Source organism: Heptranchias perlo, unplaced genomic scaffold (assembly GCF_035084215.1).
Source record: "Heptranchias perlo isolate sHepPer1 unplaced genomic scaffold, sHepPer1.hap1 HAP1_SCAFFOLD_47, whole genome shotgun sequence".
Classification (NCBI taxonomy): Eukaryota; Metazoa; Chordata; class Chondrichthyes; order Hexanchiformes; family Hexanchidae; genus Heptranchias; species Heptranchias perlo.
In genome coordinates this window covers 8037368-8109456 of record NW_027139484.1, presented here as the reverse complement: position 1 = coordinate 8109456, position 72089 = coordinate 8037368, and the positions used below count along the sequence as shown (strand labels likewise).

The window sequence follows — 72089 nt, the reverse complement described above, 5'->3', positions numbered from 1 at the left end:
CCTGGTCTGTGCTGATTCTCTGATAGTTTACTGGGTAAAGGCCCTGATCCCCGGTCTGTGCAGATTCTCTGATAGTTTACTGGGTGAAGGCCCTGATCCCTGGTCTGTGCTGATTCTCTGATAGTTTACTGGGTAAAGGCCCTGATCCCTGGTCTGTGCTGATTCACTGATAGTTTACTGGGTAAAGGCCCTGATCCCTGGTCTGTGCTGATTCTCTGATAGTTTACTGGGTAAAGGCCCTGATCCCCGGTCTGTGCTGATTCACTGATAGTTTACTGGGTAAAGACCCTGATCCCTGGTCTGTGCTGATTCACTGATAGTTTACTGGGTAAAGACCCTGATCCCTGGTCTGTGCTGATTCTCTGATAGTTTACTGGGTAAAGGCCCTGATCCCCGGTCTGTGCTGATTCTCTGATAGTTTACTGGGTAAAGACCCTGATCCCTGGTCTGTGCTGATTCACTGACAGTTTACTGGGTAAAGGCCCTGATCCCCGGTCTGTGCTGATTCACTAATTGTTTACTGGGTAAAGGCCCTGATCCCTGGTCTGTGCTGATTCACTGATAGTTTACTGGGTAAAGGCCCTGATCCCTGGTCTGTGCTGATTCACTGATAGTTTACTGGGTGAAGGCCCTGATCCCTGGTCTGTGCTGATTCACTGATAGTTTACTGGGTAAAGGCCCTGATCCCTGGTCTGTGCTGATTCACTGATAGTTCACTGGGTAAAGACCCTGATCCCTGGTCTGTGCTGATTCACTGATAGTTTACTGGGTGAAGGCCCTGATCCCTGGTCTGTGCTGATTCACTGATAGTTTACTGGGTAAAGGCCCTGATCCCTGGTCTTTGCTGATTCTCTGATAGTTTACTGGGTAAAGGCCCTGATCCCTGGTCTGTGCTGATTCACTGATAGTTTACTGGGTAAAGGCCCTGATCCCCGGTCTGTGCTGATTCACTGATAGTTTACTGGGTAAAGGCCCTGATCCCTGGTCTGTGCTGATTCTCTGATAGTTTACTGGGTAAAGGCCCTGATCCCTGGTCTGTGCTGATTCTCTGATAGTTTACTGGGTAAAGGCCCTGATCCCTGGTCTGTGCTGATTCACTGATAGTTTACTAGGTAAAGGCCCTGATCCCTGGTCTGTGCTGATTCACTGATAGTTTACTGGGTAAAGGCCCTGATCCGCGGTCTGTGCTGATTCACTAATAGTTTACTGGGTAAAGGCCCTGATCCCTGGTCTGTGCTGATTCACTGATAGTTTACTGGGTAAAGGCCCTGATCCCCGGTCTGTGCTGATTCTCTGATAGTTTACTGGGTAAAGGCCTTGATCCCTGGTCTGTGCTGATTCTCTGATAGTTTACTGGGTAAAGGCCCTGATCCCTGGTCTGTGCTGATTCACTGATAGTTTACTGGGTAAAGGCCCTGATCCCCGGTCTGTGCTGATTCTCTGATAGTTTACTCGGTAAAGGCCCTGATCCCAGGTCTGTGCTGATTCTCTGATAGTTTACTGGGTAAAGGCCCTGATCCCTGGTCTGTGCTGATTCTCTGATAGTTTACTGGGAAAAGTCCCTGATCCCTGGTCTGTGCTGATTCTCTGATAGTTTACTGGGTAAAGGCCCTGATCCCTGGTCTGTGCTGATTCACTGATAGTTTACTGGGTAAAGGCCCTGATCCCCGGTCTGTGCTGATTCACTGATAGTTTACTGGGTAAAGGCCCTGATCCCTGGTCTGTGCTGATTCACTAATAGTTTACTGGGTAAAGGCCCTGATCCCTGGTCTGTGCTGATTCACTGATAGTTTACTGGGTAAAGGCCCTGATCCCCGGTCTGTGCTGATTCACTGATAGTTTACTGGGTAAAGGCCCTGATCCCCGGTCTGTGCTGATTCTCTGATAGTTTACTGGGTAAAGACCCTGATCCCTGGTCTGTGCTGATTCTCTGATAGTTTACTGGGTAAAGGCCCTGATCCCTGGTCTGTGCTGATTCACTGATAGTTTACTGGGTAAAGGCCCTGATCCCCGGTCTGTGCTGATTCACTGATAGTTTACTGGGTAAAGGCCCTGATCCCCGGTCTCTGCTGATTCTCTGATAGTTTATTGGGTAAAGGCCCTGATCCCCGGTCTGTGCTGATTCACTGATAGTTTACTGGGTAAAGGCCCTGATCCCCGGTCTGTGCTGATTCACTGATAGTTTACTGGGTAAAGGCCCTGATCCCCGGTCTGTGCTGATTCACTGATAGTTTACTGGGTAAAGGCCCTGATCCCTGGTCTGTGCTGATTCTCTGATAGTTTACTGGGTAAAGGCCCTGATCCCTGGTCTGTGCTGATTCACTGATAGTTTACTGGGTAAAGGCCCTGATCCCCGGTCTGTGCTGATTCTCTGATAGTTTACTGGGTAAAGGCCCTGATCCCTGGTCTGTGCTGATTCTCTGATAGTTTACTGGGTAAAGGCCCTGATCCCTGGTCTGTGCTGATTCTCTGATAGTTTACTGGGTAAAGGCCCTGATCCCCGGTCTGTGCTGATTCTCTATTAGTTTACTGGGTAAAGGCCCTGATCCCTGGTCTGTGCTGATTCTCTGACAGTTTACTGGGTAAAGGCCCTGATCCCCGGTCTGTGCTGATTCACTGATAGTTTACTGGGTAAAGGCCCTGATCCCTGGTCTGTGCTGATTCTCTGATAGTTTACTGGGTAAAGGCCCTGATCCCTGGTCTGTGCTGATTCTCTGATAGTTTACTGGGTAAAGGCCCTGATCCCTGGTCTGTGCTGATTCACTGATAGTTTCCTGGGTAAAGGCCCTGATCCCCGGTCTGTGCTGATTCACTGATAGTTTACTGGGTAAAGGCCCTGATCCCCGGTCTGTGCTGATTCAGTGATAGTTTACTGGGTAAAGGCCCTGATCCCTGGTCTGTGCTGATTCACTGATAGTTTACTGGGTAAAGGCCCTGATCCCCGGTCTGTGCTGATTCAGTGATAGTTTACTGGGTAAAAGCCCTGATCCCTGGTCTGTGCTGATTCTCTGATAGTTTACTGGGTAAAGGCCCTGATCCCCGGTCTGTGCTGATTCTCTGATAGTTTACTGGGTAAAGGCCCTGATCCCTGATCTGTGCTGATTCACTGATAGTTGACTGGGTAAAGGCCCTGATCCCTGGTCTGTGCTGATTCACTGATAGTTTACTGGGTAAAGGCCCTGATCCCCGGTCTGTGCTGATTCACTGATAGTTTACTGGGTAAAGGCCCTGATCCCTGGTCTGTGCTGATTCTCTGATAGTTTACTGGGTAAAGGCCCTGATCCCTGGTCTGTGCTGATTCTCTGATAGTTTACTGGGTAAAGGCCCTGATCCCCGGTCTGTGCTGATTCTCTGATAGTTTACTGGGTAAAGGCCCTGATCCCCGGTCTGTGCTGATTCACTGATAGTTTACTGGGTAAAGGCCCTGATCGCAGGTCTGTGCTGATTCTCTGATAGTTTACTGGGTAAAGGTCCTGATCCCTGGTCTGTGCTGATTCACTGATAGCTTACTGGGTAAAGGCCCTGATCCCCGGTCTGTGCTGATTCACTGATAGCTTACTGGGTAAAGGCCCTGATCCCCGGTCTGTGCTGATTCACTGATAGTTTACTGAGTAAAGGCCCTGATCCCTGGTCTGTGCTGATTCTCTGATAGTTTACTGGGTAAAGGCCCTGATCCCCGGTCTGTGCTGATTCTCTGATAGTTTACTGGGTAAAGGCCCTGATCCCTGGTCTTTGCTGATTCACTGATAGTTTACTGGGTAAAGGCCCTGATCCCTGGTCTGTGCTGATTCACTGATAGTTTACTGGGTCAGGGCCCTGATCCCTGGTCTGTGCTGATTCTCTGATAGTTGACTGGGTAAAGGCCCTGATCCCTGGTCTGTGCTGATTCACTGATAGTTTACTGGGTAAAGGCCCTGATCCCTGGTCTGTGCTGATTCACTGATAGTTTACTGGGTAAAGGTCCTGATCCCCGGTCTGTGCTGATTCTCTGATAGTTTATTGGGTAAAGGCCCTGATCCCTGGTCTTTGCTGATTCTCTGATAGTTTACTGGGGAAAGGCCCTGATCCCCGGTCTGTGCTGATTCTCTGATAGTTTATTGGGTAAAGGCCCTGATCCCTGGTCTTTGCTGATTCTCTGATAGTTTACTGGGTAAAGGCCCTGATCCCTGGTCTTTGCTGATTCTCTGATAGTTTACTGGGGAAAGGCCCTGATCCCTGGTCTGTGCTGATTCTCTGATAGTTTACAGGGTAAAGGCCCTGATCCCTGGTCTGTGCTGATTCTCTGATAGTTTCCTGGGTTAACGCCCTGATCCCTGGTCTGTGCTGATTCACTGATAGTTTACTGGGTAAAGGCCCTGATCCCTGGTCTGTGCTGATTCACTGATAGTTTGCTGGGTAAAGACCCTGATCCCTGGTCTGTGCTGATTCACTGATAGTTTACTGGGTAAAGGCCCTGATCCCTGGTCTTTGTTGATTCTCTGATAGTTTAATGGGTAAAGGCCCTGATCCCTGGTCTGTGCTGATTCTCTGATAGTTTACTGGGTAAAGGCCCTGATCCCTGGTCTGTGCTGATTCACTGATAGTTTACTGGGTAAAGACCCTGATCCCTGGTCTGTGCTGATACTCTGATAGTTTACTGGGTAAAGGCCCTGATCGCTGGTCTGTGCTGATTCTCTGATAGTTTACTGGGTAAAGGCCCTGATCCCTGGTCTGTGCTTATTCTCTGATAGTTTACTGGGTAAAGACCCTGATCCCTGGTCTGTGCTGATTCACTGATAGTTTACTGGGTCAAGGCCCTGATCCCTGGTCTGTGCTGATTCACTGATAGTTTACTGGGTAAAGGCCCTGATCCCTGGTCTGTGCTGATTCACTGATAGTTTACTGGGTAAAGGCCCTGATCCCCGGTCTGTGCTGATTCACTGATAGTTTACTGGGTAAAGGCCCTGATCCCTGGTCTGTGCTGATTCACTGATAGTTTACTGGGTCAAGGCCCTGATCCCCGGTCTGTGCTGATTCACCGATAGTTTACTGGGTAAAGGCCCTGATCCCCGGTCTGTGCTGATTCTCTGATAGTTTACTGGGTAAAGGCCCTGATCCCTGGTCTGTGCTGATTCTCTGATAGTTTACTGGGTAAAGGCCCTGATCCCTGGTCTGTGCTGATTCTCTGATAGTTTACTGGGTAAAGGCCCTGATCCCCGGTCTGTGCTGATTCACTGATAGTTTACTGGGTAAAGGCCCTGATCCCTGGTCTGTGCTGATTCACTGATAGTTTACTGGGTAAAGGCCCTGATCCCCGGTCTGTGCTGATTCTCTGATAGTTTACTGGGTAAAGGCCCTGATCCCTGGTCTGTGCTGATTCTCTAACAGTTTACTGGGTAAAGGCCCTGATCCCTGGTCTGTGCTGATTCTCTGATAGTTTACTGGGTAAGGGCCCTGATCCCTGGTCTGTGCTGATTCAGTGATAGTTTACTGCGTAAAGACCCTGATCCCCGGTCTCTGCTGATTCACTGATAGTTTACTGGGTAAAGGCCCTGATCCCTGGTCTGTGCTGATTCGCTGATAGTTTACTGGGTAAAGGCCCTGATCCCCGGTCTGTGCTGATTCTCTGATAGTTTACTGGGTAAAGGCCCTGATCCCTGGTCTGTGCTGATTCTCTGATAGTTTACTGGGTGAAGGACCTGATCCCTGGTCTGTGCTGATTCACTGATAGTTTACTGGGTAAAGGCCCTGATCCCTGGTCTGTGCTGATTCACTGATAGTTTACTGGGTAAAGGCCCTGATCCCCGGTCTGTGCTGATTCACTGATAGTTTCCTGGGTAAAGGCCCTGATCCCTGGTCTGTGCTGATTCACTGATAGTTTACTGGGTAAAGGCCCTGATCCCTGGTCTGTGCTGATTCACTGATAGTTTACTGGGTAAAGGTCCTGATCCCCGGTCTGTGCTGATTCTCTGATAGTTTATTGGGTAAAGGCCCTGATCCCTGGTCTTTGCTGATTCTCTGATAGTTTACTGGGGAAAGGCCCTAATCCCCGGTCTGTGCTGATTCTCTGATAGTTTACTGGTTAAAGGCCCTGATCACTGGTCTTTGCTGATTCTCTGATACTTTACTGGGTAAAGGCCCTGATCCCTGGTCTTTGCTGATTCTCTGATAGTTTACTGGGGAAAGGCCCTGATCCCTGGTCTTTGCTGATTCTCTGATAGTTTACTGGGGAAAGGCCCTAATCCCCGGTCTGTGCTGATTCTCTGATAGTTTACTGGTTAAAGGCCCTGATCACTGGTCTTTGCTGATTCTCTGATACTTTACTGGGTAAAGGCCCTGATCCCTGGTCTTTGCTGATTCTCTGATAGTTTACTGGGTAAAGGCCCTGATCCCTGGTCTTTGCTGATTCTCTGATACTTTACTGGGTAAAGGCCCTGATCCCTGGTCTTTGCTGATTCTCTGATAGTTTACTGGGGAAAGGCCCTGATCCCTGGTCTGTGCTGATTCTCTGATAGTTTACAGGGTAAAGGCCCTGATCACTGGTCTGTGCTGATTCACTGATAGTTTACTGGGTAAAGGCCCTGATCCCCGGTCTGTGCTGATTCTCTGATAGTTTCCTGGGTTAACGCCCTGATCCCTGGTCTGTGCTGATTCACTGATAGTTTACAGGGTAAAGGCCCTGATCCCTGGTCTGTGCTGATTCTCTGATAGTTTACAGGGTAAAGGCCCTGATCCCCGGTCTGTGCTGATTCACTGATAGTTTACTGGGTAAAGGCCCTGATCCCTGGTCTGTGCTGATTCTCTGATAGTTTACTGGGGAAAGGCCCTGATCCCTGGTCTGTGCTGATTCATGATGTGGAGATGCCGGTGATGGACTGGGGTTGACAATTGTAAACAATTTTACAACACCAAGTTATAGTCCAGCAATTTTATTTTAAATTCACAAGCTTTCGGAGATTTTCTCCTTCCTCAGGCAAATGTTTCAAGATCTCCTTGAAGCCTACGCATTTATACATATTGAACAATAATACATGGTGTTTACAGACTGCCCCTGCAACTGCCCGTTGCCAAGGCAATCACCGTGTTCAGACAGAGAGGTGTTACCTGCAGAACCTCCGAATACACATTCAACAAAAAAACAAACAGGGAAAAAAAACAGAGAAAAAAAAACACAGAGAGAGGCAGAAACATCCGGAAGGCAGAGAGAGCCAGCAAATGACCCATTATATTAAAAACAGATAACATTTGTTCGCTGGTGGGGTAACGTGTAGCGTGACATGAACCCAAGATCCCGGTTGAGGCCGTCCTCATGGGTGCGGAACTTGGCTATCAATTTCTGCTCGACGATTTTGCGTTGTCGTGTGTCTCGAAGGCCGCCTTGGAGTACGCTTACCCGAAGGTCGGTGGATGAATGTCCATGACTGCTGAAGTGTTCCCCGAAGTGATACACCATGTATTGTTCTATATGTATAAATGCGTCGGCTTCAAGGAGCTCCTGAACATTTACCTGAGGAAGGAGGAAGTCTCCGAAAGCTTGTGAATTTAAAATAAAATTGCTGGACTATAACTTGGTGTTGTAAAATTGTTTACATTATTATTAGTATCAGTAATAGTGTTATTATTGAACACTGAGGATTCACCCTGATTCCTGTTATTTTTCTCTCTCTGATACCCAGTTTGAATAGTGTCTCACAGATTCTGGTGCCGAGGATCTCTCCTCCGCTCTCAGTACAAATCGGTCATTGACGGTTCTGAACCTGGGTGGTAATAAACTGGGAGATTCAGGAGTGAAACTTTTGTCTGCGGCTCTGAGGAACCCGGACTGTAAAATACAGGAACTGTGGTAAGTATCAGGCTGTGTGAGATTGTGTTTATAATAACTGGATGTATATTACACACATTATTATAACTTTCAGTAATGGAGTTAATACACAGTGTACATTATTAGTTTCAGTAATAATGTGAATAATAAAGATTGTACATTATTATTAGTACCAGTTATCGTGTTATTAGTAAACACTATATTATTAGTATCAGTAATAGTGTTATTAATAAACACTTTACATTATTATTAGTATCAGAAATAGTGTTATTAATAAACGCTGTACATTATTATTAGTATCAATAATAGTGTTATTAATAAACTATTATTAGTAGTATCAGTAATTGTGTTACTAATAAAGGTATACAGTATTACTATCAATAATAGTGGTATTAATAAACACTGGGGATTTACCCTGATTCCTGTTAATTCTCTCTCTCTGATCCCCAGTCTGGATGATGTCGGTCTCACAGATTCTTGTACCGAGGATCTCGTCTCCGCTCTCAGCACAAACCGGTCACTGACGGGTCTGTCCCTGGGATCAAACTTCTTCACAGACCGATCTGTCCCCACTCTCCGCTCCCTCATACTGACCCGCAGGAGTCTGGAGCGGATCGGGTGAGTGTTTGTGTTAATGTTTAATGTAATAAATAAAATATCACTGGGATTCAGGCCCTTTTATGGGTAATATTTGTCTGTAATTATTATTGAAATATTAACCCCAGTCTCCCTGTTATTTACACTGTTGTTCAATCTGTTTATTTCCTGTTTAATCTTTAATCTGTTTCAGGCTGGTGGAGAATCAGTTCAGTCCAAACGGAAAGAGACACCTGGAGTCACTGCGGGATACCAGACCCAGACTGAGTGTGGGAGTGTGAACATTTCAATTTATAACCATTACTGGTCTCATTATATGAACATTTCAATTTATAACCATTCCTGGTCTCATTGTATGAACATTTCAATTTATAACCATTCCTGGTCTCATTATATGAACATTTCAATTTATAACCATTCCTGGTCTCATTATATGAACATTTCAATTTATAACCATTACTGGTCTCATTATATGAACATTTCAATTTATAACCATTCCTGGTCTCATTATATGAACATTTTTGGCCGATTCTCTGTCCCTCCCCTTTAATCGGCCGCGCTCCAGGTTTAAATCCTGTCGGCCCTTTAACGGTTTCCAGCTCGAGCTGAGCGAGCGTCGTCTCCCATTGTGACGTCAGAGGCCCAGCGACAGGGTCACGAGACTCAGTCACCCGGTCCCCCAGCGCTGATTCTGCCGGATATCCGGGACTGGATGGTCACCAATGGGGCACTGGGTCAATGTACAGAGAGGAAGGGCCCAGGGTGGGGCTCAGTCTGGGCTGCAGTGGGACACTGGATCAATGTACAGACAGGAAGGACCCAGGGTGGGGCTCAGTCTGGGCTGCAGTGGGACACTGGGTCAATGTACAGAGAGGAAGGGCCCAGGGTGGGGCTCAGTCTGGGCTGCAATGGGAAACTGTTTCAATGTACAGACAGGAAGGACCCAGGGTGGGGCTCAGTCTGGGCTGCAGTGGGGCACTGGGTCAATGATCAGATAGGAAGATCCCAGTTTGGTGCTCAGTCTGGGCTGCAATGAGACACTGGGTCAATGTACAGACAGGAAGGGCCCAGGGTGGGGCTCAGTTTGGGCTGCAGTGGGACACTGGGTCATTGTTGGATCAATGTTCATCGGAACACCAGGGACTCCCCATATCTTCTTGTGTTATTGCTGCTGGATCTGTTCCGTCCTCTAAATCAGACAGAGTAGGCCTTGGTTTAACATCTCTTCGTTGAAAGCAACAGTCAATCGAAAATAAAATCAGTCAGAGTAGAAAACGAGCTGCTTATTCGCTTTCGCCAGTTTTGCTCTGACGCCCAATGTGAATTTATTCTCTAATCTGTTCCGTGGACTGGCGATCTAATGGGGTTGAATTGTCAGATATGTAAATGGTTAATCCTAAATTAATCTTATCAATCTGCAGTCGTTTCAGACACTGATCTAAACTATAATGTGATAATCAGTGTTCCAGCTAATGCTGAATGACGGTGATAATCTCATCTGCTTTTACCATCGGTTATTCGTTGTTTTCAGTATCTGCATATTAATTTTGTTTCTAAATTGCTTGGTGACCCTATCGAGAACTGTTTTTATGTTATTATTATTGATATACTCAATGTTTAAATAAAGGTAATTATGAATTCCAAGTCAAGAAACCATTGTTGTGCATGATTTGCAGTCTGACTTCTTCTTCTTTGATGATTTGGTAAGAAAGCGTTAACACAGTCACTCAGTAGCTTGTGGGGATCCTAATTAATGGTCGGTGAGGTGAACTCATTCAATCTGAACTGGGAGATGTGAGACAGTTCAGCGAGCAATATTAGGCATCATTCACTTCTAGACATATGTCACAATCGAATAGGAACATGTTAAACCGAATCCCCAAAACCAGGTCCCAGAGAGGAATTTAAACCCCAGGGAAATAAACAGACCAAACTCACGTGGGCCCTGCTTGGTTGCAGCCTGTGAAGGAGGCCACGGTCGGTCCCCTCTGGGGGAGACCTCGGTCGGTCCCTATAGGGGAGGCCTTCGTCGGTTCCCTCTAGAGGAGGCCTCGGCTGGTCCCCTCTCGGGGAGGCAATGGGCATCCGAGATGGATCCCTGAGTGGCAATCTTTATATTTAGACCACCACCACAACAACTACTACGACAACAACAAATACTTGTATTCATAATAAATATATATATATATATATTATATACATATATATGTGTATTTACACATGACCAGCACGGCGGCATCTTGGACAAAATCGCGGAATATCCGTCGGCCTTCTTGGACAAATATCGTTGGTGCGGCAGCCATCTTGGAAAAAATGACGGAAAGTACCACACAGAATGTCCCCAGTGATACCACAGTGACTGCAGAATCTCCCAGTATCCCCACAGTGGTCCCAGAGTGTACTCATTCACCCCATTTTGATCCCAAACTGCACCAAGGGATCCCAGAGTGCACCCAGTCACCCCAGAGGGATCGCAGAGTTGCAGCGTTTTTATTTAGAGCACCACCACAACAACTACTACTGCAACAACAACATGTATTTATAATATATAGAACATATATATATATATATATATATATGTGCATTAAGACACGGACAGCGTGGCTGGCATTTTGGAAAAAATGGCGGAAAGTACGGCGGCTTTCATTGAAAAAATTGCCGCAACTATTGCGGCCATCTTGGACAAAATGGCCGTTAGTATGTCAGCCATTTTGGACAAAATGGCGGCAAGCACAGCGGCCATCTTGGAGAAAATGGCGGCAATTACCACTCAGAATGTCGACAGTGATACGACAGTGATCCCAGAAAGTCCCAGTGAAGCCACAGTGATCCCAGAGTGCACCTCGACCCACAGAGTGATCCCAAAGTGCACCCAAGGATCCCAGAGTGAACACAGTCACCCCGAAATAATCCCCGAGTGCTCGCAGTATCCCAGAGTCAAACCAGTCACCTCAGAGTGATCCCAGAGTGCATCCGGTCACTGCAGAGTGATCCCAGAGTGCGTCCAGGGATCCCAGAATGCATCCAGTCACCGCAGAGTGATCCCAGAGTGCACTCAGGGATCTCGAGTGCACTTAGTCACCCCACAGCGATCCCAGAGTACACCCAGGGATTCCAGAATGCAGCCATTCACCCCACAGTGATCCGAGAGTGACAGTCTTTATAGCTGGACCATCACCACAACAACTGCTACCACAACAACAACTTGTATTTATAACATATATATGTGTATTTGCACACGGCCCGCATGACTGCAAGTACAGGAGCCTTCTTGGACAAAACGCGGATTTGTCCAGCGGCCTTCCTGGTCAAAATGGCGGCAATAACGGCGGCCATTTTGGAAAAAAAGCTGCAAGTACGGCGGTCATCTTGAACATAATGGTGATAACTATTGCGGCCATGTTCGACAAAATGAGCGCAAATACGGTTTCCATCTTGGACAAAATGGCGACCAGTGCGGCAGCCATCTTGGATAAAATGGCAACAACTCAGCAGCCATCTTGGACACAACGGCGGAAGTTACCATGCAGAGTGTCGACAGTGATCCTAGAATGTCCCAATGAACCCTCAGTGATCCCAGAGTGCACCTCGTCACCATAGAATGATTCCAGAGTGCACCGATGGATCTCAGCATGCACCCAGTCACCCCAGAGTGATCCCGGATTGCACGCAGCATCCCAGAGTGAATCCAGTCAGCTCAGGGTGGTCCCAGATTGCACCCAGGGTTCCCAGAATGCACACAGTCACCTCACAGTGATCCCAGCTTGGCAGTCTTTATACTTAGAACATGACCACAACAATAACTTGTCTTTATAAGATATGTATCATAGAAATATATGATATATATGTGTGTGTATTTACACGCGGCCAGCATTGCAGCACCTACAGCAGCCACCTTTGGCAAAATGGCAGCAAGTACTTTGGCCATCTTGGACAAAATGGCGGTAAGTACCGCGTAGAGCCTCCCCAGTGATCCCACAGCGACCCTACAGTGAATGAAGATTGCACACATTGATCCCACAATGAAACTAGTCACACCAGAGTGAACCCAAAGTGGCAACCTTTATATTCAGACCACCACCACAACAACTACTATTACACCAACAACAATCTGTATTCATAACATATATATGTGTGTATTTACACACCGCCCGCATGCCGGCAAGTACGGTAGCCATCTTGGAAAAATGGCGGCAATTACGACGGCCATCTTGGATAAAATGGCTGTTTGTCCGGCGGCCAACTTGTACAAAATGACAGCGAGTACGGCAGCCATCTTGGATGAAATGGCGGCAAGCACCTCAAGGCTGTTAAACAGGAACAGCAGCAGGCCATTGAGCCCTTCGAGCCTGTCACACAGTAACAGGAGATCAATCAGTCCCTCAAGCCTGTTAGATAGGAACAGGTTGAGATTTTTCAGCCCCTGGAGCCTGTTATACAGGAACTGGAGGTCATGCAGTCCCTCAAGCCTATAACACTGGTACAGGACGAGGCCATTTAGCCACTCGAGACTGTTAGACACGAACAGGAGGCTAACCAGCTCCAGAAGCCTGTTAGATAGTATCAGGAGGAGGCCATTCAGCCCCTCAAGCCTGTTATATTGCAACTGAAAGCCATTCAGCCCCTTGAGCCTATTACACTGGAAAAGGACGAGGCCATTCAGCCCCTCAAGCCTGTTAGGTCGGAATAGGCGGCGGCCATTCAGCCCTTCAAGGCTGCTACACAGGAACAGGAGGAGGCCATTGCCCCTCGAGCCTGTGATACAGAAACAGGAACAGTCCATTCAGCCCCTCGAGCCTATTACACTCGAAGAGGACGAGGCCATTCAGCCCTTCGAGCCTGTTACACAGGAACAGGAGGACATTCCGTCCATCGAGCCTCTTACATAGCAACGGGTGGAGGTCATTCAGCCCCTCGAGCATGTTACATAGGAACAAACGAGGTCATTCAGCCCCACGACGCTGTTACATAGGAACAGGAGTAGACAATTCAGCTCTTTGAACCTGTTCCGCTATTCAATTAGATCATGGCTGATCTGCATCTTAACTCCTTCTACCCGCCTTGGTTCCAGAATCCTTAATACCCTTGCTTAATAAAAATCTATAAATCTCCGTTTTAAAATGTCTGATTGACCCCCCGCCTCAACAGACTTTTGTGGGAGAGCGTTCCAGATTTCCACTACCCTTTGTGTCAAGAAGTGCTTCCTGAAATCACCCGTGAACGGCCAAGCTCTAATTTTAAGGTTATGCCCCCTTGTTCTGGATTTCCTACCAGAGGAAGTAGTTTCTCTCCATCTACCCTATCAACTCCTTTAATCATCTTAAACACCTCAATTAGATCACCCCTTAATCTTCTATATTAAGAAGAATACAAGCCTTGTCCATGCAACCTGGCCTCATAATTTAACCCTTTCCGCCCTGATATCATTCTGGTGAATCTGCGCCGCACCCCCTCCAATATCCTTCCTGAGGCGCAGTGCCCAAAACTCAATGAAGTCCTCCAGGTGTTGTTTAACCAGAGTTCCTTACAGCTGTAACTTAATTTCCATCCCTTCATATTCCAGCCCTCTTGAAATAAAGGCCAACATTCCATTATCCTTTTTAAACTGATCCACAGTGTCCCAGTGATAACACAATATCCCAGTGAACCAGCAGTGTCCCTCTGATCCCACAGTGTTCAGTGATCCCACAATATCCCAGTGAACATGCAGTGTCCCAGTGATCCTACAGTAATCCATGATCCCACAGTGTCCCAGTGATCTCAGAATAACCCATGATCCCACAGTGTCCCAGTGATCTCACAGCAACCCAATGATCCCACATTGTCCCGATCCCACAGTGTCCCAGTGATCCCATAATATCCCAGTGAACTTGCCGTGTCCCAGAGATCCCACAGCAACCCGTGATCCCACAGTGGTCCCATTGATCTCACGGTGACCCAAACACAACTCATGTGAGGTTAATTGCGTGCAGCCTGTGATGAAGGCCTCGGTCAGTCCCCTGTGGAGAGAAAGTTTCCTGTCCAAGGAATCAACGTCCTACCAAAAATTTTCTTTGCACATCTTCATGTTACAGCATTTCCACAAAAAATATTCCTCTGCAGGAAGAGAAAGATAGTGAAATGGAATTGATTAAAACAAAGCAAGCGATTACAAAGGCATAGCAGGAGCCCAGGGCTCCCTCACACTCACTCACTCATACACATTCACACTCACTCACTCACTCATTCCATTACACAGGCAGGCAATCTCCCAGCAAACACCACTGACAAACAAAATCCTCAGTTACAAAGCAGAGAATCGAAAGAAAAGAGAGAAAAGATGGGAGAGAGAGAGAGACAGAAAGACACACAGGGCAGACTGAAGAGCAAATGATGCTTTTCTCTCTCTCTAATACAAGTTCTCAGGGTTTTCCCTCCTGCTTTGCCACTCACTCCCTCACTCAGCACTCACCCTCACCCCTCCCCTAAAAGGTGCTGGTCTGTCTGCATGTCCTGGTTAGTGTTTGCTGCAGGTTCTAAATTGCCCCTGTGCTTCTTTTCTCTTCTGTTCCTGGAGCAGGCAACAAAAAGCCCGGGCATTTTTTCTACTTCACCCTTCTTGTTGCAGTTTGCGAAGGTGAACGAACTTTCCCTTTGCTCTTTTCTCTTGTTTTAATTAGCAGTGGACAAAAAGCCTGGAGTTTGTGTTCAACTTACAGTTTGTGGCTTTTTCCAATTAGCCAAAGAGTTCAAACAAATTCATGACTTTTGAAACAGACAAAGCAAAAAAGTTTTTTTAAAAAACTAATACACAGCATGATCCCTCACTCAGTTCCAGGGACAATCTCTCAGCAACATTCCTTTACACAGAAACAAAGCCCAGTTATTAAAGGAGAAGATTCTAAAGAGTAAAAGATTGAGACAATCTTTATCGAAAACAACAACAACTTGTATTTATATATTACACCAATTACGACAACATCAATTTGCATATATACATAGATATGTATTTCCATAATACAACTACAATTATAAAGCCTTCACAATGGCTGTAGGGAAAGAGCAGAGTGGGAAATGGGATTAATTCGACAACCCTTTCAAAGAGCTGGCACTGACACAGTGGGCCGAATGGTCTTCTCTGCTGCCGTAGTTACCATGAAACCATGAATCTCTGAACAACAACTTCAACGCCATGAACCTGCAACAAAGTGGACACCAGTAAGGCAGTCATCTTACTGTGGCGCAAGCAGGACATCTGACAGAGGGGCAATGCGGCCATTTAACTGAGGGGCAAGGCGGCCAACTTACTGGGAGGCAAGATGGTCATATTGAACAAATTGGCCGCCATGAAGCTAAGACAAAATGGCCACCCTGATCCTGAAACGTAACGGCTGCCAATCAAGCAGCCATCTTACTGAGGGGCAAGCTTGTTATGGTGAGAGGCACGGAGAGGGTTCATTTGCTGTTCCTATTAAATCACCGTTACACTATACTTAAAGATACAAACGAAGTCAGATTGGCACTAGCTGGTATTTAGGAAGATAGGAATTTAGGAACAGGAGTAGGCCATTCAGCCCCTCGTGCCTGCTCCACCATTTAATAAGGTCATGGCTGATCTGTGATCTAACTCCAGATACCCGCCTTTGGCCCATATCCCTTATTACCTTTAGATGACAAAAAGCTATCTATCTCAGATTTAAATTTAGCAATTGAGCTGGTATCAATTGCCGTTTGCGGAGGAGAGTTCCAAACTTCTATCATCCTTTGCGTGTAGAAACATTTTCTAATCTCACTCCTGAAAGGTCTGGCTCTAATTTTTAGACTGTGCCCCCTACTCCTACAATTCCCAACCAGCGGAATTAGTTTCTCTCTATCCACCCTATCTGTTCCCCTTAATATCTTACAAATTTCGATCAGATCACCCTTTAACCTTCGAAACTCCAGAGAATACAACCCCAATTTGTGTAATCTCTCCTCGTAACTTAACCCTTGAAGTCCGGGTATCACTCCAGTAAACGTACGCTGCACTCCCTCCAAGGCCAATATGTCCTTCCGAAGGTGCGGTGCCCAGAACTGCTCATAGTACTCCAGTTGCGGACTAACCAGGGTTTTGTATAGCTGCAGCATAACTTCTGCCCCCTTGTACTCTAGTCCTTCAGATAAATGGCCAGCATTCCGTTCGCCTTATTGATTATTATCTGCAGCTGTTCATGACACTTCAATGATCTATGTACTTGAACCCTGAAGTCCCTTTGGACATCTACTGTTTTTAACTTTTTACCATTTAGAAAGTACACAGTTCTATCCACTTTTGATCCAAAGTGGATGATCTCACATTTGCTTACATTGACTTCCATTTGCCACAGATTTGCCCATTCACCAAATCTATCAATATCCCTTTGTAATTTTAAGTTTTCATCTACACTGCTTACAATGCCGCCAATCTTTGTGACATCGGCAAACTTAGATATGCGACTTTCTATGCCTTCATCTACGTCGTTAATAAATATTTTGAATAATTGAGGGCCCAAGACAGATCCCTAAGGGACTCCACTAGTCACATCCTGCCAATGTGACTACCTACACATTATCCCTACTCTCTGTCGCCTGCAAGTCCGTACTTTTCCCTCGATTCGATGGACTTCTATCTTAGCTAACAGTCTCTTATGTGGGACTTTATCAAATGTCTCCTGAAAGTCCATATAAATAACATCCATTGACATTCCCCTCTCCACTACTTTAGTCACCTCTTCAAAAAATTCAATCAGGTTTGTCAGGCACGACCTACCTTTCACAAATCCATGCTGGCTCTCTCTGATTAACTGAAAATTCTCGAGGTGTTCAGTCGCCCTATCCTTAATTATAGATTCCTGCATTTTCCCCACAACAGATGTTAGCTAACTGGTGTATAATTCCCTGGTTTCCCTCTCTCTCCTTTTTTAAAAAGCTGAGTGACATGTACAATGTTCCAATCTAGAGGGACGGTTCCTGAATCTAGAGAACTTTGAAAGATTATAGGTAGGGCATCTGCAATGTGCTCACCTACTTCCTTTAAAACCCTGGGATGATAACTATTTGTTCCTGGGGATTTGACACACTTTCGTGCTATTATTTTCTTCATTACTGTTGTTTTACTTATGTTAATTTTATTGAGTCCCTGTTCCCCAGTCAATATTAGTTTTCTTGGGATTTCCGGCATGCTATCCTCTTTTTCCACTGTAAATACTCACGCAAAGTAATTATTCAACATGTCCGCCATTTCCCCATTGTCAATGACGATATCCCCACTTTCAGTTTTTAAGGGGCCAACACTGCTCCTGACCACCCTCTTTTTCCTAATATAACTGTAAAAGTTCTTCGTATTGGTTTTGATATCCCATACAAGTTTATTTTCATACTCTCTTTTTGTAGCTCTTACCATCTGTTTTGTGACCACTTATTGATCTTTGTTTCTTTCCTATTCGCCATTGTTTGCCTTTTTGGATGCCCTTTCCTTGTGACTTATACTGTCCCTTACCTCTTTAATTGTCCATGGCTGTTTTTTTTGGCAAGTAGAGTTCTTGCCCCTCAGGGCTATAAACCGATTCTGTATGGTTTATTTAAACATTTCCCACTGATCATCATTCGTTTTACCCATGAACAGATTTGCCCAGTTTAATGTGGACAGTCTCTGTCTCATCCCATTGAAGTCGGCCTTTCCCAAGTCTCGAATCTTAGCAGCTGATTCACTTTTTTCCCCTTTCAAACACTACCTTGAACTCGATCATATTATGAACGCTGTTGGATAGATGTTCACGCAGTTAAGCTGTTAACTAAATCTGGTTCATTACTCATTACTAAATCTAGTATGGCTTGCCCTCTTGTTGCATCTAGGACATACTGCTGTCGAAAACTGTCCCGGACACACTCAAGAAATTCACTCCCTTTCTGACAGTTGCAAGTCTGCTTTTCCCAATCTATGTGAAGGTTAAAGGCCCCCATTAGGACCACTATGTCTTTGTTACACGCTTGTCTAATCTCTGCATTTACACAATTTAGCACTTCAGAGCTGCTGCCAGGGGTCCTATACAAAACTCACACTATAGTCTTAGATCCTTGCCGATTTCTCAATTCAACCCATAAGGTCTTTGTTGCTGCTTAGTTCTCGTTATATCCTCCTTTATCATTAAAGTGATTTCATCTCTTATCACTAAGGCTACTCCTCCCCCTCTTCCATTTTCCCTATCTCTCCTGTAGATCTTATAATCCAGTATATTTAGTTCCCAATCCTAACCATCCTGCAGCCATGTCTCAGTAATAGCTATCATGTCATACCCTCCAATTTGAATTTGAACCTGTTGTTCATTTAATGTATTCCTTATACTCCGTGCATTTGTATTTAGAACTCTTAGTTGGGCCATACACCCTAGCCTGACCTTCAGCTTTGATGCTGGGTTAATCGTTTGACGCCTTCGAGTTTTCACTTTATCTGTAGTGCCTAAAGTACACTTCATTTCTGATGCTCTATGCTTTTCCCTTTCACTTGTTCTTGAACAACTGTTTGTACTATTTGAATTGAAAATTTCCCATAGGTCTTCCCCTCTCTTGCTGCTCTAACTTTACTCGTTTCTGACTCCCCGCTCAGGTTCCCATCCTCCTGCCACTCCAGTTTAAACCTTCTCCAACAGCACTGGCAAAACCACCCGCGAGGACATTGGTCACGGTCCTGCTCGGCTGTAACCCCTCCCGCTTGTACAACGCACACCTCCCCCAGAACCGGTCCCAATGTCCCAGGAATCTAAATCCCTCCCTCCTACACCATCCCTGCAACCACGCATTCATCCGGTCTATTCTCCTATTCCTATACTCACTAGCACGTGGCACTGGTAGTAATTCTTTGAGGTCCTGCTTTTTAATTTATCTCCGAACTCCTTAAATTCACCTTGCAGGACCTCATCCCTTTTTACCTATGTCGTTGGTACCAATATGGACCACGACTAATGGCTGTTCACCATTCCCCTCCAGAATGCCCTGCAGCCGCTCCGTGACATCCTTGAACCAAGCACCAGGGAGGCAACATACCATCCTGGAGTCACATTTGCCGCCACAGACACGCCTATCTGTTCCCCTTACAACTGAATGCTCTATCAATATAGCCCTGCCACTTCTTTCGTCCTCTCCTGTGCAGCAGAGCCACCCGTGGTGCCACGAACTTGGCTCTTGCTGCTTTCCCCTGTTAAGCCAACTCCCCCAAAAGTATCCAAAGCCGTATATCTGTCGAGAGGGAGATGGCCCCACGGGACTCCTGCTCGACATGCCTAGTCCTTTTACTCTGCCTGGCAGTCAGCCATTTCCTTTCTGCCTGCGTAATCATTGCTCTGTTGTTAATAGGAAAATAACTTGTGACGGCAATGGTACAAATTCAGGGCAATAAGGATCAGATTGACATTATAAAGGGCCTGATACTGAGATTAATAAAGCCCGGATCCGAATGCAATTCATTTACACGGAATTAGAATAGGGATAAAGAAACAGCTACTGATCGAAAGGCAAGATAATTCCAAACACTTAACGTTTTAACTCAGAGAGTTCACTGTGTCCTTCCCTCTGGTGTTTGACGCCAATAAACTAACAACGAGCTTTGCCCCTTGCTGTCTTTGCCCTTTTATTTTCCGATAATAAATAAGTTTTATGATGAGCAATAAAATCGAATTGAGGACACGGAACTGAATCCGGCGACAGAACACAGTTTCTCTGTGGGGTCACCTGAACCACAGATGGAAGAGCTGGGGGACAATTTAATCATTGTTACCACGCATAGAATTAATGACTTTGGTTAAAAGATCAGTAATTTATCAGAACAATTCAATCCGAATGAGACGGTGTGTGATTCAGACCGAGACCCACACAGAGAACAGGGCGGGGAGGGATTGTACTGATCAGGCTGAAGGTCGTGTTTATGACGGTGATGTGTAACTGATCTTTACACAGGTTGTGTTCATTAACCTGCAGACCCCAGAACACTAACTTCCCCGACACTGTGGAAACAGAATCAGGAGCCTCAGCACAAGGTAAGGACCCCGAATATACTGAGCACAATTACAGTGTTTTAATGCAGCAGAACTGATCCATTGCCGTGTAATTGTGTATTAGTTCAATGAGATTGAAAAGTTGTACCCATATTGGATCAAGTAAGAAACGATTGTTTTTTTTACACAAGTGAACTTAATGGAAGAAGCGCCATTTAACAGAACCAAATTACCAAATGTAAACTCCTCACTAAAATTCTGCGTTTTAACGAGTATTCAAAGATAATCTTCGTTTATGACACTGTTAAAGGTTGAGACTTTTCAAAGTATATCACAGCCTCTAACCGTCACCGAAATCCAATGTTTCCAGCAACGGGACGGTTTACCCTTTGACCCACATTGATCTCAGGATGCTGGGGCTCCTTGGTGCCAAACCCAGACAAACGCTGCCTTGTTGTCCAGGCGAGTTACAGTCACTTCTTCTCTAGCATTCAACTCTTGTATCTGTGAAGAAGTGGGGATCCGGGGATTTGAGGCACCGCCCGAACTGAGCGTCGCTGTACAGATTATTGATGAGTGAATGTTTCTTGATGGCCCGATTGATGAGTCCGTCCATCAGGTTACTGATCATTGAGAGGTGGCTGGGAGGGCGGGAATTGGCTGGATTCAGTCTGCTCTTTTGTTTTGTGGATAGAACAGAGCTGTTCATCCAAAACATATCCCTAAAGAGCAAAACATTCCACATGTAGTCAAGCAACCATGGTGAACGTGTGAGATAAGAGGCAGTATAAAGCTAAAGGAAGTGACTTGCACAAATACCAAGTAAAGTGGTAATCCAGAGGACTGGGAGAGATATAGAAAACAACAAAGGAAGGCAGAGGAAATATTATGAGCTGCAAAAAGGAAATATGAAAAAAGTGCAAATAATAGAAAGGCAAATGGGAAAAATGTGTATAAATACATATTAAGTGTAAGAAACATTAACGGTCGGGCACAGAATGGGTGGGGGAAGTAGACAGGTAAAAGGGAGGGATGTCAGACACGAATCAGGGGATCTATAAACAAACTGGGAGCGGCAACACGGAGAAGCAGGAAGGGGGATAAGGTACGGAGGAGTCGCACGAGGTAATATCAACGTTTAATATTAATATTAAATACAAATGCTAATGTTGAGTTTCGCAGCCTCAGAATAAATATAGGTGCAGGTGGTATGGAGAGTGCATCTGGGGAAGGCAAGTTAGAGCAGAATCAGACATAGAGCAGAGTGAATGGAAACAAGGGGAGTCACAGATATGGAACCGGTCTCTGTTGGGGGAGGGGGGAAACAAACATTAGCGGTCAGGTACAGAATCGGTGGAGAGAGTAGACAGGTAAAAGATAGGGATTTCACACACGAAGCAGGGGGAGCCGTAACTGGAGTGGGAGGTGAGAGAAGCAAGAAGTGGAATCAGACATGGAGGAGTCGCAATGGACTTTAATATTTCTATTAAATACAAATACTAATTTGGAAGTGAATTTCATGTTCAGAGTTTCTCAGCCTCACAATAAATTGAACCCGCTGCTAAACTTTTACAACAAAGATTAAATGAAAAGGTGAAATTCCATCATCCCCAATAAAGATTAACAGGCCGATGAACTGAAAAGTCACTTGTTTACCGTACAGATTTGCTGAATCAGTTCCAGTAAGTGAAACCTGGATCCTGATACTGAAGGGTGTGAATATCCTGATCAAGGCCGAGACTGTTACTCATTAACTGGAGACTATCTGCCGGAGATTATATTCATTGCTCTGTTGGTAATAAATGGCCATGATTGGAAGATAAAGTGTAACCAGTCATGTGACAGGAATGGTACAAATTCAGGGCAATTGGATCAGATTAGCATTATAATAGACCCAATACTGAGATTAATAGAGCCGGGATCGCAATGTGTTACATTTATACAGAGCTGGAATCGGGACAATGAAACAGTCAATTATCAAAAGGGGAGATAATTCCAAACACGAAACGTTTCAACTCAAAGAGTTCACTTAATCCTTCCCTCTGGTGTTTGACCCCAATAAACTAACAGCGAGCTTGGCCCATTGCCATCTGTGTCCTTTTATGGTTCGATAATAAACAGGTTTTATACTGAGTATTAAAATCGAATTGAGGACATGGAACTGAATCCGGCTACAGAACACAGTTTCACCGCGGGGTCTTCTGAACCACAGATGCAAGAGCTGGGGTGGGGGGTGGGTTGATTTGGTATTTTTTTCCACACAAAGAATTAATGACTTTGGTTAAAATATCAGTAATTTATCAGACTATTTCAATTTGAATGAGACGGTGCGTGATTCAGACCGAGCCCCACACCAGAGAACAGGGCGGGGACGATTGCACTGATCAGGCTGAAGGTCGTGTTTATGACGGTGACGTGTAACTGATCTTTACCCAGGGTGTGTTCATTAACCTGAAGACCCCACTAACTTACCCGGACACTCTGGAACCAGGATCAGGAGCCGGAGCACAAGGTAAGGTCCCCGAATATACTGAGCACAATGATTGTGTTTCAAAGTAGACCAATGGGGAATTCACCGTTTATGGTGAAGTAATTCAATTATATTGAAAGTCGGGGAATTACTCACGGATCAGAATGTAAAGGTTGCTTATTTCCTGAAATTAACATTCGTGGAAGGGTCATTTAAGAGACAAAAACCTCAATCTATTCTCTTCCGCTAAAATTCTATTGTTTAAAATATTATTGGAAGATATTTCTGAATTATTACATCGCTTATGAACAAACAGTTGGAGGTTGACACTTTGCAACATTTAACACAGTCCCCAACCACCAACATAACCCAATGCGGTGGCCCGGATGATTCCAGCCACTGGAGGTTTTCCCTTTGACTCCCGTTGACCTCAGTTTGCTGGAGCTCTTTGGTGCAGCACCCGATCAAACGCCGCTTGTTGACGGGATGAGTTCCTCTCACTTCTCCTCTGGTTCTCCTCTCTCGCATCCATTTATGGATTGACACCAGAAAGAAGTCTGAAACCGAGTGGTTCTGGCGGAATTAGTTCTGAGCGCTGGCGGGCAGATTATTGACGAGCGAATGTTACTTGATGGACCAACTCCCTCCATCACTTTGCTGATGATTGAGAGGTGACTGATAGGGCGCTGATTGTCCGGGTCCAATTAGTCCTTGATTCTGTGCACTGGACACAGCAGGTCCAGCTTGTGCATTGGCGGGTAAAGTCAGTATAATCGGTGCACTGCCATAGTTTGTCTGGGCGACAGCTCGTTCTTCAGCACGGCGGTGGGATGCAGTCAGGACCAATCATATTCACTGACTCCCGTTCATTCACACGTGGTGTGATCCGAATTGGCTGCAGAAAGGTACCTGTGATAGCGGTAAGCCCGGGAGGAAAGAACATCTGTGTCAGGAATGCAGTCAAATGATAACGCCGCCTGCAGGAGGTTATTGTTCATAAATCTCTCTGGGACGGTCTCCAGTTGAACGATTTCATGGACAGTTCATTCAAAGTGAAGCTATACCAAGAGTTTGGGGAATTGTAATTGTTAAAACTAATGTGATTGGTAAGGGACAAGAGAAGCAGCTGATTCATTGACGTAGTGACATGGAACTTGGGAGTTCTCACATCGCAGGACTGGGTTAGTGGGGTGTCATTAGTGTTAATATTAGAACAGTGGTAAATCTCCTCACCTCCTACAGTGCTCATTAGTGTTAATATTGGAACAGTGGTAAATCTCCTCACCTCCGACAGTGCTCATTAGTGTTAATATAAGATCAGTGGAAAATCTCCTCACCTCCTACAGTGCTCATTAGTGTTAATATTAGATCATTGGTAAATCTCCTCACCTCCGACAGTGCTCATTAGTGTTAATATTAGATCATTGATTAATCTCCTCACCTCCGACCTTGCTCATTAGTGTTAATATCAGAACAGTGGGAAATCTCCTCACCTCCGACAGTGTTCATTAGTTTTAATATTAGAACAGAGGTAAATCTCCTCAACTCCTACAGTGCTCATTAGCGTTAATATTAGAACAGTGGTAAATCTCCTCACCTCCTACAGTGCTGATTAGTGTTAATATTAGAACAGTGGTAAATCTCCTCACCTCCGACAGTGCTCATAAGTGTTAATATTTGAACAGTGGTAAATGTCCTGAACTCCTACAGTGCCCATTAGTGTTAACATTACAACAGTGATAAATCTCCTCACCTCCTACAGTGCTCATTATTGTTAATATTGGAACAGTGGTAAATTTCCTCATCTCCGACAGTGCTCATTATTGTTAATATTGGAACAGTGGCAAATCTCCTCACCTCCTACACTGCTCATTAGTGTTAATATTAGAACAGTGGTAAATCTCCTCGCCTCCTACAGTGCTCATTATTGTTAATATTGGAACAGTGGCAAATCTCCTCACCTACTACAGTGCTCATTCGTGTTCATATTAGAACAGTGGTAAATCTCCTCACCTCCTACAATCCTCGATAGTGTTAATATCAAAACAGTGGTTAATCTCGTCACCTCCGAAAGTGTTCATTTTGTTAATATTAGAACAGAGGTAAATCTCCTCACCTACTACAGTGTTCATTAGTGTTAATTTTCGAAAAGTGGTAAATCTCCTCACCTCCTACAGTGCTGATCAGTGTTAATATTAGAACAGTGGTAAATCTCCTCACCTCCTACAGTGCTCATTAGTGTTAATATTTGAACAGTGGTAAATCTCCTGAACTCCTACAGTGCCCATTAGTGTTAATATTACAACAGTGGTAAATCTCCTCACGTCCTACAGTGCTCATTAGTGTTAATATTGGAACAGTGGTAAATCTCCTCACCTCCTACAGTGCTCATTAGTGTTAATATTGGAACAGTGGTAAATCTCCTCACCTCCTACAGTGATGATTAGTGTTAATATTAGAACAGTGGTAAATCTCCTCACCTCCTGCAGTGCTCAATAGTGTTAACATTATAACAGTGGTAAATCTCCTCACCTCCGACTGTGCTCATTAGTGTTAATATTATAACAGTGGTAAATCTCCTTACCTCCTACTGTGCTCATTAGTGTTAATATTATAACAGAGGTAAATCTCCTCACCTTCTACAGTGCTCATTAGTGTTAATATTATAACAGTGGTAAATCTCCTCACCTCCTGCAGTGCTCATTAGTGTTAATATTATAACAGTGCTAAATCTCCTCACATTCTACAGTGTCATTAGTGTTAATATTATAACAGTGGTAAATCTCCTCACCTCCTACAGTGATGATTAGTGTTAATATTAGAACAGTGGTAAATCACCTCACCTCCTGCAGTGCTCATTTGTGTTAATATTAGTACAGTGGTAAATCTCCTGACCTCCTACAGTGATCATTAGTGTTAATTTTCGAAAAGTGGTAAATCTCCTCACCTCCTACAGTGCTCATTAGTGTTAATATTTGAACAGTGGTAAATCTCCTCACGTCCTACAGTGCTCATTAGTGTTAATATTGGAACAGTGGTAAATCTCCTCACCTCCGACAGTGCTCATTAGTGTTAATATTAGAACAGTGGTAAATCTCCTCACCTCCTACAGTGCTCATTAGTGTTAATATCAGAACAGTGGTAAATCTCCTCACCTCTTACAGTGCACATTAGTGTTATTGTTCGAAAAGTCGTAAATCTCCTAATTTCCTACAGTGCTCATTAGTGTTAATAATAGAACAGTGGTAAATCTCCTCACCTCCTACAGTGCTCACTCGTGATAGTATCAGAACAGTGGTAAATCTCCTCACCTCTTACAGTGCACATTAGTGTTATTTTTCGAAAAGTCGTAAATCTCCTAATTTGCTACAGTGCTCATTAGTGTTAATATTATAACAGTGGTAAATCTCCTCACCTCCTGCAGTGCTCATTAGTGTTAATATTATAACAGTGCCAAATCTCCTCACATTCTACAGTGTCATTAGTGTTAATATTATAACAGTGGTAAATCTCCTCACCTCCTACAGTGATGATTAGTGTTAATATTAGAACAGTGGTAAATCACCTCACCTCCTGCAGTGCTCATTTGTGTTAATATTAGAACAGTGGTAAATCTCCTGACCTCCTACAGTGATCATTAGTGTTAATATTTGAACAGTGGTAAATCTACTGAACCCCTACAGTGCCCATTAGTGTTAATATTACAACAGTGGTAAATCTCCTCACGTCCTACAGTGCTCATAAGTGTTAATATTCGAACAGTGGTAAATCTCCTCAACTCCTACAGTGCTCATTAATGTTAATATTGGAACAGTGGTAAATCTCCTCACCTCCTACAGTGCTCATTAGTGTTAATATCAGAACAGTGGTAAATCTCCTCACCTCTTACAGTGCTCATTAGTGTTATTTTTCGAAAAGTCGTAAATCTCCTAATTTCCTACAGTGCTCATTAGTGTTAATATTAGAACAGTGGTAAATCTCCTCACCTCCTACAGTGATGATTAGTGTTAATATTAGAACAGTGGTAAATCTCCTCACCTCCTGCAGTGCTCAATAGTGTTAACATTATAACAGTGGTAAATCTTCTCACCTCCTACTGTGCTCATTAGTGTTAATATTATAACAGTGGTAAATCTCCTTACCTCCGACTGTGCTCATTAGTGTTAATATTATAACAGTGGTAAATCTCTTCACCTTCTACAGTGCTCATTAGTGTTAATATTATAACAGTGGTAAATCTCCTCACCTCCTGCAGTGCTCATTCGTGTTAATATTATAACAGTGCTAAATCTCCTCACATTCTACAGTGTCATTAGTGTTAATATTATAACAGTGGTAAATCTCCTCACCTCCTACAGTGATGATTAGTGTTAATATTAGAACAGTGTTAAATCACCTCACCTCCTGCAGTGCTGATTTGTGTTAGTATTAGAACAGTGGTAAATCTCCTGACCTCCTACAGTGATCATTAGTGTTAATTTTCGAAAGTGGTAAATCTCCTCACCTCCTACAGTGCTGATTAGTGTTAATATTAGAAAAGTGGTAAATCTCCTCACCACCTACAGTGCTCATTAGTGTTAATATTTGAACAGTGATAAATCTACTGAACCCCTACAGTGCCCATTAGTGTTAAAATTCGAACAGTAGTAAATCTCCTCAACTCCTACAGTGCTCATTAATGTTAATATTGGAACAGTGGTAAATCTCCTCACCTCCTACTGTGCTCATTAGTGTTAATATTATAACAGTGGTAAATCTCCTCACCTTCTACAATGGTCGTTAGTGTTAATATTATAACAATGGTAAATCTCCTCACCTCCTACAGTGCTCATTTGTGTTAATATTACAACAGTGGTCAATCTCCTCACCTCCGACAGTGCTCATTAGTGTTAATTTTCGAAAAGTAGTAAATCTCCTCACCTGCTACAGTGCTCATTAGTATTAATATCAGAACAGTGGTAAATCTCCTCACCTCCGACTGTGCTCATTCGTATTAATATTAGAACAGTGGTAAATCTCCTCACCTTCCACAGTGTTCATTAGTGTTAATTTTCGAAAAGTGGTAAATCTCCTCACCTCCTGCAGTGCTGATTACTGTTAATATTAGAACAGTGGTATATCTCCTCACCTCCTACAGTGCTCATTAGTGTTAATATTTGAACAGTGGTAAATCTCCTGAACTCCTACAGTGCCCATTAGTGTTAATATTACAACAGTGGTAAATCTCCTCACGTCCTACAGTGCTCATTAGTGTTAATATTGGAACAGTGGTAAATCTCCTCACCTCCGACAGCGCTCATTAGTGTTACTATTGGAACAGTGGTAAATCTCCTCACCTCCTACCGTGCTCATTAGTGTTAATATTGGAACAGTGGTAAATCTCCTCACCTCCTGCAGTGCTGATTACTGTTAATATTAGAACAGTGGTATATCTCCTCACCTCCTACAGTGCTCATTAGTGTTAATATTTGAACAGTGGTAAATCTCCTGAACTCCTACAGTGCCCATTAGTGTTAATATTACAACAGTGGTAAATCTCCTCACGTCCTACAGTGCTCATTAGTGTTAATATTGGAACAGTGGTAAATCTCCTCACCTCCGACAGCGCTCATTAGTGTTACTATTGGAACAGTGGTAAATCTCCTCACCTCCTACCGTGCTCATTAGTGTTAATATTGGAACAGTGGTAAATCTCCTCATCTCCGACAGTGCTCATTAGTGTTAATATTAGAACAGTGGTAAATCTCCTCACCTCCTACAGTGCTCATTAGTGTTAATATAAGAACAGTGGTAAATCTCCTCACCTCTTACAGTGCTCATTAGTGTTATTTTTCGAAAAGTGGTAAATCTCCTAATTTCTTACAGTGCTCATTAGTGTTAATATTAGAACAGTGGTAAATCTCCTCACCTCCTACAGTGCTCATCAGTGTTAATATTGGAACAGTGGTAAATCTCCTCATCTCCAACAGTGCTCATTAGTGTTAATATTAGAACAGTGGTAAATCTCCTCACCTCCTACAGTGCTCATTAGTGTTAATATCAGAACAGTGGTAAATCTCCTCACCTCTTACAGTGCTCATTAGTGTTATTTTTCGAATCGTGGTAAATCTCCGAATTTCCTACAGTGCTCATTAGTGTTAATATTAGAACAGTGGTAAATCTCCTCACCTCCTACAGTGATGATTAGTGTTAATATTAGAACAGTGGTAAATCTCCTCACCTCCTGCAGTGCTCAATAGTGTTATTATTATAACAGTGGTAAATCTCCTTACCTCCTACTGTGCTCATTAGTGTTAATATTATAACAGTGGTAAATCTTCTCATCTTCTACAGTGCTCATTAGTGTTAATATTATAACAGTGATAAATCTCCTCACCTCCTGCATTGCTCAATAGTGTTAATATTATAACAGTTGTAAATCTCCTCACCTCCTACTGTGCTCATTAGTGTTAATATTATAACAGTGGTAAATCTCCTCACCTCCGACTGTGCTCATTAGTGTTAATATTATAACAGTGGTAAATCTCCTCACCTCCTACTGTGCTCATTATTGTTAATATTATAACAGTGGTAAATCTCCTCACCTTCTACAGTGCTCATTAGTGTTAATATTATAACACTGGTAAATCTCCTCACCTCCTACAGTGATGATTAGTATTAATATCAGAACAGTGGTAAATCTCCTCACCTCCTACAGTGCTCATTCGTGTTAATATTAGAACAGTGGTAAATCTCCTCACCTTCTACAGTGCTCATTAGTGTTAATATTATAACAGTGGTAAATCTCCTCTCCTCCTACAGTGCTCATTAGTGTTAATATTGGAGCAGTGGCAAATCTCCTCACCTCCTACAGTGCTCATTATTGTTAATATTAGAACAGTGGTAAATCTCCTCGCCTCCTACAGTGATCATTATTGTTAATATTGAACATTGGCAAATCTCCTCACCTACTACAGTGCACATTCGTGTTCATATTAGAACAGTGGTAAATCTCCTCACCTCCTATAATGCTCGTTAGTGTTAATATTAAAACAGTGGTAAATCTCCTCACCTCATACAGTGCTCATTAATGTTAATATTAGAACAGTGGTAAATCTCTTCTCCTCCTACAGTGCTATTATTGTTAATATTAGTACAGTGGTAAATCTCCTCACCTTCTACAATGCTCATTAGTGTTAATATTATAACAGTGGTAAATCACCTCACCTTCTACAGTGCTCATTAGTGTTAATATTATAACAATGGTAAATCTCCTCACCTCCTACAGTGATGATTAGTGTTAATATTAGAACAGTGGTAAATCTCCTCACCTCCTGCAGTGCTCATTTGTGTTAATATTACAACAGTGGTCAATCTCCTCACCTCCGACAGTGCTCATTAGTGTTAATTTTTGAAAAGTAGTAAATCTCCTCACCTGCTACAGTGCTCATTAGTATTAATATCAGAACAGTGGTAAATCTCCTCACCTCCGACAGTGCTCATTCGTGTTAATATTAGAACAGTGGTCAATCTCCTCACCTTCTACAGTGTTCATTAGTGATAATTTTCGAAAAGTGGTAAATCTCCTCACCTCCTACAGTGCTGATTAGTGTTAATATTAGAACAGTGGTAAATCTCCTCACCTCCTACAGTGCTCATTAGTGTTAATATTTGAACAGTGGTAAATCTCCTGAACTCCTACAGTGCCCATTAGTGTTAATATTACAACAGTGGTAAATCTCCTCACGTCCTACAGTGCTCATTAGTGTTAATATTGGAACAGTGGTAAATCTCCTCACCTCCTACAGTGCTCATTAGTGTTAATATTGGAACAGTGGTAAATCTCCTCACCTCCTACAGTGCTCATTAGTGTTAATATTGGAACAGTGGTAAATCTCCTCATCTCCGACAGTGCTCATTCGTGTTAATATTAGAACAGTGGTAAATCTCCTCACCTCCTACAGTGCTCATTAATGTTAATATTTGAACAGTGGTAAGTCTCCTCACCTCTTACAGTGCTCATTAGTGTTAATATTAGAACAGTGGTAAATCTCCTCACCTCCTACAGTGCTCATTAGTGTTAATATTGGAACAGTGGTAAATCTCCTCACCTCCTACAGTGTTCATTGGTGGAAACATTAGAATCGTGATAAATCTCCTCACCTCCTGCAGTGCTCATTAGTGTCAATATTAGAACAGTGGTAAATCTCCTCACCATCCACAGTGCTCATTCGTCAGGTGCTGACACCATGGGAGATATTGTAAAAATATTCTCATTGAAGCACCAACAAGGACACATCTCCATGAACACCCGGATAATGTCACTGTCCATTGAAACCAGAGGAATCCCACCCAGCTTTTTATTGTGTTCGTCGAAATATATCATTTGCATGAAGTATCTAAATTTAATAACGAAGCTGAACAAATCAAAATATTCAACGCAAGTCTGTGAATAAGATAATGCAATACCCCCAGACTGTGTAAAACCGAGTGAGGGTCATTTAATTAATCAATGATCACCCTGCTCAATATTTCCCTCCAGATTATTCACTACCTCAGTAATGAGGCTGGTTCTGGCCTGTACTATGTGAGTTAATCTTACCAATGGGCGCACCCAGTTCAGAGACTCGGCTGACGGGTGCCCGTCTGGAACTGGGTTGTGGAGATCAGCGGGACTCACTGGATTTCACTGGGCAGCTGTCTGTGTTGCACCTGATGTGGAGCATTGATCATAACACTTGAGAAATGCTCGATCCCAGAGCTAACAGCTGTTGTACTGATGGGGGAGAAGGGACTCGGTATCATGTTTAACAAGGGAACGCTCTCCTGCTCATTTTAATATTTCTGTCCAACCTTACTATGAATATTATATTTATTACAGAGCATCAGAATCTGGGAACTTCTGTCACCAACATGGCTGAAGGTCCAAACAGGGGAGAAGGTCAAACATCTTCAACAAGAATGAAAATGGACACAGGTAGGTTCAGAAAATTCATCAAAATATCAAATCTTCAAATCTATCCTGACAAAGGGTTCAGATCGCAAACAGGAACCTGCAGCTCACACAGGAAGAGGTAACAGCACAGATACTGTGTAGATAGTGGGAAGTGAGTGACCATCTGGACGGATAGTGCAGTCACAGGTGGAGGGATCTCCTGAGTACTGGAACTGTACAGTAGGTACCAATGTTGGGGACTGTAAGGAGGATAGAGACAGTGACTCGGAGGATGGTCTTCCTGAGTAACAGTGTGAGACCAGGGAGCAGGGGTACACCCCGAGTGGGGCGGGGGATGAGAGGCAGGTGGGACACAGGAATAGGAGAGCGATAGTGGTGGGAGATTCTACAGTCAGGGGAATAGAGAGACTCTTCTGCAGCCCTGAATGGGAAGTTACCTCCCTGGTGTCAAAGAGACAGTGAATCAGCGGAGTAACAGTGTGAGACCAGGGAGCAGGGGGACGCCCTGAGTGGGGCGGGGGTTGAGAGGCAGGTGGGACACAGGAAGAGGAGAGTGATAGTGGTGGGAGATTCTATAGTCGGGGAATAGAGAGACTCTTCTGCAGCACTGAGCAGGTCCCTGATGGTAAGTTGCCTCCCTGGTGCCAGAAGGAAGAATTTCCAGGAACTGGTGGGACCATCTCTGGGAAGGAAAGGAGAGCAGAAAATAGTCATGGTCGGAACCCATAACACGGATCGAAATACATTTATAGAGGGAATATTAAGACTGAGGCAGTAGTAGTTTAAAAAAACAACGCCTCCAGGTAGTGATCTCCAGAATGGTTTGCATTGTGCCGTGTTAGCGGCGAAATATGAGACAGGTGAATGTGTGGCTGGAGCAGGAGGGAAGGGTTCACTGTCTTGGAGCGCTGGAGTGAATTCAGGGAGAAGGGAAGGGACGGTCACGGTCTGAACTAACCAACAATGGTTTTACAGACTGGGTGAATGGAGCAGGAGGGAAGGGTACACGGTATTGGGGACTGGAGTGAGTTCAGGGAGAAGGGAAGGGACGGTCACGGTCTGAACCGAGGAACAATGGTTTTACAGACTGGGTGAATGGAGCAGGAGGGAAGGGTTCACGGTCTTGGGGATAGAGTGAGTTCAGGGAGAAGGGAAGGGACGGTCACGGTCTGAACCGACCAACAATGGTTTTACAGACTGGGTGAATGGAGCAGGAGGGAAGGGTTCACGGTCTTGGGGACTAGAGTGAGTTCAGGGAGAAGGGAAGGGACGGTCACGGTCTGAACTGACCAACAATGGTTTTACAGACTGAGTGAATGGAGCAGGAGGGAAGGGTTCACGGTCTTGGGGAGTAGAGTGAGTTCAGGGAGAAGGGAAGGGACGGTCACGGTCTGAACCGAACAACAATGGTTTTACAGACTGGGTGAATGTAGTAGGGGAGAAGAATGTGAAATATTCGGGTCTGAGACTGGAGAGTGGAATTAATAAAACTGTTGGAGCGGGAACAGAAGATTTATGAAATCGTGAAAAGTTCTTCGCAGGTAAAAATGAAAGTGGTTTTGAAGTACAGAGAGATGACGTCACTTGAAATTTGAAAAAAAGCAAAGAAACGAAAACGGATGAACATTCCAAAAAATCGGAGTTATGGTTCTGTTTTATGTCTGTGAATATAAAATACCATTCCAAACACATTTGGAAAGTCAGAAGCATAAGAGATATGATCTGGTATTTATAAGACAGAATCTGAGTTTTCACAGGATACAGAGCGAAATGTTCCTGGTTATAACATTTTGAGGGGAGAGAAAATTAGCTCTGGACGCCAATATTAATAAAAGGTTCCATTACAGAGCTAGAACAACAACAACTTGCATTTATAAAGCACCTTTAATGCAGTAAAACGACCCAGGGCGCTTCACCCGAGCGATTATCAAGCAAAAGTTGAAACCGAGTCAAATAAGGAGATATTAGGACGGGTGACCCAAAAGCTTGGACAAAGAGATAGGTTTTAAGGAGAATCTTAAAGTAGAACAGAGAGAAGGAGAGGTTTTGAACATAAGGATGGTGCAGGGAGCTGTGTTCAGATAGAATCCATATGTAGGAAGGGAAATAGCACAATTCTCGGTTGGATTTTCAGACCCGCCAGCAGTGGAGGTGAGATAGAGGGGGAACGAGGGGAAACTAGTTGGAGATGAAGTTTTGGGGAGATACAGAATATTTTCTTTCGTTTCTAAAAATGATGGTCGAAGTGAAAATGTTGGTGTACTGCAGAAGGATGTGGGCCCATAGTCAGAGACAACCGTAGAGAAGGATTTGGATCTGAGAAACATCGCCGAGGTGGATAAATCACTGGGCCCAGAAATAACGCACCCGAGGCTGTTAAAGGAAGTCAGAGAGGAGTTGGGAGGGGCCCTGACCACAATTTCTCAATCCTCGATTGTTATCAAAAATATCCAGGTGGACTGAAGGAGCCCAAGTAATGTCCCTGATAAAATAGGGAGAGAGGGTCAAAGGGTAACTGGAGACCAATTAGTCTCCATCAGTTGTGGGCAAACTCCTCGAATCTGCAATTCCAGGTCGAATTAGTGAACATTGAGAGATACAGGGGATGATCAGGGGAGGCTGGAATTGATTCGCTGCAGAAAAGTTGTATTCGGCAAATCTGATACAGCTTTGTTGAGAGGTGACTGTATAGATCGTTGGGATGCAGCACACGCGGTGCATATGGGTTTTCAGAAGGTGTTTGATAATGTGCCTCACAGGAGGCTTCAGCCGTTTGGTATAAGAGGAAATGTAGCCGCCCGGATAGAAAGTCGATAATGTGTTTATTTTTCTCCATTTTTGTTCACAGATCCGAAAACTGCAATCACTGAGTTCCTGACAAAGTGCGACGATTACCAGCTGTTCCAGTTGACGAAATTCTACCGGGACAGACTAGAACAGGCGATTGAAGAAGTGGTGGACGGAGTCAGCTCGTTGTTAACATACGAGAGGCATTTCAGTGGACAGGAACATCGGGTAAGTGGGAGGGACACAGAATGATGTTGGATTATTTAAACATCACAGAACTAACAGGATATCAGATCTTAGAATCATAGATTGTGACAGAAGAGAAACAGGTCAAATAGGAAAGAAATGGATCAAACTGAAAATACAGTGAATCTGAAACAATGATAGGAAGAGGTGAAAATACCCAGTGGATCGGTCAGTGTCTTTACAAAGGACAGGGGAACGGTTCAGGTATAACTCTTGTGTGGGACTGGAAAAAAAAGAGAAGCAGCTTTAGTGGGACTGGGAAAAGGAGGGACAAATATATTAATTATTATTCTTTACAGACAGTCGTTGATCTCGTGGAGAAGGGAAACAGGGCGGACAGTTCCAAACTTCTCCTAAATCTGGTGATGGAGAAAGGCTCTCGGGCCCGAAGGGTGATGTGGGAATCCTTTGTGAAAATGCACCATGTGGTACCAAAGTTGGACAAAATACTGACAGAGATGCAGGAACTTGGTACGGTAAAATCACACACTGAATTCAATTTCAGATTGAAACACTGCAGAATTTACTATAATATTACACAGATCTGATTTCATGAAATCTAATTGAATTAAACAGGTCCTGATCCATTTGATTATATGAACATCGGACGAGGTTTATCTGAAATACCCAGTCACCTGAAAAGTAAGTGATGAAATTATGATTTCAAACGTTTATTTCACTTCTGAGAATCAGAATGTTTGACTTTAGCCGTTTATTTAGAGATTGTCAGAATCTGGGAATCAGAAATTCAAAGGACGAATGAAAGAGGATAAATATTCATTTGATTTGTCATTAATCCTGTGAAAACACACTCACCTGGCAGGATGCTAATACACTGAAGCACTTCACACACATCTGTGAGTTGCCATGGCCTCACAGGCAAAGAATATTTTGTGTAGATTGAAGTTAACAGTCACTCAGAATTTTGATTTATTGGTACATTTACTCCAATTAATCAAACTGGATACACAGCTGGTAGGATCCTGATACACTGTGAATCCCCATACACAGCTGGTAGGATCCTGATATACTGTGAATCCCGATACACACCTGGCAGGATCCTGATGCACTGTGAATCCCCATATATATCTGGCAGGATCCTGATATACTGTGAATCCCCATACACACCTGGCAGGATCCTGATACACTGCGAATCCCATACAGATCTGGCAGGATCCTGATCCACAGTGAATCCCCATACACACCTGGCAGGATCCTGATCCACAGTGAATCCCCATACACACCTGGCAGGATCCTGATCCACAGTGAATCCCCATACACACCTGGCAGGATCCTGATACACTGTGAAACGCCATACACACCTGGTAGGATCCTGATGCACTGTGAAATCCCCATACATACCTGGTAGGATCCTGATACACTGTGAATCCCCATACACACCTGGCAGGATCCTGATACACTGTGAATCCCCATGCACACCTGGCAGGATCCTGATACACTGCGAATCCCCATACACAGCTGTCAGGATCCTGATCCACAGTGAATCCCCATAATACCTGGCAGGATCCTGATCCACTGTGAATCCCCATGCACACCTGGTAGGATCCTGATACACTGGCAATCTCCATACACACCTGGCAGGATCCTGATACACTGTGAATCCCCATACACAAGTGCCAGGATCCTGATTCACTCTGAATCCCCACAAACACCTGGCAGGACCCTCATATACTGTGAATCCCATACACACCTGGCAGGATCCTCATACACTGTGAATCCCCACACACACCTGGCAGGACCCTGATACACTCTGAATCCCCACACACACCTGGCAGGATCCTCATATACTTTGAATCCCATACACACCTGGCAGGATCCTCATACACTGTGAATCCCCACACACACCTGGCAGGACCCTGATACACTCTGAATCCCCACACACACCTGGCAGGACCCTGATATACTGTGAATCCCATACACACCTGGCAGGATCCTGATACACTGTGAATCCCCATACACACCTGGCAGGATCCTCATACACTGTGAATCCCCATACACACCTGGCAGGATCCTGATATTTTGTGAATCTCCATACACACCTGGCTGGATCCTCATACACTGTGACTCCGCACACACACCTGGCAGGACCCTGATACACTCTGAATCCCCACACACACCTGGCAGGACCCTGATATACTGTGAATCCCATACACACCTGGCAGGATCCTGATACACTGTGAATCCCCATACACACCTGGCAGGATCCTGATATTTTGTGAATCTCCATACACACCTGGCTGGATCCTGATATATTTTGAATCCTATGCACAACACCAATGTGCCCCAAAGATGCTCTGGGCTCACAATTAATGAACAGTGCTTTGAGCCAGACGTCACGGTTTACCTGCGCCCCCAGAAATCTGCTCACAATCATCTGTCGGGAACTAGGTGGAGAAATGCGAAATATTAAAAATGTTATCATTTTACAGCACAGAACGAGACGTCAACGTGTTCGATCTGATCTGAGAAGATGTGCTGATGTTCACACAATAGATCATTAATCCGTGTAGAAATATGAGGGAAACACAATGTTAAGGGTAATTCGAAAGTTGTGGGCTGGCTTCCTAATGGCAGTGAAAGAGAGAACTTATTCTACTCAAAGAATAGTCCTTTAACTCAGGGTCTTTTCAGACCCAATGCAATTTCTCAAACCTGCATTATCGGAAATTCAGACCAATATGAAACAACGGAGCATAATTATTGGGAGAACAGTTGAAATGAACTGTGACTGTTTTCGACCCTAACATTGCACTGAGTGATGTCGTTGTATTATTAATTCTAATCGGTGATATAACAGGACTGTTATGAAAGCACATTCGATGTAGGTGTAAAACGACTGAAAAATTGTTCGCAAATTCTGAAACACAATATAACAGAAGAATGATTGGACCAAGTGACCTTTTCCTGTCTCTAAATAAGCCTATCCCTGTTAGAGAGATGATCCCACCTACCCCTCCTCTCAGTGTATCCACAGAAACACGTTCAATTATCTATTGACCCCACTTACACTGCCCCTGTAGTGTCCTTCCCAGGCACTCGGGCCCTTTGGGTGAGAAAATTACCCTGACTTCCCTTCTCCATTATTCATTATTTTGTTGATTGTGAGTCTGTTTCCTGTTTCCGATGAGTATATTCAAGACTGAGATCGATAGATTTTTGGACACGAATGGAATCAATGTATATGTGGACAGGGTGGGCAAGTGGATTTGAGATATATCAGCCATGACCTTAATGAATGGTGGCACAGGTTCGAGGGGCCGTATGGTCTACTCCTTCTTCTATTTCTTATGTTCTTATTAATGTTGTGAATTCCATTGAAACATTTCAATCCCGAATTCGCTTGCACAAACAAAATACACCAAACCCTCTCACCATTCCCTCAACCTATAGTCCGAGTACCTGACATCATCATTCTGATTCCCCTCTGTACCTTCAGAATGGCAGTAATCGTTACCTGTGAACAGGTTAACATACAAATGTACGTAATACCCCAGATAACCTGCCCGAGTTCTGACACAATAGCAACTTAACTCCTGTCCATTCAATCTGCCCCTCTCCCAGTGCACACAACACCCCAGATAACCTGTCCGAGGTCTGATACAATAACAGTGGAACTTCTGTCCATTCACAGTCTGTCCCCCTCCCGGTGCCCACAATATCCCAGATAACCTGCCCAAGATCTGATACAATAACAGTGGAACTTCTGTCCATTCACAGTCTGTCCCTCTCCCAGTGCCCACAATAAACCGGATAACCTGCCCGAGGTCTGATACAATAACAGTGGAACTTCTGTCCATTCCCAGCCTGTCCCTCTCCCAGTGCCCACAATATCCCAGATAACCTGCCCGAGATCTGATACAATAACAGTGGAACTTCTGTCCATTCCCAGTCTGTCCCTCTACAAGTGCCCACAATATCCAAGATGACCTGCCCGAGGTCTGATACAATAACAGTGGGATTTTTGTCCATTCCCAGTCTGTCCCTCTCCCACTGATAGCAAATACCTTATTTCCCATTTCCGCAGAAGGTCAGCACCACTGACTGTTTCATAGATTAATCCCTCGAACCTCTGCTGTCGTATAATCACGTTTGGATTGGTAATGAGATGTCGATAGTACGGGGCAGGGCTGATAGTATTAACCATCAGACAGAAAATATCACCTTCATAGAAATCTCCATGTTCAGTAAATATTAGAATCAAGTGAGGATTTGAAACTTTTCTCAGCCCTTGTTCACTTTCAAGCGAGGTTTTCAGTAACTGAGTTTAATTTCCTGCTCGCACCTTTATTGAAGCTGTGAATTAAATCTCGCAACATTTTACTGAATAGTAAAGTGAGATTGAGAATTTGATTTTATGTCAATACAACTAACATTGAGAACCACTTTCTGTCTGTTCTAATTGAAGATGTTCAACAGAAACACAAGGAAACACTCCGGGTCCAAACTGAAACACTGATGGTGAACACGATCCTAATAAAGGAGAAGGTTAAGATTTTCCAGCTGGTCAATCTATACACTGAGCTAACGGTCATTTCTACTGTTCGAGATCGGAAACTTGTAGAACATGAACTGCTGGCAAGAGGCCGAGACCATGAAGAGTGGAGAAAGAAACATCTCAGGAGAGAACTAGAAAAAATCCGAACTGATCAATTGTTCCAGAGCAGTTTTTCCCGGAGAGAATCCAAATCTGGGAGTTCAGCAGCAGTGAGCGGAGTCGCGGGGATTGGAAAAACAACAATGGTACAAAAGATTGTTCATGACTGGGCCACTGGGAAAATATACCCACACTTTCAATTTGTTTTCAGTTTTAAATTCCGGGATTTGAACGCTATTAACTGTATAATAAACCTGAGGAATCTGATACTGGATCTGTATCCTTACTTTGGGAATATTCTGGGAGAGCTCTGGAAGAACCCAGAGGGATTACTGTTTATATTCGATGGTTTAGATGAATTCAAGGAGAGTATCGATTTTGCTGACAATCGGAGAAATACAGAACCTCAGTACATGTGCACAGACCCTGAAGACTGGTGTGAAGTGTCTGACATTGTGTACAGTTTAATACAGCACAAGCTGCTCCCAGGATGTTCAGTGCTCGTGACCAGCCGCCCCACTGCATTACATTTATTGGAAAAGGCTGAGATAAGTGTCTGGGCTGAAATCATGGGATTTGATGGTGAGGAACGGAAGGAATATTTCAACAAGTATTTTGAAGATCAGGCGGTGGCAGCAGCTGTTTTCAAACATGTGGAGGAGAACGAGATCCTATACACCATGTGTTACAACCCTTCCTACTGCTGGATCCTTGGTCTGTCACTGGGTCCCTTCTTCAGACAAAGAGACAGGAAACAGCAGCGAGTTCCCAAGACCATCACCCAACTATATTCCTACTATATTTACAACATTCTGAAAAACCATGGCCGAGAGATTGAATCCCCCCGTGATGTATTACTGAAGATCGGTGAGATGGCCTTCACTGGAGTCTCCGAGAAGAAGATTGTGTTTAGAAATGGAGATTTGATCAAGTACAATCTGCAACCTTCTCAGTTCCTGTCTGGGTTCATGATGGAACTTTTGGAGAGAGATGATTCTGCCCAGAGTGTGGTTTACACATTCCCGCACCTCACCATCCAAGAGTTTGTAGCCGCACTCGCACAATTCCTGACTCCAGATCCATGGGACATCCGGAAATTCCTCATTGAAGCCCACAGCAAGAAAGATGGAAGATTTGAGATATTTCTCCGCTTTGTTGTTGGTCTCTCCTCATCACAGTCAGCTCGGCCGCTGGAGGAGTTTCTGGGTCCATTTCTTCATCAAACAATCTGCCGAGTGATTGACTGGGTGAAGGAGAAAGTTGAAGGACAGTTTGCAAACACAGAGAGTGAAACTGGTAAAAGGGACCTCCTGAATACATTCCACTACCTGTTTGAGTCTCAGAATAAAACGCTGGTTCGGGTCACAGTGGGATCTGTGGAAACACTTACATTTAGTAGATTGGGACTGACTCCGATTGACTGTGTGGTCCTGTCTCATGTCATTGGACTCTGTGATACAATAAAACACCTCAATCTGGAGCACTGCTCCATTCAGTGTGAAGGACTCCAGCGGCTGCGACCCGCACTGCACAAATGCCGGGTGTTGAGGTAACTGTTTATTTGTCTCTAACTGTTCGGCCAATTGTCGAACAGTCACGGATCGTGGTGTTGCTCCGTAATGAAGGGAAACAAACAGTTCAGTTAAACCAGAAAGAAGCAGATTCAACACAAATATGACAAATGATAAGAGGATCGGTTAGTAATTCCCTAAGTACTGGATAATCTAAAATGGATCGTTGTGAACAAGTCGGGATTTTACAGTCTTTATCGGATCAGTAAATACAGATCACTTGAAGAGTCTGATAATTTAATTGCAATATATGATATTTATTGTTTTTCTCACTGCCTGAGATACGTCCATTGAAGAGACTCCTTCTCACTGTTACTTACACGCAGACCGACACTCACTGCAGCAGTCCGTGTGTCGGAACATCCCACCATCTTACCGAGGTGTGGGAACCAGTGACGGTCACCGGACTGTCAACGTGTGTCGGAGAGGGAAGCACAAACACCAAACATTCAGTAACAAAGAGCAAAACACAGCTTTCGGGCAGTCAACCGCCAGTGGACGAGCTGAGCTTTCCGCGAGGGGTATTGGTTCGTTGTCTTAACTCATCAATGACACAGCCCTTCACACACTCCAATCCATCCACCATCTCTTCACCCAGCTGGCAGCACTCGTGCCTCTGAGTCAGAAGGTCGTGGATTCGGGCCCCTCGCTCATTAATCCAGGCCGACAATTCAGTGGGATTTGGGAACTAAAATCTGCCGGTAAAAATGTTCCAATCTATCAGGTAGTGGTATATTAGCCCAGGAGGACTGACACACACCGGCCAGCGGTGGGGCCCCACACACAGCGGGAGGCTCCTTGGTTAACCAGTGGTAGTGAACCCGGGAATTTCCCAACATCTGTCCCCCTGTGTGTGAGGTCCCGCTCAGGGAGGGAACGTCAGAAAATTCCCCAAAAACTGTCGGGCCCGTTAGACCTGAAATAAATGTAGAGTCAGTTTAATGGGAATAACGTTAGAGACTTCCCTCCCCGAAAAACCAGGAGTACAGGGACATGGAAAACTTGTAAACACGACAGAATAAACTCTACTTATTACTTAAAATCCTGGGGGACGGATTTTACAGCAGCGGTTAGCGCCGTTTCACAATATAACTCACCCCGAGGTATTATACAGATTAATATAATATTGCATAAAGTACAGGTAATCACCGCTTTATTATTTAATTCGGGGAAAATCGCCCCATTCCCAGAAAATCTGGGCTTTAAGAAGCAGCAGAAATGAGACAAGTTTCCCCAAACATGACGGGACCGGTCACTGATCTCCAGGAGAGTTATTCTGATCATCAGGGAATGAGACCAGACTGAGGGACATTTAAAGGCTTCACACAGACAGCACTTTGTTCAATAAATACATTTACTGAGAGTCCCTGAATATATGGGGCGTTGGACAGACTGAGATTCATTGTCAGTGACAGGGAAATCTGGTTATTAATTTCCTGAAGATTTTTCAGTATTTCCAGTAATGTCAGAGAAAAATTGTGTCAGATCGGGGATTGGATTCAGTTTGTTTCTCACTCTCTGTCTGTTTGTGTTTAGACTGAGTAATAATCATCTGGGAGATTCAGGAGTGAAACTACTGTCTGCGGCTCTGAGGAAACCGGACTGTAAAATACAGGAACTGCGGTAAGTATCAGACTGTGTGAGATTGTGTTTATCATAACTGGATGTCTGACACTGTCCGTTAATGTCAGTATAAGTAATAATAATACAAATAAATACTGGGAATTTACTCTGATTCCTGTTATCTCTGCTCTCTGTCTCTGACCCTCTGATCTCCAGGTTATGGTCGAACGATCTCACAGCTTCTTGTACCGAGGATCTCTCCTCCGCTCTCAGAACAAACCGGTCACTGACGGTTCTGAACCTGAGCAATAATAAACTGGGAGATTCAGGAGTGAAATTACTCTCTGCGGCTCTGAGGAACCCGAACTGTAAAATAAAGGAACTGGAGTAAGTATCAGACTGTGTGAGATTGTGTTATAATAACTGGATGCCGAACACGGTACATTATTATTAGTATCAATAATGGTGCAATTAATAAACACTGTACATTAATGTCAGTATAAGTAATAACACAAATAAATATTGGAAATTTACTCAGATTCCTGTTATCCCTGCTCGTCTCTGTCTCTCTCTCCTCTCTCTGATCTCCAGGTTATGGGATAACGATATCTCAGCTTCTTGTGCAGAGGATCTCTCCTCCGCGCTCAGTACAAACCGGTCACTGACCTTTCTGGACCTGAGTTATAATAAACTGGGAGATTCAGGAGTGAAACTACTTTCTGCGGCTCTGAGGAAACCGAACTGTAAAATACAGGAACTGCGGTAAGCATCAGACTGTGTGAGATTGTGTTAAAAATAACTGGATGTCTGACACTGTACATTATTATTAGTATCAATAATAGTGTTAGTAATGAAGACTGTACATTATTAGTATCAGTAATACTGTTACTAATAATAATCCCCAATTTTAATTAATATCAGTAATAGTGTTATTATAAATACTGTACATTATTATCATTAATAGTGTTATTAATAAACACTGGGGATTTACCCTGATTCCTGTTATTTCTCTCTCTCTGATCCCCAGTCTGGATGGTGTCGGTCTCACAGATTCTTGTACCGAGGATCTCGTCTCCGCTCTCAGTACAAACCGGTCACTGACGGGTCTGAACCTGGGATCAAACTCCTTCACAGACCGATCTGTCCCCGCTCTCTGCTCCCTCATACTGACCCGCAGGAGTCTGGAGCGGATCTGGTGAGTGTTTTTGTTAATGTTTAATGTAATAAATAAAATATCAATGCGATTCAGTCCCTTTTATGGGTAATATTTGTCTGTAATTATAATTGAAATATTAAATCCAGTCTCCCTGTTATTTACACTGTTGTTCAATCTGTTTATTTCCTGTTTAATCTTTAATCTGTTTCAGGCTGTGGGAGAATCAGTTCAGTGCAAACGGAAAGAGACATCTGGAGTCACTGCGGGAATCCAGACCCGGACTTAGTGTGAAAATGTGAACATTTCAATTGATAACCATTCCTGGTCTCATTACATGAACATTTCAATTTATAACCATTCCTGGTCTCATTATATGAACATTTTTGGCCGATTCTCTGTCCCTCCCCTTTAACCGGCCGCGCTCCAGGTTTAAATTCAAAACGGCCCTTTAACGGTTTCCAGCTCGAGCTGAGCGAGCGTCGTCTCCCATTGTGACGTCAGAGGCCCAGCGACAGGGTCACGAGACTCAGTCACCCGGTCCCACAGCGCTGATTCTGCCGGATATCCGGGGCTGGATGGTCACCAATGGGGCACTGGGTCAATGTACAGACAGGAAGGGCCCAGGGTGGGGCTCAGTCTGGGCTGCAGTGGGACACTGGGTCAATGTACAGACAGGAAGGGCCCAGTGTGGGGCTCAGTCTGGGCTGCAGTGGGACACTGGGTCAATGTACAGACAGGAAGGGCCCAGGGTGGGGCTCAGTCTGGGCTGCAGTGGGACACTGGGTCAATGCACAGACAGGAAGGGCCCAGGGTGGGGCTCAGTCTGGGCTGCAGTGGGACACTGGGTCAATGTACAGACAGGAAGGGCCCAGGGCGGGGCTCAGTCTGGGCTGCAGTGGGACACTGGGTCAATGTACAGACAGGAAGGGCCCAGGCTGGTGCTCAGTCTGGGTTGCAGTGGGACACTGGGTCAATGTACAGGCAGGAAGGGCCCAGGGTGGAGCACAGTCTGGGCTGCAGTGGGGCACTGGGTCAATGTACAGATAGGAAGAGCCCAGGGTGGGGCTCACTCAGGGCTGAAATGGGACACTGGTTCAATGCACAGACAGGCAGGGCCCAGGGTGGGGGTCAGTCTGTGCTGCAGTGGGACACAGGGACATTGTAAAGACAGAAGGGCCCAAGGTGGGCTCAGGCTAGGCTGCAGTGGGACACTGGGTCAATGGGCAGAGAGGAAGGGCCCAGGGTGGGGCTCGGTCTGGGCTGCAGTGGGACACTGGATCAATGTACAGACAGGAAGGGCCCAGGGTGGGACTCAGTCTGGGCTGCAGTGGGACACTGGGTCTATGAAAAGAGAGGAACGGCCCAGGTTGGAGCTCAATCTAGGCTGCAGTGGGACACTGGGTCAATGTACAGACAGGGAGGGCCGAGGGTGGAGCTCATGCTGGGCTGCAGTGGGACACTGGGTCAATGTCGAGACAGGAAGGGCCCAGGGTGGAGATCAGTCTGGGATACAGTGGGACACTGGGTCAATGTAGAGGCAGGAAGGGCCCAGGGTGGGGCTCACTTTGGGCTCCAGTGCGTCACTGGGTCAATATACAGACAGCAAAGGCCCAGGGTGGGGCTCAGTCTGGGCTGCAGTGGGACACTGGGTCAATGTACAGAAAGGAAAGGCCCAGGGTGGAGCTCAGTCTCGGCTGCAGTGGGAAACTGGGTCAATGTTCAGACATGAAGGGCCCAGGGTGGGGCTGCAGTGCGACACTGGGTCAATGTACAGACAGGAAGGGCCTATGGTGGGGCTCAATCTTGGCTGCAGTGGGACACTGGGTCAATGTACAGACAGGAAGGGCCCAGGGTGGAGCTATTTCTGGGCTGCAGTGTGAAACTGGGTCAATGTACAGACAGGAAGGGCCCAGGGTGGGGCACAGTCTGGGCTGCAGTGGGGCACTGGGTCAATGTACAGACAGGAAGAGCCCAGGGTGGGGGTCACTCTGGGCTGCAATGGGACACTGGGTCAATGCACAGACAGGCAGGGCCCAGGGTGGGGCTCAGTCTGTGCTGCAGTGGGACACAGGGACATTGTAAAGACAGGAAGGGCCCAGGGTGGGCTCAGGCTAGGCTGCTGTGGGACACTGTGTCAATGGGCAGAGAGGAAGGGCCCAGGGTGGGGCTCGGTCTGGGCTGCAGTGGGACACTGGATCAATGTACAGACAGGAAGGGCCCAGGGTGGGACTCAGTCTGGGCTGCAGTGGGACACTGGGTCTATGAAAAGAGAGGAACGGCCCAGGTTGGAGCTCAGTCCAGGCTGCAGTGGGACACTGGGTCAATGTACAGACAGGGAGGGCCGAGGGTGGAGCTCATGCTGGGCTGCAGTGGGACACTGGGTCAATGTCGAGACAGGAAGGGCCCAGGGTGGAGATCAGTCTGGGATACAGTGGGACACTGGGTCAATGTACAGGCAGGAAGGGCCCAGGGTGGGGCTCACTTTGGGCTCCAGTGCGTCACTGGGTCAATATACAGACAGCAAAGGCCCAGGGTGGAGCTCAGTCTCGGCTGCAGTGGGAAACTGGGTCAATGTTCAGACATGAAGGGCCCAGGGTGGGGCTGCAGTGCGACACTGGATCAATGTACAGACAGGAAGGGCCTATGGTGGGGCTCAATCTTGGCTGCAGTGGGACACTGGGTCAATGTACTGACAGGAAGGGCCCAGGGTGGAGCTATTTCTGGGCTGCAGTGTGAAACTGGGTCAATGTACAGACAGGAAGGGCCCAGGGTGGGGCACAGTCTGGGCTGCAGTGGGGCACTGGGTCAATGTACAAACAGGAAGAGCCCAGGGTGGGGTCACTCTGGGCTGCAATGGGACACTGGGTCAATGCACAGACAGGCAGGGCCCAGGGTGGGGCTCAGTCTGTGCTGCAGTGGGACACAGGGACATTGTAAAGACAGGAAGGGCCCAGGGTGGGCTCAGGCTAGGCTGCTGTGGGACACTGTGTCAATGGGCAGATAGGAAGGGCCCAGGGTGGGGCTCGGTCTGGGCTGCAGTGGGACACTGGATCAATGTACAGACAGGAAGGGCCCAGTTTGGGACTCAGTCTGGGCAGCAGTGGGACACTGGGTCTATGAAAAGAGAGGAACGGCCCAGGTTGGAGCTCAGTCTAGGCTGCAGTGGGACACTGGGTCAATGTACAGACAGGGAGGGCCGAGGGTGGAGCTCATGCTGGGCTGCAGTGGGACACTGGGTCAATGTCGAGACAGGAAGGGCCCAGGGTGGAGATCAGTCTGGGATACAGTGGGACACTGGGTCAATGTACAGGCAGGAAGGGCCCAGGGTGGGGCTCACTTTGGGCTCCAGTGCGTCACTGAGTCAATATACAGACAGCAAAGGCCCAGGGTGGGGCTCAGTCTGAGCTGCAGTGGGACACTGGGTCAATGTACAGAAAGGAAAGGCCCAGGGTGGAGCTCAGTCTCGGCTGCAGTGGGAAACTGGGTCAATGTTCAGACAGGAAGGGCCCAGAGTGGGGCTACAGTGCGACACTGGGTCAATGTACAGACAGGAAGGGCCTATGGTGGGGCTCAATCTGGGCTGCAGTGGGACACTGGGTCAATGTACAGACAGGAAGGGCCCAGGGTGGAGCTATTTCTGGGCTGCAGTGTGAAACTGGGTCAATGTACAGACAGGAAGGGCCCAGGATGGAGCTCAGTCTGGGCTGCAGTGGAACACTGGGTCAATGTACAGAAAAGGACGGGCCCAGAGTGGGGCTCAGTCTGCGCTGCAGTGGGACACTGGGTCAATGAACAGACAGGAAGTGCCCAGGTTGGGTCTCAGTCTGGGCTGCAGTGGGGCACTGGATCAATGTATAGATAGGAAGGGACCAGTGAGGGGCTCAATCTGGGCTGAATTGGGACACTGCGCCAATGCACAGATTAGAAGGGCCCAGAGTGGGGCTCAGTCTTGGCTGCAGTGGGACACTGGGTCAATGTACAGACAGGAAGGGCCCAGCGTGGTGCTCAGTCTGGGCTGCAGTGGGCACTGGGTCAATATACAGACAGGACGGGCACAGGGTGGGGCTCAGTCTGGGCTGCAGTGGGCACTGGGTCAATATACAGACAGGAAGGGCACAGGGTGGGGCACAGTCTGGGCTGCAGTGGGAAACTGGGTCAATGCAGAGACAGGAAGGGCACAGGGTGGGGCTCAGTCTGGGTGTCTGTACATTGACCCAGTGACCCACTGCAGCCCAGAGCGAGCCCCACCCTGGGCCCTTCCTGTCTGTACATTGACCCAATGTCCCACTGCAGTCCAGACTGAGCCCCACCCTGGGCCCTTCCTGTCTGCACATTGACCCAGTGTCCCACTGCAGCCTAGACTGAGCCCCACCCTGGTCCCTTCCTGTCTGTACATTGACCCAGTGTTCCATTGCAGCCCAGACATGAACTCCACCCTGGGCCCTTCCTGTCTGTGCATTGTCCCAGTGTCCCACTGCAGCCCAGACTGTGCCCCACCATGTGCCCTTCCTGTCTGTACATTGACCCAGTGTCCCACTGCAGCCCATACTGAGCACCACCCAGGGTCCTTCCTGTCTGTATATACAGACAGTAAGGGCCCAGTTTGTGGCTCAATCTGGGCTGCATTGGGACACTGGGTCAATGTACAGACAGGAAGGGCCCAGGGTGGGGCTCAGTCTGGGCTGCAGTGGGACACAGGGACATTGTAAAGACAGGAAAGGCCCAGGGTGGGGCACCGTCTGGGCTGCAGTGGGACACAGGGACATTGTAAAGACAGGAAGGGCCCAGTGTGGGCTCAGTCGAGGCTGCAGTGGGACACTGGGTCAATGGGCAGAGAGGAAGGGCCCAGGGTGGGGCTCGGTCTGGGCTGCAGTGGGACACTGGGTAAATGTTCAGATAGGAAGGGCCCATGGTGGGGTTCAGCCTGGGCTGCAGTGAGTCACTGGGTCAATGTTCAGACAGCAAGGTCGCAGGGTGGGGCTCATTCTGGGCTGCAGTGGGACAATGGGACATTGTACAGAGAGGAAGGGCCCAGCGTGGTGCTCAGTCTGGGCTGCAGTTGGACACTGGGTCAATGAACAGACAATAAGGGCCCAGGTTGGGGCACAGTCTGGGTTGCAGTGCGACACTGCGTTAATGTACAGACGGGACGGGCCCAGGGTGGGTTTCAGTCTGGGATGCAGTGGGCACAGGTTCAATATTCAGACAGGAAGAGCCCAGAGTGGGGCTCAGTCTGGTCTGCAGTGGGACACTGGGTCAATGTACAGACAGGAAGGTGCAAGGGTGGGGCTCAGTCTGAGCTGCAGTGGGACATTGGGTCAATGTACAGACTGGAAGGGCCCAGGGTGGGGCTCAGTCTGTGCTGCAGTGGGACACATTGACATTGTGAAGACAGGACGGTCCCAGGTGGGCTCAGTCTAGGCTGCAGTGGGACACTGGGTCAATGGGCAGAGAGGAAGGGCCCAGGGTGGGGCTCAGTCTGGGCTGCAGTGGTCACTGGGACAATGTACAGACAGCAAGGGCGCAGGGTGGGGCTCAGTCTGGGCTGCAATGGGACACTGGGTCAATGTACAGAGTGGAAGGGCCCAACGAGGTGCTCAGTCTGGGCTGCGGTGGGACACTGGTTCTATGAAAGGAGAGGAAGGGCCCAGGTTGGAGCTCAGTCTAGGCTGCAGTGGGACACTGGGTCAATGTACAGACAGTGAGGGCCGAGGGTGGAGCTCATTCTGGGTTGCTGTGGGACACTGGGTCAATGTAGAGACAGGAAGGGCCCAGGGTGGATCTCAGTGTGGGCTGCAGTGCGACACTGGGTCAATGTACAGAAAGGAAGGGCCCATGGTGGAGCTGAGTCTCGGCTGCAGTGGGAAACTGGGTCAATGTTCAGACAGGAAGGGCCCAGAGTGGGGCTGCAGTGGGACACTGGGTCAATGTACAGAGAGGAAGGGCCCAGGGTGGGGCTCAGTCTGGGCCGCAGTAGGACACTGGGTCAATGTACAGACAGGAAGGGCCCAGGGTGGGACTCAGTCTGGGCTGCAGTGGGACACTGCCTCAATGTACAGACAGGAAGCTCCCAGGGTGGGGCTCAGTCTGGGCTGCAGTGGGACACTGGTTCAATGTACAGACAGGAAGGTGCAAGGGTGGGGCTCAGTCTGGGATGCAGTGGGACATTGGGTCAATGTACAGACAGGAAGGGCCCAGGGTGGGAATCAGTCTGGGCTGCAGTGGGACACTGGGTCAATGTACAGACAAGAAGGACCCATGGTGGGGTTCAGTCTGGGCTGCAGTGGGTCAATGTGTCAATGTGCAGACAGCAAGGTCGCAGGTTGGGGCTCAGTCTGTGCAGCAGTGGGACACTGGGTCAATGTACATAGAGGAAGGGCCCAGCGTGGTGCTCAGTCTGGGCTGCAGTGGGACACTGGTTCAATGAACAGACAGGAAGGGCCCAGGGTGGGGCACAGTCCGGTTTGCAGTGCGACACTGGGTCAATGTACATACAGGACGGGCCCAGGTTTGGGCTCAGTCTGGGCTGCAGTGGGACACTGGGTCAATGTGCAGACAGGAAGGGCCCAGAATGGGGCTCAGACTGGGCTGCAGTGGGAAACTGGGTCAATGTACAGACAGGAAGGGCCCAGAGTGGGGCTCAGTCTGGGCTGCAGTGGGAGACTGGGTCAATGTACAGACAGGAAGGGCCCAGGGTGGGGCTCAGTCTGGGTTGCAGTGGGATACTGGGTCAATGTACAGGCAGGAAGGGCACTGGGTGGGGCACAGTCTGGGCTGCAGTGGGACACTGGGTCAATGCACAGACAGGAATGGCCCAGGGTGTGGCTCAGTCTGGGCTGCAGTGAGACACTGGGTCAATGAACATACCGGAAGGTCCCAGGGTGGGGCTCAGTCTGGGCTGCAGTGGGACACTGGTTCAATGTATAGACAGGAAGTGCACAGGGTGGAACTCAATCTGGGCTGCAGTGGGACACTGGGTCAATGTACAGACAGGAAGGGCACATGGTGAGGCTCAGTCTGTGCTGCAGTGTGACACTGGGTCAATGTACCGACAGGAAGGGCCCAGGGTGGGGCTCAGTCTGTGCTGCAGTGAGACACTGGGTCAATGTACAGACAGGAAGGGCCCAGGGTGGGGCTCAGTCTGTGCTGCAGTGAGACACTGGTCCAATGTACAGACAGGAAGGGCGCAGCGTGGGGCTCAGACTGAGCTGCAGTGGGACACTCCCTCCATGTACAGACTGGAAGCTCCCAGGGTGGGGCTCAATCTGGGCTGCAGTGGGACACTCTGTCAATATACAGACAGGAACGGCCCTGGGTTTGGCTCAGTCTGGGCTGCAGTGGGGCATTGGGTCAATGTACAGACAGGAAGGGCCCAGGGTGGGGCTCAGTCTGGGCTGCAGTGGGGCATTGGGTCAATGTACAGACAGGAAGGGCCCAGGGTGGGGCTCAGTCTGGGCTGCAATGGAACACTGGGTCAATGAACAGACAGGAAGGGGCCAGGGTGGGGTACAGTCTTGGCTGCCGTGGGACACTGGGTCAATGGGCAGAGAGGAAGGGCCCAGGGTGGGGCTCAGACTGGGCTGCAGTGGCACACCGGGTCAAGATTGGATCAATGTTCATCGGAACACCAGGTGACTCCCCATCTCTTCTTCTGTTCGTGTTGCTGGATCTGTTCCGTCCACTGAAACAGACAGAGTGGGCCCTGGGTTAGCATCTCATCGGTGATCGCAACAGTCAATGGAAAATAAAATCAGGCAGAGTGGAAAACGAGCTGCCGATTAACTATCACCCATTTTGCTCTCACGCCTGACGTGAATTTATTCTCTAATCTATTCCCTTGACTGGCGATCGAATGTGGTTAAATTATCAGATGTCTAAATAGTGAATCTGAAATTAATGTCACCAATCTGCAGTCATGTCAGACACTGATCTAAACTATAATGTGATAATCAGTGATCCAGCTTAGGCTGAATTGCGATGATACTCTCAGCTGCTTTTCCAATCGGTTATTCATTGTGTTAAGTATCTGCATATTAATTATATTACTAAAATTGCGAGGTGACCCTGTCTGTAACTGTTAATATGTAATTGAGTATACCAGTAATTATGTTTAAATAATGATAATTATGAATTCCAAGTCAATAAATCACTGTTGTGCATGACTTGCTGTCTGACTTCTTCTTCTTTGATGATTTGGTATGAAAGTGTTAATCCATTCACTCAGTGGCTTGTGGGGATCCTAATTAATGGTCGCTGAGGTGAACATATTCAATATGAACTGGGAGATGTGAGACAGTTCAGCGAGCAATATTTGGATTAATTCACTTCTCAAGACTGGCCACAATCGAACAGGAACATGTTAAACCGAGGCCCCAAAGCCAGGGCCCAGAGAGGAAATTAAACCCCAGGGCAATAAACAGAGCAAACTCACGTGGGCCCTGTTTGGTTGCAGCCTGTGGAGAAGGCCCCGGTCGGTCCCCTCACGGCGAGGCAATAGGCACCCCAGATGGATCACAGAGTGGCAGTCTTTATACTTAGATCACCACCACAACGACAACTGCAACAACAACAACAACTTGTATTTATTATTTATATATATATATGAATTTACACACTGCCCACATGGCTGTAAGTACGCCAGCCATCTTGGACAAAAGGCGGGTTTGTTATGCGGTCTTCCTGGTTAAAATGGCGGCTTTAACGGCGGCCATGTTGGAAAAGAAGCCGCAAGTCGTGCAGCCTTCTTGGACAAAAGGTCGTCAACTACTGCCGCCATCTTGGACAAAATGGCGGCAAATACGGCGGCGGTCTTGGACAAAACGGTATCAAGAACGGCGGCCATCTTGGACAAAATTTCGGCATGCAAGGCCACCAACATGGAAAAATGGCGGCCAATGCGGCAGCCATCTTGGATAAAATGGCAGCAACCACTCAGCCATCCTGGACAAAACGGTGGACATTACCATGCAGAGTGTCGATAGTGATACAACATTGATCCCAGTATGTCCCAGTGAACCCTCAGTGACCTCAGAGTGCACCTTGTCACCATAGATTGATCCCAGAGTGCAATCACGGATCCCAGACTGCACCCAGTCACCCCAGAGTGATCCCGGATTGCATGTAGTATCCCAGAGTGAATCCTGTCAGCTCAGAGTGGTCCAAGACTGCACCCAGGCATCCCAGACTGAACCCAGGCACCCCAGAGTGATCCCAGCGTGGCAGTTTTTATATTTAGACCAGGACCACAACAACAACAACTTGTATTTATAAGATATGTATCATATAGATATACGATATATATATATATATATATATGTGTATATTTACACATGGCCAGCATGGCAACACGTACCGCAGCCACCTTTGGCAAAATGGCAGCAAGTACTTTGGCCAACTTGGACAAAATGGCAGCTAGTAGGTGCTGACATTTGGACAACATGGATGCAAGTACCGCGCAGAGCCTCTCCAGTGACCCACAGTGACCCGACAGTGATTGCAGAGTGCACCCATTGATCCCAGAGTGCAACCAGTCACCCCAGAGAGATCGCAGAGTGGCAGTCTTTATATTTGTATCTCGACCACAACAACTCGTACTGCAACAACAGCCTGTATTTATAACATAAATATGTATATGTGTGTATTTACACACTGTCCGCATGACGGCAAGTACGGAGGCCATCTTGGGCAAAATAGTCACTGGTATATCTTCGACAAAATCTTCGAGAAAATGGCGGCAAGTGCCTTTGCCATCTGAGACAAAATGGCGGCAAGTACGGTACAGGAACAGCAGGAGGCCATTGAGCCCTTCGAGCCTATCAGACAGTAACAGGAAGCCAATCAGCCCCTCAATCCTGTTAGTAAGGAACAGGATGAGGCTTTTCAGCACTTGGAGCCTGTTATGATGCAGGAACTGGAGGTCATGCAGCCCCTCAAGCCTATGACACTGGAACAGGATGAGGCCATTTGGACTCTCGAGCCTGTTCCACACGAACAGGAGGACAATCTGCACCTCAAGCCTGTCAGACAGCAACAAGAGGAGGCAATTCAAATCCTTGAGCCTTTTACTCAGGAAGAGGTGGGCAATCAGCCCCACAAACATGTTAGATAGGATCAGGAGAAGGTCATTCAGTTCCTTAAAGCCTGCTATAGTGCAACTAAAGGACATTCAGCCCCTCCAGCCTATTACATTGGAAAAGGACGAGACCATTCAGCCCCTCGAGCCTGTTAGTTGGCACTAGAGTAAAGCCCCGCGGAAAATAAAGATCTGTTTAATTCTGAAGGTGTGTTCGAGTCTGTGTTTGCTGAACCAGACTGAGGGAAATGAATCCAGATCATCAATACTATCTAACAGGCTTGTGGGGCTGATTGGCCACCTCTTCCTGAGTAAAAGGCTCGAGGATTTGAATTGGCCATTCAGCCATTGGAGTCTGTGATATAGGAACAGGAGGAGGCCATTTGGACTCTCGAGCCTGTTCCACACGAACAGGAGGACAATATGCACCTCAAGCCTGTCAGGTAGCAACAAGAGGAGGCAATTCAAATCCTCGAGCCTTTTACTCAGGAAGAGGTGGCCAATCAGCCCCACAAGCCTGTTAGATAGTATTGATGATCTGCATTCTTTTCCCTCAGTCTGGTTCAGCAAACACTGACTCGAACACACCTTCAGAATTAAACAGATCTTTATTTTCCGCGGGGCTTTACTCTAGTGCATGGACAGTGACTCCTACCAGAGTCCTTCGAGTCCAGCAGAGCAAGGCAAAAACTTCAGTCAAAAGGTTACATTCTTATACAATTTTTGCAAGAGCACTAACATAACTGACAATCATCAGGGCCAATCATAAGCAGTATTCTGGTAGTCACGCCCCGGTTACATAGTTCAAAACACTTAAAGGTCAAGGTAATCATTAACCTGTTCCAGTTGCACAATGTCCAGTAAACAACTCAACAAGACAATCATCTCCAAACCACATAATGTTCCAGTTGCACAATGTCCAGTAAACAACTCAACCAGACCCTTGAACTTATCAAGTCACCTGCACTGTTAGGACATAACAGGATACTTTGTAATGAATGAAGCACATTGTTCTATTGTTCTACTCTCAGCATGTTGCAATACAGTGGTCCTGAGCTATTTAGCAAGGGGTAATGTCAGCATTCTTTTAGGGTCCCTAAGCTTAAGGTTCTCATTCCCTCCTTTTATCATTCCATGATAACCAATCAGTACATCGGTCCCTGGACCCCTCTTGGTAGGGCATAATACTCGGTCACATCTACTTTATTCAGTCCAATGACACGGCAGACCGCCATCTAATCGACCTCCCAACTCTAGTGTATGGTGGGGCTGCCTCAGGAGCCAGGTATATCCGTCTATCCTGGTGACGTCCCACTTTCCGAATCCTTCTGGGTCATCATCGTTGCACCGAAGTACGTCTTCCTTGGCATAGATGGTGTATGCGTTCAGGCTGGTCCTGTCGACATGTTCTTTTTCTGGTTACTGCCAGGGTCGGCAAGAGTCCAAGGCAGAAGATCCATAGCAAGGCCCTCATGGCTGGTCACGACACATCTGTATAGGGAAGATTTCTTGGAAGAAAAGAGAAGTTAGCATTTTAAGTTTTACTGATAGTTTTACAGTGGTAGAGGTGAACCCAAGCGCTCTTCCCCTCTACTTTAGCAGCAGTAGGGGTGGTGAGTAGGACTTGGTAGGGCCCTTCCCAACGAGGTTCCAGTCCTTTCCTTGTCCAATTCCTGATCAATACGTACGTTCCGGACTTGATTTTATATGGACTGGCTATAGTAGGAAGTTCGACGTAGGCGGCTCGAACCCGGGAGTGGAGGCTTCTCAATACCTTGGTTAGTGAAAAAATATAGTTAGTCATTTCTGTCGTCATGTGGTGAAAGTGAACGGTTTTCAGAACGTTTTGGTTCCATGGGGTCTTGAGAGGCCTACCATATATAATTTCAGCAGGACTTAGCCTTGCTGCACTGGCCGGCGTAGTATGTATCTGGAAGCATGCTGGGTTGATGGTAGTACAATGTTTAAACTGCAGTTTTGGATTGTTCAGTAGATAAATGTCATACTTATTTTGTCGGGCCATGGTAAGGAGTTGGGTCTGCAATTGTCCCAACAGTGTCGTTACCGAGTGCGAACTATATACCGTGATATCTTGCTGTAGAGTCAAATTGGCAGCCGATTGTAAGCTATTATAAATAGCGGTCAGAATCTGGGTACAGAAGGGATGTCCTAAGGCTACTGGATCTAATTTTGAGGAGTAGTACGCCACCGGTCTATGTTTGTCCCCATGCTTCTGAGTCAAGACGGCTGTTGAGCAGTCCGTAAGGATGGTACAGTAAAGCTGAAACGGTCTGTCATAGAAGGGACTTCCCAAGGCGGGGGCTTGTAACAAGGCTTTCTTCAACCTTTCAAATGCTTCCACGGCATCAGGGTCTAGTTGGAACTCGCTCTCCATACTAGTATATGGCGTTAGCCGCTTGGTTTCCACTGCAATATTGGGTATCCACTGTCTACAATAGTTGACCATTCCCATCCACTGCCGGACCTCCTTTGCAGTTCGAGGTACAGGGAATTGGCAGATGGGTTCAACCCTGCTCTTTTCTAGGCTCCGCTCGGTTGCTGAGAGCATGACGCCAAGAAACTTAACCTTCTGTTGGGCCACCCGTACCTTTGATTGAGATACTATGTACCCTAGCGAGGATAAGTGATTTAGCATTTGGGCGGTGTCTTTTCGGTTACTCTGTACATCAGGGCTAGCTATCAGTAAATCGTCCACATACTGGACTAGTGCGGACCCATGTTTTAAGGTTAAGCTCTGCAACTGTCCCTGTAGGCACCTAGAAAATAATGTTGGAGAGTTAACAAAGCCTTGTGGCAAGTGGGTCCATGTATACTGTTGTCCCTCGTAAGTAAAGGCAAAGAGGTACTGACTTGATGGTTCCAGTGGCAAGGCAAAGAAGGCGTGTTGGAGATCCACTACTGCAAAGATTTTTGCTTGCGCGGGGACTTGGGCCAGAATGTGAGCTGGATTAGGTACTAGCGCATGGAGCGGTTGTACAATAGCATTGATAGATCGTAAGTCCTGTACTAGTCTGTACTGGATTGGCTTTCCTGGTTTTGGAACTGCAAGTCTGGGCGTGTTGCACGGGGACTGACATTTAACCAGAATTCCTTGTCTTAGTAGTCCCATGATCAGTTTATCAATGCTTGGTATCGCCTGTTGTTTCAGGGGATACTGTCGTATGGAGGGTAGTACAACATTTTCCTGCAGAGCGATGTGGATGGGAGTCATTTTAGCGCAGCCTACCTGTGTGGGATCCTTTGCCCACACTTGCGGATTATCGTATTCTGGTTTTTCCTTCCCCACGTGGTGGTGCAACTGTGCCCGAGTGACCTTTGGTGTTGGGTAGAACAGAATAGTTCGGCCGCCTGACAGGGGCTGCTCCTGCCGGCTATCAGCTTGTTCGACTGCCTGTCTCACCATGGGTCCTAGATCTTTTGCATGGTAGGGGAAATTCACTTCCCTAGTGACATGTGGGGCTCCCTTTATTTCAAAGGTCCCCTGGTCCCATCCCATTGTTTTTGCAGCGCCCCGAGTGATATGGCCTGCGGTGGTTGGTTCCATCCATAACTCCGAGGGAGCCTCAACATACTCTGCTCTTCCTTCTGGTCCTATAACCATAGCTCGGCGGATAACATCCCATTCCGTTCCTACATAGTTTAGGTAAAAGTTCTCCAATTCCTTATTTCTCCCACTCCAATCATAGGCCAAGGTTACATGAAGGGGACCTTCGTCTCTCAAGTCTAGAGACCACCATTGTGGGGTAATGGAGACGTAACATTGTATTTTAGGGGCCCATGGTTGCACAGTTATTCCTTCGTTCCCACACTCGATTTTCAGTCGGAATGCACATAACAGGTCTCTAGCCATGAGATTACAGTCGAATCCATGGGTAATTACAAATTGGTGTTTTACGGATTCATTCTGAAATTTTACCTCAACTGGTTACGATATCGGGTACTGGCACACTTGTCCTTGAATACCAGACAGACTCTGCTTTTCCCCGGACTCAGGGAGATTGAGCTCCGACCGGACGGATGACATAGTTGCTCCGGTGTCTACTAGGAATGTGTACTGGTATCCTCCAATCGTTAGTAATAGAACGGGCTCCTGTTCTGGCTGGATCCTGCTTACTACAAGGTTGGCTAGTCAGTACTGGGGAAATGGATTATTCTGGGAAAAGTCCGTATATCTTTCTCGTCCTCGATTCCCTTGCCAACCTCCCTGCTGTTGTGCTTTCTTATAGCCCCCTCTTCCTTGTCTATGGGAGTGACATTCCTTGCTCCAATGGCCTTGCTGACCACAGTTGAAACAGGCGTCCGACCCTGCTTGTCTCCCTCCTCCTCGTCTAGTGTCGAAGCTATATCTCGGGGGAGCGTAGGGAGGGCCATAATTAGGGGCAGTTGGTCCATTAGGATGTCTAACATACCCGTACCCTTGTCCATCAACCCATCCTGGGACACAATACTGGGGTTCCATTTGGTATCCTACTCTATCTGGGGTGGGTTTCCGCTCTTCCTTTTTCATCACATACTCAGTTTTGATTTTGACCTGCGGTTGATTTTCCTGATTCTTACTTTCTTTCCAGTAGTATGTTACTGCCCTCGCCATCTGGCTGGGACTGTTCTCGGACCAGTCCATATTGTTAGTCTTAATTGCTTCAGAGACCTGAGTCGGTAGGCATCTTATCAGGATAGCACAGTATTGTGGCGAGTTTGCTCCATCCTGATAGTTTGCAACTCCTGACTGAATCCGATATACCTCGGAGAATCTTTCTAGAAATTCCTCTGCTCCGTCACCTCTCTTGGGTTTGGTATCTAAGACCTTCGATATGTCAATCGGCTTTTGTGGGGTGGTGGTAAAGGCGGTCAGTATAGCCCGTTCGCGAGCATCATTCTGTGCATAATGGTTTGCCAATGCAGCGTGATCTGCAAACTGCAAGTTAGCCAATAGTCTTGCGTGCTCAGCAGGGGTTAAAACTTGCCGTACTAATGCCCACAAGTCTCTTGATTCCGCATCATAAACGGAAATGGTGGTCCGAAGGAAGTCTACAAATGAGGTAGGTGATTTCTTTCTATCCAGCATCCCGGTTAGAATGGCCATTATTTCGTTGGGTTTCCATGGGCAATACACATCTATTGTTCGGGGGTTGCCGGCTGCCACGGCGTTAGCTGGGTTAAAAGCGGGGTTCGGCATCTGCCTCATTGGTAACTGCCGAGGGATTGCCTTAGTCCTGACTAATGACTCAGTATCAGAGTCCGGGTCCAATGAGGATAATTCTTCTTCTGAAGTCTCACTACGTCGGTCTCTATAATTGCCCGTTTCCTGATTTTGGGTCAGTTGCCTCTGATTTCTCCGTCTTCTCAGGCCAGGTGGGATGGGTGGGGGTCTAGAGGGTGGGGGTGATGGGTCTCTGGTCTTACTCCGGGTACGCCAGGCAATTGGGTCAGTGTACCGGGGGCTTCTGTGAGCCGCCGCGGTCTCGTGAGGGACCGGAGGGGGAATAAACACAGTTGGATCAGGACCTATCTGTGGGTAAATGTTAACGTACGGTGGAGGGGCAATAGGGGCTGTGGGTGCCGTCGGACACCTACGGGTCTATTCATCTAAATCATCATCGTCTCCCTCAACCAAGGCAAGGCCAGCCATTGAGCTACGTAGCTCACTTTTCTCTTTTTCACCGGTTTTGCCCAGGGTCTTTGCAGACTCCTGTTTGGCACGCTTCTCTTGTGCACACTCCTTCCTCAGTACTGCTGCTGATTTAAGCATGCCACCCTCCGTGAGTCCTATTCCTAACTTCAGGGCGTTGTCCTGCCAGCTGGCTAACAACGAAGCTTCCCTTAACTCCCCTCAATATTTTCTCCATAAGCCAATTAGATCCTTAGTCGTGGTACCCCTGTTAGTTGTCCAAATTATTTCTTGAGCCTTTTTGACTACATCTAGATGTTTAGTTCCTCCCAGTGGCCACTGACCATTCCCTAATTGCTTGTTCAGTTCCCCTGATAGTTGTCTAAATTTAATTGCTTTGTCCAGATATTGTTCACAAAGAGTCTGTAAGGCACTACCTGGCTCATTAGTGGTATCTAAACAATTACCCATCCCATCTCTTTAAACAGTTAAACAATTAAGACCGCTGTATATGCGCAACACTTGAGCTCGCTTTTTCCCTCAGACTAAGCGGACCCTCAGACTAAGCTGACCCTCAGACTATGCTGACCCTCAGATTAAGCTGACACTCAGTGATGTATAATCACTGACCTACTTTCTGTTTCTTCCGGTGTTCGCCAGACTGATCTGGATCTTGTAAGGACGCCACACGAGGGTCAGCGATTGGACGATCCGTCGTCAGACTTAACGGATTTAGGAAAGCCGAAGTAGTAAAAGAAAGTTTTACTCACATCGGGGCGCCCTCTCCTTCCTCCGTGTCCGAGACGATCCGCCTCTTATTTCGCGAACTCTCGGTGATCGACCGTTGAGATCCCACATCTGACACCAAATGATGATCTGGATTATTTTCCCTCAGTCTGGTTCAGCAAACACTGACTCGAACACACCTTCAGAATTAAACAGATCTTTATTTTCCGCGGGGCTTTATTCTAGTGCATCGGCAGTGACTCCTACCAGAGTCCGTCGAATCCAGCAGAGAAAGGCAAAGTTACATTCAATGTGTTGCATTCTTATACATTTACAGCTAGAACATTAGCATAACAGCAGATTATCAGGAGCCAATCATAAGTGGTACATGTACACATTCTGGTAGTCATGCCCTGGTTCAAAACACTTAAAGGTCAAGGTAATCATTAACCTGTTCCAGCTGCACAATGTCCATTAAACAACTCAACAAGACAATCATCTCCAAACCACAGAATGTTCCAGTTGCACAATGTCCAGTAAACAATTCAACCGGACAATAATCTCCAAACCACAGAATGTTCCAGTTGCACAATGTCTTATCAAGTCACCTGCACTGTTAGGACATAACTGGATACTTTATAATGAATGCTATTGTTCTACCCTCAGCATGCTGCAATACAGTGGTCGTGAACTATTTAGCAAGGGGTAAGGTCAGCATTCTTTTAGGGTCCCGAAGCCTAAGGATTCTCATCTTGACCCTTCCAATGTCTTTGTGATGTCAGACCCACACATTCTGTTTTAGATGAGCCACAATTTCCTCCAGGTAAAAAATGGGAAGTCATGATCTTTGGCCCCAAAATCTCCACATCCTTGCCACAGATTCCATCGCCACCGCTGGCTTTTTGATTGGTGAGCGGCTCACCAATCACCAAAGCCCTTACTGACCAGCATTTGATTCCCGTCTCCTAAGCCTGCAGTATATTTTTATTCTTTCTTACATTTAAATCAATCAGGGCCTCACCCCTCCCTATCTCTGTAACCTCCTCCAGTCAGAAACCCCCTCCCAAACACTCTGCTCCTCCACCTGTGGTCGCTTCTGCATCCGCAGTCTATTTGCCCTAATTTTGGCAGCCGTGCCTACAGTCAGATCTACGTTCCAGAAAGCACACCCTGAGCCCATCCATCTCCCTCTCCCCCTTTCAGGTGTCAGAAGAGGCTCAGAGGCAGCAGTCTCGCCTCTGAGTTTGAAGGTTGTGAATGCAAGTCTAACTCCAGAGACTTGAACACATAATCCAGGCAGACACCACAGTGTCATTCTGAGGGAGCACTGTACTGTCAGAAGGTCAGTACTGAGGGAGTGCTGCACTGTCGGAGAGGCAGTACTGAGTGAGTGTTGCACTGTCGCAGGGTCAGTAGTGAGTGAGTGCTGCACTGCCGGAGGGGCAGTATTTAGGCAACGCTGCACTGTCAGAGGGTCAGTACTGAGGGAGAACTGCACTGTCGGGGGATCAGTAGGCAGTGAGCGCTGTACTGTCGAAGGGGCAGTATTGAGGGTGTGCTGCACTGTCGGAGGGGCAGTGCGGAGGGTGTTCTGCACTGTGAACAGGCAGTACTGAGGCAACGCAGAACTGTCAGATGGTCAGTACTGAGGGAGCGCTGTACTGTCGAAGGGGCAGTATCGAGGAAGTTCTGCAGTGTCGTAGGGTCAGTAGTGAAGGAGCGCTTTACTGTCGAAGGGGTGGTATTGAGAAATTGCTGCACTGTTGTGGATGCCGCCTTGCAGACGAGACGTTAAACCAAAGCCCCATCTGCCTTCCCAGGTAGATGTAAAAAATCCCACGGCACTATTCGAAAAAGTGCAGGCGAGTTCTCCCCGGGGAATATTTATTCCTCAACGAACATCACTAAAACCGATTTTCTGGTCATTCATCTCATTGCCGCATGTGGGATCTTGCTGTGTACAAATTGGCTGCAGCATTTCCAATATTACCACAATGACCACACTTCAAAATCAGATTATCATAGAATGGTTACAGCACAGGAGGAGGCCATTCGGTCTATCGAGCCCGTGCCGGCTCTTTGTAAGTGTAATCCAGTCAGTCCCAAACCCCCGCTCTATCCTCGTAGCCCTGCAAAGTTTTTCACTTCAAGTATTTATCCAATTCCTTTTTGAAGACCATGATTGAATCTGCTTCCACCGCCATTTCAGGCAGAGCATTCCAGATCGTAACCACTCGCTGCATAAAAAAAGTATTTCCTCATGTCGCCTTTTGTTATTTTGCAAATCACCTGAAATGATTTTGAACGCTTCTATCAAATCACCTCTTAACCTTCTCTGCTCTGAGGAGAACAACCTCACCTTCTCCAGACTTTCCACGTAACTGAAGTCCCTCATCCCTGGAAACATTGTAGTAAATCTTTTCTACACCCTCTCGATCTTCTTCACATCCTTCCTAAAGTGTGGTGCCCAGAATTGGACACAATACTCCAGTTGTGGTCGAACCAGTGTTTTATAAAGTTTCCACATAACTTCCTTGCCTTTGTACTCAATGTCTGTATTTATAAAGCCCTTGACGCCACATGTTTTTTTAACCGATTTCTCAAACTATCCTGCCACCTTCAAAGATTTGTGCATATATACCCCCAGGTCTCTCTGTTCTTGCATCTCCTTTAGAATTGTACCATTTCGTTTACATTTCTTCTCCTCTTCCTGCCAAAATGTGTCACTTCACTTTTCTGCGTTAATTTCATCTGCCACGCGTCCGCCCATTCCACTAGCCTGTCAATGTCCTCTTGAAGTCTATCACTATCCTCCTCAATGCTCGCTAAACTTCCAATTTTTGAGCCATCTGCAGATTTGGAAATTGTGCCCTGTACACCCAATTCGAAGTCATTAATATATATCAAGAAAAGCAGTGGTCCTAATAGCGACACCTGGGGAACACTTCCTCCAGTCAGAAAAACAACCGTTCACTACTGCTCTCTGTTCCCTTTCACTTAGCCAATTTCGTATCCATGCTCCCATTGCCCCTTTTATTCCAAGGGCTTCAAATCTGTTGACAGGCCTATTATGTGGAACATTATCAAGCAACTTTTAAAAGTCCACATACAACACATCAACTGCATTGCCCTCATCAACCCTCTGTTACCTCATCAAAAAACTCAGTCAAGTTAGTTAAACACGATTTGCCTATAACAAATTCGTGCCGGCTTTCCTTTATTAATCCACACTTGTCCAAGTAACTGTTAATGTTGACCTAGATTATCGTTTCTAAAAGCTTCCCCACCACTGAGTTTAAAATGACTGGCCTGTAGTTGCCGGGTTTATCCTTACACCCTTTTTTGAATAAGGGTGTATCATTTGCAATTCTCCGGTACCACCCCCATATCAAAGGATGATTGGAAGATTAAGGCCAGAACGTCTGCAATTTCCACCCTTACTTCCCTCAGCAATCTTGTATGCATCCCAGCCGGACCGGGTGATTTCTTGAGCAGTATGTAACTGAACCAACAAGGGGGCAAGCAACCTTGGACCTGGTCCTGTGTAATGAGCCAGGATTAATTAATAATGTCCTAGTTAAGGATCCCCTTGGAATGAGTGACCATAACATGGTTATATTCCATATCCAATTAGAGGGTGAGAAGGTTGGTTCTCAAACAAGCGGACTGAGCTTGAATAAAGGAGACTATGATGGCATGAGAGCGGAATTGATTAAAGTGGACTGGGAAATAGATTAAAGTGTAAGACGGTACATGATCAGAGGTGTTCATTTAAGGAGTTATTTTACAAATTTCAGAAAATATATATTCCACTGAGGAAAAAAAGGGTGTAAAAGAAATGACAGCCATCTGTGGCTAAGTAAAGAAATTAACGATAGTATCCGACTAAAAACAAGGACATATAAGGTAGCCAAACTTAGTGGGAGGATAGAAGATTAGGAACTCTTCAAAAGACAGCAAAAAGTAACGAAAGGATTGATTAAGAAATGGAAGATAGATTATGAAAATAAATTAGCAAAAAATTTAGAAACAGATAGCAAGAGTTTCTACAGTTATATAAAAAGAAAAAGTGTGGCTAAGGCAAACGTAGGTCCTTTAGAGGATGAGACCGAGAAATTAATGGTGGGAAACATGGAGATGGCAAAAATGCTGAACAAATATTTTGTTTCAGTCTTTACGGTAGAGCACACTAAGAATATCCCAATACTGGACAAACAGGGGGCTCTAGGGGGGGAGGTGCTAAATACGATTAAAATCACTAAGGAATTGGTACTCAGTAAATTAATGGGACTCAAGGCGGATAAATCCCCTGGACCTGATGGCTTACATCCTAGGGTCTTGAGGGAAGTGGCAGGAGGGATTGTGGATGCTTTGGTAATAATTTTCCAAAATTCTCAGACTCGGCATAGGTCCCGGCAGATTGGAAAACTGCCAATGTAACACCCTTATTTAAAAAGGATAGTCGGCAGAAGGCTGGAAATTATAGACCAGTTAGCTTAACATCTGTGGTGGGTAAAATTTTGGAGTCTATTATTAAGGAGAAAGTAGCAGAACATTTGGATCAACATAATTTAATAGGACAACGTCAGCATGGCTTTACAAAGGGGAAGTCATGTCTGACAAATTTGCTTGAGTTCTTTGAGGATATAACGTACAGGGTGGATAAAGGGGAACCAGTGGACATAGTGTATTTAGACTTCCAGAAGGCATTCGACAAGGTGCCACATAAAAGATTATTGCTCAAGATAGAGAATCACTGGATTGGGGGTCATATTCTGGCATGGGTGGAGGATTGGTTATCTAACAGGAAGCAGAGAGTTGGGATAAATGGTACATTCTCGGACTGGCAACCAGTAGCCAGTTTTGTTCCGCAGGTGTCGGTGCTGGGTCCCCAACTCTTTACAATCTATTTTAACAGTTTGGAGGAGGGGACCGAGTGTAACATATCAAAGTTTGCAGATGATACAAAGATGGGAGGGAAAGTAGAGAGTGAGGAGGACATAAAAAACCTACAAGGGGATATAGACAGGCTGGGTGAGTGGGCGGAGATTTGCCAGATGCAATACAATATTGGAAAATGTGAGGTTATGCACTTTGGCAGGAAAAATCGGAGAGCAAGTTATTATCTTAATGGCGAGCAACTGGAAAGTAATGCAGTACAAAGGGATCTGGGGGTCCTAGTGCAAGAAGATCAAAAAGTTAGTATGCAGGTGCAGCATGTGATCAAGAAGGCCAACGGAATGTTGGCTTTTATTGCTAGGGGGATAGAATATAAAAACAGGGAGGTATTGCTGCAGTTGTATAATGTATTGGTGAGACCGCACCTGGAATACTGCATACAGTTTTGGTGTCCATACTTAAGAAAATACATACTTGCTCTCGAGGCAGTACAAAGAAGGTTCACTCGGTTAATCCCGGGGATGAGGGGGTGGACATATGAGGAGAGGTTGAGTAGATTGGGACTCTACTCGTTGGAGTTCAGAAGATTGAGAGGCGATCTTATTGAAACATATAAGATTGTGAAGGGGCTTGATCGGCTGGATGCGGTAAGGATGTTCCCAAGGATCGGTGAAACTAGAACTAGGGGTCATAATCTTAGAATAAGGGGCTGCTCTTTCAAAACTGAGATGAGGAGAAACTTCTTCACTCAGAGGGTGGTGGGTCTGTGGAATTTTCTGCCACAGGAAGCTGTGGAAGCGACATCATTAAATAAATTTATAACAGTAATCGACAGTTTTCTAGAAGTAAAGGGAATTAGGGGTTACGGTGAGCGGGCAGGAAATTGGACATGAATTGAGATTTGAGATTAGGATCAGATCAGCCACGATCTTATTGAATGGCGGAGCAGGCTCGAGGGGCCGATTGGCCTACTCCTGCTCCTATTTCTTATGTTCTTATGTTCTTATCCTGACACTATGACCCCAAGTTCTGGACTCTCCAGCCAGGGGAAACAGCCTCTCTGCATCTACCCTGTCAAGCCCTCTAAGAATGTTATAATTTTCAATGAGATCACCTTTCATTCTTCTGAACTAGAGAATATGGGCCGATTGTTCTCAATCTACCCAACAATGTGGAAAATTGCTCAGGTGTGTCCTGTCCACATAAAGCAGGACAAATCCAATCCTGCCAATTACCGCTCCATCAGACGACTCTCAATCATCAAAAAAGTGATGGAAGGTGTCGTCGACAGTGCTATCAAGCGGTACTTACTCTCCAGTAACCTGCTCACCGATGCTTGGTTTCGGTTCCGCCAGGATCACTCGGCTCCAGACCTCATTACAGCCTTGGTCCAAACATGGATAAAAGAGCTGAATTCCATCAAGGCAGCATTTGACTGAGTGTGGCACCAAGGAGTCCGAGTAAAATTGAAGTCAATGGGAATCAGGGGGAAAACTCTCCAGTGGCTGGAGTCATACCTGCAACAAAGGAAGATGGTAGTGGTTTTTGGAGGTCATTCATCTGAGCACCAGGACATTGCTGCAGAAGTTTCTCAGGGCAGTGTCCTAGGCCCAATCACCTTCAGCTGCTTCATCAATGGCATTCCCTCCATCATAAGGTCAGAAATGGGGAAATTAGCTGATGATTGCACGGTGATCAGTTCCATTCGTAAATCCTCGGATAATGAAGCAGTCCGTGCCCGCATGCAGCAAGACCTGGGCAACATCAGGCTTGGGCTGATAAGTAGCAAGTCATATTCGCGCCAGACAAGTGCCAGGCAATGACCATCTCCACAAAGAGAGAGTCTAACCACCTCCCCTTGACATTCAACGTCATTACCATCGCCGAATCCCCCACCATCAACATCCTTGGGGACACCATTGACCAGAAACTTAACTGCACCAGCCACATAAATACAGTGGCTACAATAGCAGGTCAGAAGCTGGTTATTCTGCGACGATTCACTCATCTCCTGACTCCCCAAAGCCTTTCCACCATCGACAAGGCACAAGTCAGGAGTGTGATGGAATACTCTCCACTTGCCTGGATAAGTGCAGCTCCAACAACACTAGAGAAGCTCGACACCATCCAGGACAAAGCAGCCCGCTTCATTGGCACACCATCCACCACCCGACACATCCACAGGATGCACTGCAGCAACTCGCCAAGGCTTCTTCGACAGCACCTCCCAAACACGCGACCTCTACCACCAGAAGGAAAAGAGCAGCAGGTACATGCGAACAACACCTCCAGCAAGTTTCCCTCCAAGTCACACACCATCCCGACTTGGAAATATATCGCCGTTCCTTCATTTTCGCTGGGTCAAAATCCTGGAACTCCCTTCTTAACAGCACTGTGGGAGAACCTTCACCACACGCACTGCAGCGGGTCAAGTAAGCGGCTCACCACCACCTTCTCAAGGGCAATTAGGGATGGGCAATAAATGCTGGCCTAGCCAGCGACGCCCACATCCCATGAACGAAGAAAAAAAATCTCTCCCCTTATGACAACCCTTTCATCCCAGGAATCAATCTGATGACATTCGTTGCACCGCCACTAAGGCAAGTATATCCCTCCTTAGATATGGAGACCAAAACTGTACACAGTATTCCAGCTGTGGTCCCAACAAATCCCTGTACAATTGTAACAAAACTTCCGTACTCTTGTACTCCAACCCTCTTGCAATAAATTCCGACATACCAATTGCCTTCCTAATTGCTTGCTGTACCTGCATATTAACTCTCTTTTTTGTGGACAATTTCCCCCCAATTTCTCGGAATAACAACATTTAATAGTTTCTCACCATTTAAAATATATTCCGTTTCTCTATTATTTCTACCAAAGTGAATAACCTCACATTTCCCCACATTATACTCCATCTGCCACCTTCTTGCCCACATTTAATCTGTCTATATCCCTTTGCAGAATAGTTGTGTCCTCCTCCCAGCTGACTTACCCACCTAGCTTTGCATCGTCAAGAAACTTGGTACATTGGTCAGTACTGAGGGAGTGCAGTACTGTCGGAGGGTCAGTATTGAGGGATCGCAGTACTGTCGGAGTGGCAGTACTGAGGGAGTGCTGAACGTTCGGAGGGGCAGTAATGATGGAACGCGACAATTTCGAAGGTGCCAACTTTTGTAGGACACGTTAAACCGAGGGCGCATCTGCCCTCTCAGGCAGATGTAAAAGATCCACCGGCAATATTCAAAATAGTGCAGAGGAGCTCTTCCCGGTGTCTTGGCCAATATTTATCCACCAACCAACATCACTGAAACTGATTTTCTTCTCATTTATCTCAATGAAATGTTGGGATCTTGCTGTGTGCAAATTGGCTGCTGCGTTTCCTACATTACCACAGTGACTGCACTTCACAATGCTCTTCATTGACTGTTTTGGGACGTCCTGAGGTCTTGAAAGGCGCGATACAAAGGCAAGTTCTTTCCTTCTTTCAGACCTCCCGTGAAACCCATCTCTTGCTTCAAGCTTTTGTCAACCCTCCTAATTTCTCCATCTTTTGGGCCTTCTTTCGGGCACTATCGGGTCCTTCTCTCCTCTGCCAAAACTGCTGACTATTCCAGGATCATCCTGGAATGTAAAGATAACCCCCGGCTTCTCTTCTCCACCAGAAACCATCTTCTTAACCCCCTCTCCCCTGTCCCCTTCCACCATCAACTCCAACGAAAAGTGCGAGAAGCTCCTGGAATTCTTTGTCACTAAGATGGAGACCATCCGTTCAGCTGCCTCGCTTCCCCTAGCCCACCGAGGCAAACTTCCACTACGGCTCCCCCCTGCCCAAGCCCTGAACTCACAACTTTCTCTTGTTTCACTCCTGTTTCCACTCATACCCTCTCCGAGCTCATCTTGACCATGAGACCCACCTCCTGCTCCCTCAACACTATTCCCACTAAACTGCTGACCGCCCAACTTCCCTTCTCGGGCCCCATGTTAGCTGATATTGTTAACGGTTCCCTCTTCTCAGGTACTGTCCTCCTCCACTTCAAATCTGCAGTCATAACCCTATCCTCAAAAAAACACTCTTGACCGCTTTGTCCTTGCAAACTATCGCCTCCATCTCCAATGTCCCTTTCCTCTCCAAATTTATTTAACGTGTTGTCATCTCTCAAATCCGTGCCCATCTTTCCCACAACTCCTTGTTTGAATCCCTCCTATCAGGTATCAGCTTCTGTCACAGTGCTGAAATGGCCCTTTTTAAAATCACAATTGACATCCTATGTGACTGAGACTGTGGTAAACTATCCCTCCTCATCCTTCTCGACCTGTCCGCAGCCTTTCACACGGTTGACCGCACCATCCTCCTCCAAGGCCTGACCTCCATTGTCCAGCTGGGAGGGACTGCGCTCGTCTGGTTCCATTCTTATCTATCCAGTGGTAACCAGTGAATAACCTGCAATGGCTTCTCTTCCTTCTACCTCATCGTTACCTCTGGAGTCCCCCAAGGATCGATCCTTGTCCTCCTCCTATTTCTAATCGACATGCTGTCCCTCGGCGTCATCATCCGAAAACACAAAATCAGATTCCACATGTACAATGTCGACACCCAGCTCAACCTCACAACCACCTCTCTCGACCCCTCCACTGTCTCTCATTTGTCACATTGCTTGTCTGACATTCAGTACTGGATCAGCAACAATTTCCTGCGACTCAATATTGGGAAGAGCAAAGTCATTGTTTTTGGTCCCTGCCACAAACTCCGTTCCCAAACCAGCGACTCCATCCGTCTCCCTGGCCGTTCGCAACCTTGGCGTCCTATTTGACCACGAGATGAGCTTCTGAACATAAACCAGTTCCATCATTAAGACCGCCTACTTCACCTCCCTAACATCACCCCCGTCTCTGCCCCTGCCTCAGTTCATCTGCTGCTGAAACCCTCATCCATGCCTTTATTACCTCCAGACTGGACGATTACAGTGGTCACCTGGCTGGCCTCTTATCTTCGACTCTCCATAAACTTGAGCGCATCCACAACTCTGCTGCTCGTATCCAAACTCGCACTAAGTCCCTTTCTCCCATCATCCCTGTGCTCGCCGATCTACATTGGCTCGAGATCAGGGAGCGCCTCGATTTGAAAATTATCATCCTTGTTTTCAATTCCCTCCATGGCCTCGCCCCTCCGAACATCTGTCACCTCCTCCAACCCCACAACCCTCCGCGACCTCTGCGATCTTCCAATTCTGGCCTCTTGCGCATTCCCGATTTTAATCGCTGCACCATTGGCGGCCATGCCTTCTGCTGTCTCGGCCCGAAGCTCTGGAATTCCCTCCCTAAACCTCTCCACCTCTCCACCTCTCTCTCCTCCTTGAAGGCACTCTTAAAATCTACCACTTTGACCCCTGTCCCAATGTCTCCTTATGTGGCTCAGTGTCAAATTGTGTTTGCTCATCGCTCCCGTAAAGTGCATTGAGACGTTTTACTGCGTTAAAGGTGCTGTATAAAGGCAAGTTGTTGATGTTCTTGTTTCAGTTTGTAGTGGGGTCTGGGAGAGTGAATCAACATGAAAAAGGGGGACCAAGGACTGCAGATATAGAGACAGCCCCCAGATTGTGTCATCAAAAAGTTGGATGTCTGTGAGTGAGCCAATATGTAAAATGGTTCCAAGGACTGTAGATATTTAGGAAGTCCCCAGATTCTGTCATTATTTACAGGGGTCGGTGAGAGTGAGTCGATATTTACAGGGGTACCAATGGTGGGGCTCATTCTGGGCTGCTGTAGGACACTGGGTCAATGAACAGACAGGAAGGGCCCGGGGTGGGGCTCAGTCTGGGATGCAGTGGGACACTGGGTCAATGTAGAGACAGGAAGGGCCCAGGGTGGGGCTCAGTCTGGGATGCAGTGGGACACTATATCAATGTACAGACAGGAAGGGCCCAGGGTAGAGCTCAGTCTGGGCTGCAGTGGGAGACTGGGTCAATGTACAGACAGGAATGTCCCAGGGTGGGGCTCAGTCTGGGCTGCAGTGGGACACTTTGTCAATGTACAGACAGGAAGGGCCCAGGGTGGGGCTCAGTCTGGGCTGCAGTGGGACACTGGGTCAATGTACAGACAGGAAGGGCCCAGGGTGGTGCTCAGTCTGGGCTGCAATGGGACACTGAGTCAATGTACAGACAGGAAGTGCCCAGGGTGGGGCTCAGTCTGGGCAGCAGTGAGACAGTGGGTCAATGCAGAGTCTGGAAGGGTCCATGGTGGGGCTGCATTCTTACATGCACTGAAACAAAGGGAGCCCTCGTTTAACATCTCATCGGGGAATGCAGCATTAAATGTAAAATAGAATCAGGCAGAGCAGAAAACGAGCTGCCGATTCGCTGTCGCCCGTTTTGCTCTGACGCCCGATGTGAATTTGTTCTCGAATCTATTCCTTAGCCTGGCGATCTCATGGGGTTAAATTGTCAGATATCCACACAGTGAATCCTAAATTAATCTCACCAATCTGCAATATTGTCAGACACGGATCTAAACTATAATGTGAGAATCAGTGATCCGGCTAATGCTGAATTACGGTGATACTCTCAGCTGCTTTTGCAATCGGTTATTCATTGTGTTAATTGTATGCCTATTAATTATTTGTTATTAAAATTGCTACTTGACCCTGTATGCAACTGTCTATATCTACTTATTATTGTTGTACTCAATGTTTAAACAACGGTAATTATGATTTCCAAGTCAATAAACTACTATTGTGCATGATTTGCTGTCTGACTTCTTTGAAGATTTGGAAAGAAAGTGTTAATCCATTCACTCAGTAACTTGTGGGGATCCTCATTAATGGTCGGTGAGGTGAACTCATTCAATCTGAACTGGGTGATGTAAGACAGTTCAGCGAGCAATATTAGGCATCATTCACTTCCAGACATAGGCTGGGAGGTTAAACCCAGACGGTTCCTTGGTGAGGAGGTAAGGTGAAGGGGTCAAAGGTTCATCTGGTCCCTTGCCATGTGTTTGTTGGGGCACTGAATACCAGCGTTATAACGGGCTTCTAAC

General features: G+C 46.4%; 1 protein-coding gene and 1 long non-coding RNA gene across 2 annotated transcripts; both read left to right on the top strand.

The window, feature by feature from the left end:
* The first annotated feature begins 20371 nt into the window (after positions 1-20371).
* LOC137313343 (uncharacterized) lies at positions 20372-34743 on the top strand. The gene is made up of 4 exons (XR_010961031.1): positions 20372-20427; positions 22822-22897; positions 31716-31811; positions 34639-34743. It is a non-coding gene; the product is annotated as an uncharacterized lncRNA (long non-coding RNA).
* Positions 34744-35419: 676 nt separating this feature from the next.
* On the top strand, positions 35420-44102 carry LOC137313368 (NACHT, LRR and PYD domains-containing protein 3-like). The gene is made up of 7 exons (XM_067979494.1): positions 35420-35465; positions 39391-40987; positions 42546-42632; positions 42789-42959; positions 43164-43334; positions 43600-43767; positions 43940-44102. The coding sequence occupies exons 1-7, from the start codon at positions 35420-35422 to the stop codon at positions 44025-44027; spliced, it is 2328 nt and encodes a 775-aa protein (XP_067835595.1). The 3' UTR covers positions 44028-44102.
* The last annotated feature ends 27987 nt before the right edge of the window (positions 44103-72089 follow it).

Coding starts and splice junctions, on each gene's coding strand:
- LOC137313368 (XM_067979494.1), top strand. CDS start 35,420: ATGAACATCGGACGAGGTTTATCTGAAATACCCAGTCACCTGAAAA. Junction 35,466..39,390: donor AATACCCAGTCACCTGAAAA/GTAAGTGATGAA, acceptor CTACTGTTCGAG/ATCGGAAACTTGTAGAACAT. Junction 42,633..42,788: donor TGTAAAATACAGGAACTGCG/GTAAGTATCAGA, acceptor TCTGATCTCCAG/GTTATGGTCGAACGATCTCA.